Source organism: Ovis canadensis, chromosome 13 (assembly GCF_042477335.2).
Source record: "Ovis canadensis isolate MfBH-ARS-UI-01 breed Bighorn chromosome 13, ARS-UI_OviCan_v2, whole genome shotgun sequence".
Classification (NCBI taxonomy): domain Eukaryota; kingdom Metazoa; phylum Chordata; class Mammalia; order Artiodactyla; family Bovidae; genus Ovis; species Ovis canadensis.
In genome coordinates this window covers 89228275-89300363 of record NC_091257.1, presented here as the reverse complement: position 1 = coordinate 89300363, position 72089 = coordinate 89228275, and the positions used below count along the sequence as shown (strand labels likewise).

The 72089-nt window shown below is 43.0% G+C and overlaps 3 protein-coding genes across 3 annotated transcripts in view; all 3 read right to left on the bottom strand.

Moving 5' to 3' along the window:
• Positions 1–4475: 4475 nt before the first annotated feature.
• LOC138416831 (trophoblast Kunitz domain protein 1) lies at positions 4476–20471 on the bottom strand. The gene is made up of 13 exons (XM_069546328.1): positions 20315–20471; positions 19526–19652; positions 15664–15747; positions 14252–14323; positions 12956–13054; positions 12376–12459; positions 11243–11314; positions 9941–10039; positions 9385–9468; positions 8234–8305; positions 6945–7043; positions 5508–5703; positions 4476–5063 (listed from the first exon to the last, which is right to left on the bottom strand). Coding segments are annotated over exons 2-13 (1056 nt in total). The 5' UTR covers positions 19620–19652; positions 20315–20471; the 3' UTR covers positions 4476–5062.
• Positions 20472–40017: 19546 nt separating this feature from the next.
• On the bottom strand, positions 40018–59633 carry LOC138416830 (trophoblast Kunitz domain protein 1-like). Its single transcript, XM_069546327.1, has 19 exons — positions 59568–59633; positions 58265–58363; positions 57682–57765; positions 56403–56474; positions 55098–55196; positions 54500–54583; positions 53344–53415; positions 52039–52137; positions 51454–51537; positions 50182–50253; positions 48878–48976; positions 48297–48380; positions 47141–47212; positions 45790–45888; positions 45205–45288; positions 43798–43869; positions 42479–42577; positions 41031–41232; positions 40018–40586 (listed from the first exon to the last, which is right to left on the bottom strand). Coding segments are annotated over exons 1-19 (1599 nt in total). The 5' UTR covers positions 59590–59633; the 3' UTR covers positions 40018–40585.
• Positions 59634–60752: 1119 nt separating this feature from the next.
• LOC138416884 (uncharacterized) overlaps positions 60753–72089 on the bottom strand; it is a 21502-nt gene continuing 10165 nt past the window's right edge. The window contains 14 exon segments of the mRNA XM_069546369.1: positions 60753–60928; positions 61434–61532; positions 62715–62786; positions 63996–64079; positions 64580–64678; positions 65880–65951; positions 67037–67120; positions 67631–67729; positions 68919–68960; positions 68963–68990; positions 70198–70227; positions 70229–70281; positions 70783–70881; positions 72065–72089. The exon segment at positions 72065–72089 is cut by the window's right edge and continues 47 nt beyond it. Of these exon segments, the coding sequence (XP_069402470.1) occupies positions 60753–60928; positions 61434–61532; positions 62715–62786; positions 63996–64079; positions 64580–64678; positions 65880–65951; positions 67037–67120; positions 67631–67729; positions 68919–68960; positions 68963–68990; positions 70198–70227; positions 70229–70281; positions 70783–70881; positions 72065–72089 (1062 nt within the window).

Sequence of the window (72089 nt, the reverse complement as noted above, 5' to 3'; positions counted from 1 at the left end):
AGGTAAATGATTCTCCTATTTCGTACTCATGCCAAGTGAACCATCATTGAAGAGAGTGTATAGAGTAAAATTCCTGTTAGTTGCTATGAAGGTGAGGCCTGTCTATATAATTATGAATATAACAGTCATTTATATCATTATAGGAAATTAAAATATACTCTGATAGGAGGGCAAGGGGAAGGGCATTGAGTCGATTAATATCATATGAGCCTGGGAAAAGCAGTCTTGGCCCCAAGAGCAAACTCAACAAAGTACTTCGTTTCTTGTTTGCCTGCAGTTACCTCTGAAGAGAAGACCCTCAGCTGTCACCCAACTCTCTGATTAATTTTATCACAGAGAAATGATCAGTATTTGACACATTTTTTTTTGAAAAGTCATGGAGAAATGTAAATAGGTCAGCAAGTCTTTTAGATTAAAATGTGTTGGTGGAAAATAGACCGCACTGATCTTAAAGGTGTAAATTCTTTGCCCTTATGATTGACAATCCTTTCAAAAATCTCTAGAAACATGGTGCCCCGATCTCATGAAAAAGCTGCAGATGGGAAAGTCCCAGGATACACAGCATGTAGGTGGTAGGATGAGGACAAGACGCAATCTGTCACAACTCATTTAATCAGGTCCCTGATTCTGAAAGGAATTCTGAAAATGTAGAGAACTACTAAGGCTTCTGAGAGCCCTGTTCAACATAATATAGCCCTCTGTCCTTGAACCTCACCCCAGATACAAATGGAGGAAAAGAGTAAGTCTGTCCCTCACACCAAACATGCGGGGTCTCTGCCGACAGCAAACAGTTCCCCCATTATCACTGGGCATCCAGCAGTCTATTTACTTCTGACACAAAATATGCAGAAGTGACCCAGAAACCACAGGGTGAGTGTTCCATTCCTGAAGACAGCCCACGATTCAAGTGTTTTTCACAAGTCTGTGATCCCTTACACGTGTGACCAACTCAATGTAAATTCAGAGATTCCTTAACCCAACTCTCATGTTGAACTAGTTATCAGAACCACTCACAGCACTGGGGATCTTTAATTATGGTCCCCTGTTATTTTAAGGGATAAAACTGCAAGACAGTAAAAAGGAGGGGAAGCATAAAGCAAAGAGGGAATAGGAAATGCCGAGCCTCCATGCTATCTCAAGACACTGCTCCCTTGCAAACATGTGATGTTATCAACCCTCTGTAGCTTTCTGAATACAGTATTCATGGGTGTTAATTGTGAGTTTGAGGTAGTCAGTTTGATTCTTTATGAAATCTCAGTATCCACTCTCTCTTCCCCAGAGGGACTGCTGCTGCTGCTAAGTCGCTTCAGTCGTGTCCAACTCTGCGACCCCATAGATGGCAGCCCACTAGGCTCCTCTGTCTCTGGGATTCTCCAGGCAAGAGTACTAGAGTGGGTTGCCATTTCCTTCTCCAATGCATGAAAGTGAAACTAGGGGCTGATAATTCTAACTCCCTAATCATCTGATGGCATATTCTGGAGTCCAGGTGTACGCAGATGCTATCTAAGGTCTGATTCTTCACAGAATTTATTACTTAGAGAAAGCCAATGAATTCCAAGAGTCTCCAGAGTCCTGGGGCATGAACAAGGACAAGGATCAAATATGGATCTTTTTCCTACTCTAAAGTGGGGTTTAGGGACCAGGTAGAGACTAGGAATAGACAGTCTCAGAGATGAAGTTAATTGGTTTGTAGAATGAGTGGAATATTTTTATTAAAAGCAGAACACGTAATGATACTTTTGGAGAGTTAAGAAATGTCCATGGAGTTCAGCTGCTCACTTCCCAGAAGAAATCCAGGGAAGGCTGGCAGCATCCACCAGGCCCCTCTTCCCACCCCTTCCATGGACTCAACTCCTTTCCCTCCAATCTGAAAAGAGAGGTGAGCTAGGCTGTACACTGGGCCTTTTGCTGGTTTTACCCCCCCCCCCCGAAATGTCAGCCACTTCTGTTTCCAGGAGGATGAGCGAGGCTGCAGAGATGCAGAATCCGTTCATATTTTTGGCCTTGCAAGAAGGGCATCTATAGAAAGACAGCTGCTGACAGATCAGTTTACACCTCAGCTGATGGGTAAGAGCAGGTGAGAAGGAGGGGAGTGAGGAAAAGGAGGATTTGGCATCAGATGTACAATGGGTAATCTCCCCACCTTCCATTTCCTGCTTCTGCCTGTGTGCCTGCTCATTCATTCAGTGTGGTCTGACTCCTTGAGACCCCATGGACTGTAGCATGCCAGGCTCCTCTGTCCAGGTTCTGTCTGCTCAGGGAAAATGGCCAGTGATTTCAGTCCTCAAACTTGACTGTGTCAGTGGTCTTGTGAAAACACAGAATGTGATGCTACAGGTGGAAATTTGTCCAATATGGTCACACAGGAGCATCCCAGCAGCCAGAGCCATGCATGGCACATTATGGATGGTGCAAGGGTGGATGACAGCAGACTAAAGGACTGCTAGATGACCAGCCGTGTGTTAGCCCAGGTCCTCCTTTACAGCCTCATTCACAGGTCTTCATACCTACGTGTCAATGCGCCCCCTCTCACATTAACCCCACTTACTTCATGGGAAGGTATGACACTGATAACTGTCCTGAAACCACTGCGGCAGAATCTCTACTGGAACACACAAGCTCTTTAATTGTCACTGGCCCAGGCAGTTGTTGAGCTGGGGAAAGAGCATCTCCATTTAGGACACAAACCCTGATATTCTGGGTAGAAATAAAGCAAAGGGAGTGGGCAGAAGGGAAGCAGAGACATAAACACGTCTCCAGACCATGACTACCTACTGTCCCTCCCTGGTTTCGCCAGTAGGAGAGCCACCTGCCAGAGTGGACCTCAGGGCTTGAGTGGATCTCAGGGACCTTGGGAGATTACCTACTACCCATCCAACCCCACCACAACTCTTCCCCTGCGAAGTTAAAGTCCTTTGAAATAATAATAATGAGTTATTATGATAATTCACACTTAACTACATTGTCAAGAGAGTCAAATAAAGACAAGGAGGGGTGGGAAAGGGGCTGGACTAGAGTAATCAGTAACCTCTGAGGAAGAAGGAGGCCGAATTGGAATTGGGACGATGATTCCACTCTGGCACTGGGGCCGTTTCCTGAGGGTGAAATTCTAGAAGATGACACCACTACAGTCAGTGTTACTTCCCCCTGTCTTTAACACAGTAGACAGTACACTTGAAGAGCAGTCAGGAGCAGAGGAAAATTAAACACTGTGTTTCTAGACAATTTGTTTTCATCTGTGCTGGTACAGTGTTCACCATGATTCTCAAAGTACCCAAATCTGGGCATTTTTAATGTAGATATCACCTTCCTGTTTTTATTAAAAAAAGAACCTGTATCTCAGGGAGATAAAATGACTTGCCCAAGATCACAAAACACAGTGAGTTACTGAAGCCAAACTCTTTTCATTAATATCAAGTCATTTTCATTACACTGTTATAAACTAATAAATATTAAAAATTAAATACCATATATTATAGCATTACTCCTCTTCATGGATCACTGCCTCGTTGTGGCAAAGGGGCTTGTGTAACTTGATGAATCTGTGAGCCATACCGTGTAGGACCACACAAGATGGACAGGTCATATTGACGAGTTCTGACAAAACGTGATCCACTGGAGCAGGGAATGGTGTACTACCACAGTACACTTGCTATGAGAACGTCATGAACTGTGTTAAAGGACAAAAAGAAATGACCCCGAAAGATGAACCCACCAGGTCGGAAGCTGTCCAATATGCTACTGGGGAAGAACTGCTAAGTCACTTCAGTCGTGTCCGACTCTGTGCGACCCCATAGATGGCAGCCTACCAGGCTCCCCTATTCCTGGGATTCTCCAGGCAAGAACACTGGAGTGGGTTGCCATTTCCTTCTCCAATGCATGAAAGTGAGAAGTGAAAATGAAGTCGCTCAGTCGTGTCCGACTCCTAATGACCCCATGGACTGCAGCCCACCAGGCTCCTCCGTCCATGGGATTTTCCAGGCAAGAGTACTGGAGTGGGCTGCCATCACCTTCTACTAATAGCCTCAGAAAGAATGAGCAGAAATGATGCTCAGTTGTGGATGTGTCTGGTGATGAAAGTAAAATCTGATGCTGCAGAATAGTCCTGCATAAAAACCTGGAATGTTAGGTTCATGAATCAAGGTAAATTGCACATGGTCAAGTAGGAGATGGTAAGAATAAACATTGATGTCTTAGCAACCTGTACACTTCCTTCCCCCACCGTTTGAGTGAATTTACAAGTAACGAAGAAAAGCTGTCAGGTTGATGTGTGTATCTTTCAGGATTCTCTGTAGCTTGTGTTGCTATTAAGGAGTCAATGATGGTACAATGGGTTTTCCTATATCCAGTAGGGCACAGTCTCTGGAAAGGGGAACAGGAGGTGCCCACTGTCTCCAAAACAGTTAGAAGGACCACCATTTCCATGGACCCTATTTGTTAATGTTTGTGATTATAAACAACAGACTCCAGTCCAGTCAGTTTAATTATGAATATTTATTTATTGAAATATGAACCATAGTGTTTGAAGCTACAGGAATGAAAATTGCAACATCGTTGTGTAGGAAAGGGGCTTATTTAAACCAAACTCTTCTTTCATTACTGATGTTGAGAACTGGATGATGGAAATTCAACCTTGGACACCCTCAAGGAGAATAGTGCTGGAGGGAATGGGGATGAAGGTGAAGATGCCTTGAGGATGGGGGTGAAAACAAAAGTCCTGTGTTACACCGCAGGCTCTGCTGTTACTCTGGTCACGAGGAATGTGCTCCTACATTCCTTCCTTCCTTCCTCAAATAATTATGAACTGTCTCATTGGTGTCGGTTCCTGTGTGAAGAGCTAAGAGTAAAGGGAAAACATGCTCTCATGGTGCTGAGAACCAGCTGGATGAGACAGAATTAGACATGTTGACCAATGGAGGAAAGGAAAAGGCAGGCTCTGCTAAGGATGGTTGGGGAGAGAAGGACTGTCGGGAGACTGAAGGGGTTCAGACGCAGCCACAGCCCAGCCCTGCAAGGGTCCTCCTCGGACTTCAGAATTTCTGAATCCACTCTTCGCACGTCCTCTGAAAAAAGAAAGGAACTTGTTGAGTGCCATCAGTGTAGGCCCAGACCTGGACAATGATCAGCTTAATAGATCCAATATTTTCAGAAAAATATGGAACCACATTTCAAATAACAAACAAGGAGGAAGAGAACTTTCCAAGCCTATGTGGGATATACAGAAGCACTGCAGACCGGCCCTGGAGGGTGGCTGAGTCAGTGTTCCCAACTGAGACAGAGGAGCATGTATTCAGGTTGAGATGATCACAAAGAGGCATCAGGGGTTGACCTTCTGCTGTCCCCTCCCTGGAGAACTCGCTCAGTGTGGCTTTCACAGGACACTGCAACCTCTCCTCCTGGCAGCAGCGAGGAGGAAGACCCTGTGCAGGGTGAATGGTGTGTGGCCCCCTGAGCTCCACCCCTTTCCCCAGCCCTTCCCGTCCCCCTGTGCCCTGCCCCTGTCTTACCACAGGGACCCTGCCTCTTGAGAGCAGGTCTTCATGCAGTCCTCTAACTTTTCAAAGTTGTTTCCATTCCCTTCACAGCCACCGTACACAAACTGCTCACAGAGGCCAGTCTGGGCGTTGTAGAAGTACCTGGTCATTGTGGCATTGCAGCCACCTGTTACTTTAGGCTCCAGGCAGAAGGCAGGCTTAGAAGCTGCTGGAAGGAGAGGAGCAATGGCTCAGTTATGAGGATGGTCATCAAGCTCCATACAAGGACAAAAATTAGAATCCCCAGTTTGTTTGCCATAGAGAATGTTAAGGGTGTGGAGGAATGCCAGATTGAAAAGACCATTTGAAAATCTCCTTTTTGGGACAGAATCATGAATGTTGCTAGGGGTGACATGATGTAGTAATCAGGTACAAACGTATATCTCCTCATGAAGTCCTCTAAGGAGGTTTGGTACAGTGCCTAAATAGCCTTAAAACATCTGTAAGGTATCCAAGGCCGTCCAGTGGTTAAGAATCTGGCTTCCAGTACTGGAGTCATATGTTCAATCCCTGTCAGGAAACTAAACTCTCCAGTGCTATAGACACTAAGGCAGCAGGGCATAAATTCTTTGTATTCATGACTGGTAACCTGTTCAAAGAATGCATGTAACTCATTTCCCCTCTTCAGATGAGGAAACTGCAGATAACTTTCCCAGGAACAGAGCATGTGGGTGGTAGAGTCAGGACAAATTGCTATGATGTCACAACCCATCTGATACAATACCTGGTTCTACCAGGAATTTGGAAAATATAGTTCTCTTGTAGAATATCTCGAGTCAGTGTCCTATGCTCATCACCTCCGTGTACCCAAGGTAACAATAGCTCCTAATCACGGGCCAGAGTAAGCCTGGGTTTCTCCTAACACAATGTCTCTACCATCAACCAATTCCCCAACACCCAGTGGGCATCCCCCATTTATTTGCCTGATATGAAATCCATGCAGTCTGTGCAGACCCCACACGTTAATTACTCAAGACTGTCCTCAATTTAGTGCCAGATGCGTGGCCCCCACTTACTTTGGCTTATGACCAAATGGATAAAATGGGGAAGTCCATGACCTCACCTCCATCTTCAATAACTGACAGTTACTTATGACCAAACTGAGGAAAATACTTACTTGCTGTTCTTAGATGAATATACATGAAACATTCACAAAGAGTGAAATGGAGGAGATGTGTAGGGCAAAGGGATGTGTGTGTGTGTGTGTGTGTGTGTGTGTGGAGATTCCATTCCCTTGTGAGCACAGCACCCTCACAATCATATTCACCACCTAGAAATCTCTCTGAACCCAAATATTTATGAACTGTTGAGGTTTCAAGAAACGGGCTTATTGATTGAAGCATTGGTGTTTGGTCATTGATCTGAATCTCAGTGCCTGTCCTTCTTCCCTGAGGCACAGAAACTACAAACCTTTATTCTCCTCATTGAGTGTTGAGTATTCAATCTTGAGTGTTTGGTATTCCTCTAGTGTATGGTTATCAAATTGTATTCCGGAAATCATCACCTGACCTATGAAACAGAGTAAATTTCAAGAGTTTCAGGAGGCCTGCTTCATGAAATAGGAAAAGGATCAAACATGGAAAAGATAATAACAGTCAAAAGACAACAAGGGAAAGGGCCCGGAGACTTTTGTAGTTTTCTCTGCTTTCATCCCACATTCTCCTTCATAAGTGCTGTTGCTTGGTCCCCTGCCATTGCCCTCTTCCATGGTTCAACGTCTTTGATTTCTTTTAATAATACAGGAGTAAATATTATTTGATAAAGAAATATTTTTACTCAGCCAGAGCAATTAGGCAGAGAACTTCTTTCAGAGTAACACATATCTGGTCATGACACGTGAATAGAGTCTTTCTGTTCATAACTCATCCTCTATTCGAAGAACTCAGGTAACATGTTTCCCCTGTTCAGATGAGGAAACTGAAGATGACTTTCCCCAGGACACAAGCATGTGTGTGGCCTGGTCAGGACAAGATACTGTCATGCCACAACCCATCTGATACACTATTGATTGGCTAGGAACTCAAAAATACAGAAAACTGGTGATAGTGTCCAGGTCCTGGGTCTCACTTTCTCTACTCACCTCTCCCCAAGCCTCACACGGGCCCTCAAATCACATGGGAGTGTGAGTCTGGGTTTTTTCCTGACACCAAATATGTGGTTTTTCCACCAACCATCCGAGTCCCAACAGTCAAGGGGCAGACCACTGTCAATTTTCTTCTGATACCATATCTGTGGCGTGTGTGCCAATGCCACAAGTTGAGTTATCAAGACTGTTCTCACTTCAGATGCTAGTCATGTGGTCTCATGTTATCATGCTTCTGCCAAGTGACTGAAAGTTGAACTTGCCATGACCCCAACTTCATGCTCAAAAACTCAGTCGACCCAGCGACCAAACTCAGGAAACCGCTTACTCACTATCTTCACATTAAGGTACAGGGTAAATTCAGAAAGAGTGAAATTGGGGAGATCTTCAGGGCATGGGAGGAGTGGAGTTAGGCGGAGCGTCCACGCTCTCCTGAGCAGAGCACCCTCACCTCAGGACCATTTGTTCCCCCTTTTTAAGCTCTCTCAGCCAACATTTATGGATTTGTGCCGAGGGTTCACTCAACAGGCATAAGTATTGAATCGTCAGCCGGTGGTGCTGATCTCAGTCTCAGTGAGTGCCCTCCTCTCTCCCAACAGGTGCAGAAAGTTCAAACCTTTAATGGCTTTAGTGATTATTTCAGCCAATCCTGTTAGTATACCAGCTCCCTTTTCGACAATCTTGGTACCTATGAAAGAACAGATTTCAAAATATTCAGAAATATTGGACCATGATCCAGGATAAATTTCAAATTTGAAAATAAAATCATAGGCAAATGTGGACAAAGGAAAAGGCCTCAAGAATTGGCTAATAATGTACCAGCCTTGGTCCCAGGAGTTCAAGGAAGCAGCTAGAGAAATCTTTTTAAATCTCTCCTGGTGGAAAATGACCAAATGTGGTCATGAAATGCAAATAAACTGTTTATTTTTATGTCTGGTAAATGTTCAAAGAACTCATTTAGCACTTATTTACTGTTCAGATGAGGACTATAGGTGACTTGCCTGAGGACACATAGCATGAGGGTGATACAGTCTGAACAAGATACTTCCCTGTCAAAACCCACTTGATATACTATCCTCGTCTGTCAGGAACTCTGAAAATATCGATAAATGCTGAGAGCTTCGGGGTGCAGTGTCCTGCTTTCATTACTCCCCTGTCCCCAGGATTCACCTGAGCTCCCAAAGCACAGGGACAGCGAGTCTGGGCTTCCCTGAGACCAAATCTGTGGTGTCTCTAGAAACAACATGCAATTCCTCCAAACACCCCCTGGGTGCCCCACAGGGCCATTTAATTCTGACAGCAAATCCAGGGAGTTAGTATAGATTGTGCAAGTTGAGGGCTCAGAACTGTTCTCACTTCAGATGCCAGTCATGTTATTCCAAGTCACTCCTGATTTGACCAAGTGTCTAAAACTGGGAAGTTCCATGACCCCACTCCATGTTCAATAACTCAGTAAATCTGATGACCATACCGAGGATGACCACTCCACATGGATGTCACGCTATCATAAAGGATAAACCTACACACAGCAAAATGAGTGACAAGTGCAGGGCAAAGTGGAAGCGGAGGCGTGGGGAGCCTCCATGTCCTAGACCACACAGGACCCTCACATTACATCGTGCATTACCACCCAAATGCTCTCTGAATGCCCATATTAATAGATTCTTATTGAGATTTCACTAAACAGGCACTTTGAATCATGGGCCAGTGGTGCCTGTTCTCAATCTAGTGCCCTCTCCTCTCCCCAGAGTTGCAGAAAGTTCACACCTGTAGCCACACCGTTGATGATACTTGTAACCACATCTATTACTGAACGCTTCACAGGTCCCCTTCTGTGGCTTGTCTCCACACCTATGAAAGACAGGAAATTGCAACAGATTCAAGAAGCCTGTTACATGAACCAAGTAAGGATTAAATATGCAAACAAAATAGTCAACAGTGGACAAGGGAGGGAACAAATAAGGAAAATAAACAGTAGTCAAAAGGAGACATGGGAAAGGGCCTGGAAACTTTCCTAATAATCTCTCAGCTTTGGTATCAGGATTCAACTTACACAGGGCTCTTTATTACATTCCCTCCAGAACATTCGTCCCAGGTTTTTCTGATTATTTTCATGAAGGAGGAATACTCATTATTTAACACCTAAATACTCCTTCCTGCCCAAAGAATTTTTTTTAATTACTATATCTAGGCGCAACAAGCACAAAATTTACCATGATATTTTTATACACTGTTGAAGTTTCAAGAGATAGGCTTATCAATTGAATCACTGATCAGAATCTCAGTGCCCTTCCCTCTTCCCTGAGGTGCACAAACTACAAACCTTTGTTCTCCTCACTGAGTGTTGAGTATTCAATACTGAGTGTTGGCAATTCCTCTAGTGTGTGGTTGTCAAATTGTATTCTCGAAATCATCACCTGACCTATGAAAGAGAGTAAAATTCAAGAGTTTCAGGCAGCCTGGTCCATGAAACAGGAAAAGAATCAAACATGGATAAGATCAGTTCAGTTCAGTTCAGTCGCTCAGTCGTGTCCGACTCTTTGTGACCCCATAATAGTCAAAACACAACAATGGAAAGGGTTTGGACACTTTGATTATTTCTTGCTTTCCCTTCAGTTGCCCTTCTCTGTGGTTCTACATCTTTTGATTGCTCTTAATAATACAGGAATAAACATTATTTGATAAACAAATATTTTTACTTGGCCAAAGCAAGTTGGTAGAGAATTTTTTTCAGATTAGCACATTGTGGTGGAAAATCGACAAATCTGGTCGTGACTCGTGAATAAAGTCGTTCTATTCATAACTCATCATCATGTTCCAAGGACTCATGTACATGTTTCCCTTGCTCAGAGGAGGAAACTGCAGATGACTTGCCGCAGGACACAAGCCTGTGGGTGGCCTGGTCAGGACAAGACTGTCACATCCAAATCCATTTGATACACTATTGATTGGCTAGGAACGTGACACTACAGAGAGACTTTCCAGGTCCAGGGTCTTACTTTCACTACTCATGTCTCCGTATGCCTCACCTGAGCCCTCAAATCACAGGAGAGGGTGAGTCTGGGTTTTCTCCCGACACCACATACATGGTTTTCCCCCCAACCATCCAATTCCCAACACCCAGCAGGCCTCCCACTGTCCACTGATTTCTGATACCGTATCAGTGGAGCCAGGGCCAATACCACATGTTGAGGTATCAAGAATGCCCTGACTTCGGAGGCCAGCCATGTGTTCTAGAGTTATGCTTCTGACCAAGTGACTGAAACTCGAAAATTCTGTGACTCCACCTCCATGGTCAAAAACTCAATCAAACAAGCGACTAATCTCAGGAAAACTCTTAATCACTGTTCTCAAATTAATGTACAGAAAAAACTCAGAAACAATGACATGCAGGAGATCATTAGGGTACGGGAGAAGTGGAGTTAGGCAGAGTGTCCATGCCCTCCTGAGCACAGCACCTTCATCTGAAGACCATTTGTTCCCCCTTCCTAAGCTGTCTCAGCCAATATTTATGGATTTGTGCTGAGGATTCACTCAATAGGCATAAGTATTGAATTATCAGCCAGTGGTACTGATCTCAGTCTCAGGGCCCTTCTCTCTCCCCATAGGTGCAGAAAGTTCAAACCTCTAATTGCTTTAGTGATTATTTCAGCCAATCCTGTTAGTATACCAGCTCCCTTTTCAACAATCTTGGTACCTATGAAAGAACAGATTTCAAAATTTTCAGGAATATTGGGCCATGAACCAGGACAAGTTTCAAATATGGAAAGTAAAGTCATAGGCAAGAGTGGACAAAGGAAAAGATCTCGAGAATTGGCTAATAATGTACCAGCCTTGGTCCCAGGAGCTCAAGGAAGCAGCTAGAGAAATCTTTTCATGAATATATCCTGATGGAAAATAACCAAACTTGCCCATGTAGTGCGAATAAGCAGAATCTTTCTATGACTGGTAAGTGTTCAAAGAACTCATTTAGCACTGATCCACTGTTCAGATGAGGACAATGGATGACTTGACTCAGGACATATGGCATGGGGATGATGGGTCCGAAAAAGATACTTCCCTGTCAAAACCCACTTGATATATTATCCTCTTCTGCCAGGAACTCTGAAACTATCGATAAATGCTGAGAGCTTCAGGGTGTAGTGCCCTACCTTCATTATTCCCCTGTCCCCAGGATTCACCTGAGCTCCCAGAGCACTGGGAGACTGAGTCTGGGCTTCCCTGAGACTAAATCTGTGGTGTTTCTAGAAACAACATGCAACTCCTCCAAACACCACTGGGTGTCCAACAAGGCCATTTAATTCTGACAGCAAATCCAGGGAGTTAGTATAGATCAGAACAGTCCTCAGTTCAGATGCCAGGCATGTTATCCCGAGTCACTCCTGATTTGACAAAGTGTCTAAAACTGGGAAGTTCTATTACCCAACTCCATGTTCAATCACTCAGTAATCTGATGACCATACTCAGAAAGACCACTCACATAAGAATGTCAGGTTTTCATGAAGGATGAGAGAGAGATGAGAGAGTAGCGCAAGGCAAAGTGGAAGTGGAGATGTGGGGAGGCTCCATGCCCTAGAGACCACAGGACCCTCACATCACCGCCGTGTGTTACCACCCCAAACACTCTCTGAATGCCCACATTCATGGATTCTTATAGAGGTTTCATCAAACAGGCTTTTTGATTGAATCATAGCCCAGTGGTGCCCATTCTCAATCTCAGTGCCCTCTCCTCTCCCCAGAGTTGCAGAAAGTTCATACCTGTAGCCACACCATTGATGATACTTGTAACCACATCTATTACTGAACGCTTCTCAAGTCCCCTTCTGTGGCTTGTCTCCACACCTATGAGAGACAGGAAATTCCAACAGTTTTAGGAAGCCTGGGACATGAACCAAGTAAGGATCAAATATGCAAATTATATAGTAGTCTACTGTGAACAAGGGAGGGAACAAATATGGATAATAAATAATAGTCAAAAGGGGACATGGGAAAGGGTCTGGAAACTTTCTGAATAATGTCTCAGCTTTGGTATCAGGAGTCATCCTACACAGGGCTCTTTCTTACGTTTCCTCCAGAACATTCATCCCAGGTATTTCTAATTATTTTTAATGAAAAAGGAATACTCATTATTTGACACCTAATATTCTTTCCTGCCTAAAGTAACTAGTTAAAGAAAAAATTTTAGATGAACACACCTTGGCAAAACATGCACAAAATTCACCATGTAATACTTGTGCACCGTTGAGGTGTCAATAAATAGGCTTATTGATTGAAGCATTGGTCATTGATCAGAACCTCAGTGCCCTTCCCTCTTCCCCGAGGTACAAAAATTACAAACCATTATTCTCCTCACTGAGTGTTGAGTATTCAATGTTGAGTGTTGGCAATTCCTCTAGTGTATGGTTATCAAATTGTATTCTGGAAATCATCACCTGACCTATGAAAGAGAGTAAATTTCAAGAGTTTCATGAGGCCTGGTCCATGAAACAGGAAAAAGATCAAACATGGATAAGATAATAACAGCCAAAAGACAACAAGGGAAAGGGCCTGGAGCCTTCCTCCCACAGGCTACCCCACAAGGGCTGCGTTTCTTGCTTTCCCTCCAATTGCCCTCCTCCGTGGCTCCACATCTTTTGATTACTGTTAATAATACAGGAATAAACATTATTTCATAAAGAAATATTTTTACTCGGCCAAAGCAGGTAGGTAGACAACTATTTTCAGATTAAAACATTGTGGTGAAAAATGGAGAAATCTGTTCGTGACACGTGAATAAAGACTTTTGGTTCATAAACTCATCATCTGTCCTAGGAACTCGTGTACATGTTTCCGCTGTTCAGATGAGGAAACTGCAGATGACTTGCTGCAGGACACAAGCCTGTGGGTGGCCTGGTCAGGACAATATACTGTCATGTCACAACCCATTTGATGCACTATTGATTGGCTAGGAACTCAACAACACAGAGAACTGGGGAGAGTTTCCAGGTCCAGGGTCTTACTTTGACTAGTCACCTCTCCCCAAGCCTCACCTGAGCCCTCAAATCACAGGAGAGGGTGAGTCTGGGTTTTTTTCCTGGCACTAAATAGATGGTTTTTACACCAACTACCCAGTTCCCAACACCCAACCAGCCGCCCACTGTCCACTGACTTCTGATACCATACCTGTGGAGTCAGAGCTAATGCCAAGGTTGAGGTATCAAGAATGCCCTGACTTCAGAGGCCAGCCATGTGTTCTCGAGTTATCATGCTTCTGACCTAGTGACTAAAACTCGAAAATTCCATGACTCCACCTCCATGCTCAAACACTCAGTGGAACAGGTGACCAAACTCAGGAAAACTCTTAATCAAAGTTTTCAAATTAATGTCTAGGAGAAAACTCAGAAACAGTGAAATGGAAGAGAAATTTTTAGGGTACGGGAGGAGTGGAGTAGGTGGAGCATCCATGACCTCCTGAGCAGAGAACCCTCACCTCAGGACCATTTGTTCCCCCTTCCTAAGCTCTCTCAGCCAATATTGATGGATTTGTGCTGAGGTTTCACTCAACAGGCATAAATACTGAATTTTCAGCCGGTGGTGCTAATCTCAGTCTCAGTGAGTGCCCTCCTCTCTCCCCACAGGTACAGAAAGTTCAAACCTTTAATTGCTTTAGTGATTGTTTCAGCCAATCCTGTTAGTATACCAGCTCCCTTTTTGACAATCTTGGTACCTATGAAAGAACAGATTTCAAGTTTTCAGGTATATTTGACCATGAACCAGGACAAGTTTCAAATATGGAAAATAAATTCATAGGCAAACGTATATACCCATGGCGGGTTCATGTTGATGTATGGCAAAACCAATACAATATTGTAAAGTAACTAGCCTCCAATTAAAATAAATAAATTTATATATTTTTTTTAGTTTTTTATTATTTAAATTTTAAAATCTTTAATTCTTACATGCATTCCCAAACATGAACCCCCCCTCCCACCTCCCTCCCCATAACATCTTTCTGGGTCATCCCCATGCACCAGCCCCAAGCATGCTGCATCCTGCGTCAGACATAGACTTTTTTTAAAAAAGTGGACAAAGGCAAAGGCCTGAAAAATTTGCTAATATTGTACCAGCCTTGGTCCCACGAGCCCAAGGAAGCAGGTAGAGAATGTTTTCATGAATCTATTCCAAAGGAAAATGACCAAACATGATGTGAAATGTGAAGGAGCAGTTTCTTTTTGTGGCTGGTAAAGGTTCAAAGAACTCATTTAGCACTGATCTACTGTTCAGATGAGGACAACAGATGACTTGACTTCGGACACATGGCATGGGGATGATAGGTTCTGAAAAAGACACTTCCCTGTCAAAAACTACTTGATATACTGTTCTATTCGGCCAGGAGCTCTGAAAATATGGATAAATGCTGAGAGCTTCTGGGTGCAGTGTCCTACCTTCATTACTCCCCTGTCCCCAGGACTCACCTGAGCTCCCAAAGCACAGGGAGACTGAGGCTGGATTTCCCTAACACCACATCTGTGGTGTCTCTAGAAACAACATCCAATTCCTCCAACACCCCCTGGGTGTCCAACAGGGCAATGTATTTCTGACAGCCAACCCAGGGAGTTAGTATGATTGCGCCAGATGAGGGCTCAGAACTGTCCTCAGTTCAGATGCCAGCCATGTTTTCCCGAGTCACTCCTGATTTAACAAAGTGTCTAAAACTGGGAACTTCCATTGCCCCACTCCTTGTTCAATAACTCAGTAAATATGATGACCATACTCAGGAACCCCACTCACATCAGGATATCACGTTGTCAAAAAGGATAAATCTAGGCACAGGAAATGAGTGAGATTTGCGGAGCAAAGTGGACGTATATGTGTGGAGAGACTCTACACCCTAGACAACACACAACCTGCCGTGTGCTACCACCCCAAATGTTCCCTGAATGGCCATGTTAATGGATTCTTCTTGAGGTTTCACTAAACAGGCATTTTGATTGAATCATTATCCAACGGGGCCTAATCTCCACTTCAGTGCTCTCTTCCTTCCCCAGAGTAGCAGAAAGTTCACACCTGTATCGATACCGTCGATGATACTTGTAGCCACATCTATTACTGAACGCTTCTCAGGTCCCCTTCTATGGCTTGTCTCCAGACCTATGAAAGACAGGAAATTCCAATAGTTTCAGCAAGCCTGGGGCATGAAGCAAGTAGGGATGAAATATGCAAATGAAATAGTAGTCAACAGTGGACAAGGAAGAAATCAAATATGGATAATTGACTATAGTCAAAGAAGACATGGGAAAGGGCCTGGACACTTTCCTAATATTGTCTCACCCTTGATCCATTGGTCAGCCTACAGAGGGCTCTTTCTTACATTCCCTACAGCACATTCATTGCAGGTCTTTCTGATTAGTTTTCATGATAGAAGAACACTCATTATTTGACATGCAAATATTCTTTCTTGCCCAAAGTAAGTAGTAAAGTAAATTTTTTCAGGTTTTTCTGATTAACACATATTGGTGGAAAATGTACAAAATTCAGCATGAAATTTGATTCACCTCCTTATACATACGAATGGTAATGGGTTCAAAACCCATGTAACACATATCCTCTGTTTGAGAAGAAAATTGTGGATGACCTGCCCTAGGCATGTGGGTGGCAGGGCCAGGACAAGATACTAGCACATTACAACCCACTTGATACACTCCCTGATTCTCACAGGAACTCTGAAAATACAGACAGCTGAGAACAGTTTCTGGCTGCAATGTGAACATTCATTACTCCTCCTTTTTGGAGCATCACCTGAGCCCCAAATCACAGGGGAGAGTGATTCTGTGTTTTTCCCCGACACCAAATATGTGGTGTCTCTACCAACAGCATTCAATTCCCCAAACAGCCACAGGATGTGCAACAAATCCATTTACATGTGATGGGAATTGATGGAGCTACTGCAGATTCTGCAGGTTCAGATGCCAGCATTGAGGTTCCAAGTCAATCATGCTTGTGACCAAATAACTAAAGTAGGGGGTTGTAGGTCCATGACCCCATCTTCAAATTCAACAACTCAATAGAACCAGTGGCTAAACCATTGCTTATATTCCCAAAATAGAACTCAAGGCAGAAAAATAGAAGAGATGTGCCAGCAAAGAAGGAGGGAGGTGCACCCAGCCTCTGTGTCCTAGTGAGCACAGCACCCTCACTTCAACTTCCTGTATTCACCAACCCACAAGCTCTCTGAGCCCAGTTTGTATGTATTTCTCCCTAGGGTTCACTAAGCAAGCATGTTGGTTGGATTATCAGTCACTGCGATTGATCTCACTCTCAGTTCCCTCCCTTCTCCTCAGAGGTGCTGGAGTGACAGTTGTTGAAAACTGTAAACAGTAAAGGCATGCTTGTGATTTCTTGGACACCAACCACATCTTGAGGTTCCCTTGAGTTGCCTCGTCTCATCTCATAACATCTAACAGCAGGAAACTCCAACAGTTTTAGGAGACCTAGGCCATTAACTAAGAGATGGTACAAATTTGAAGCTTTCTATTACTCTGCAGGGCTTTCCTGGTGGCTCAGCTGTTGAAGAAACCACCTGCCTTGCGGGAGACCTGGGTTTGATCCCTATGTTGGGAAGATCCCCTGAAGAAGGCAAAGGGATCACATTCCAGGATTCTAGCCTGGAGAATTCCATGGACTATGCAGTTTAAGGGGTCGCAAAGAGTTGGACACGACTGAGTGCCTTTCACTTTACTTATTTTATTACTATACCTCATCGAGGTTCAGGGACAAAGCAGGGAACAGGAAAAGAGTCTCAGAAATGGGGACTCTGATCTGGCAGAATTATTTTATATATATATAATATATATATTTAATATTATATAAATATAATATAATTTAATATATTTAATATAATTTAATATTTAATATAATTTATATTATAATTTATAATATTATATATAATATAATTTATAATATATATAAATATATATATTTAATTATATATATACTCAGCAGTGGCCACAGGACTGAAAAAGGTCAGTTCTCATTCCAATCCCAAAGAAATGCAATGCCAAAGAATGCTCAAACTACTGAAAAATTGTGCTCATCTCACACACTAGTAAAGTAATGCTCAAAATTCTCCAAGCCAGGCTTCAGCAATACGTCAGCCATGGAATTCCAGACGTTCAAGCTGGTTTTAGAAAAGGCAGAGGAACCAGAGATCAATATGCCAACATTTGCTTGATCATTGAAAAAGCAACAGAATTCCAGAAAAACATCTATTTCTGATTTATTGACAAGGCCAAATCCTTTGAATGTGTGGATCACAATAAACTGTGGAAAATTCTACAAGAGATGGGAATATCAGACTACCTGGCTTGCTTCTTAAGAAACTTATATGCAGGTCAGGAAGCAACAGTTAGAACTGGACATGGAAAAACAGACTGGTTCCAAATAGGAAAAGGAGTACATCAAGGCTTGTCACCTTGCTTATTTAACTTATATGCAAGTATTGTCACCCTGCTTACTTAACTTATATGCAGAGTACATCAGGAGAAATGCTGGGCTGGAAGAAGCACAAGCTGGAATCAAGATTGCCGGGAGAAATATCAATAACCTCAGATATGGGGATGACACCATCACCCTTATGGCAGAAAGTGAAGCAGAATTAAACAGCCTCTTGATGGAAGTGAAAGAGGAGAGTGAAAAAGTTGGCTTAAAGCTCAACATTCAGAAAACAAAGGTCATGGTCTCCAGTCCCATCACTTCATGGCAAATAGATGAATAAACAGTGGAAACAGTGGCTGATTTTATTTTAGGGGGCTCCAGTTTCACTGCTGATGCTGATTGCAGCCATGAAATTAAAAGACACTTACCCCTTGGAAGGAAAGTTATGACCAACCTAGATAGCATATTCAAAAAACAGAGACATTACTCTGTCAACAAAGGTCCATCTAGTCAAGGCTATGGTTTTTCCAGTAGTCATGTATGGATGTGAGAGTTGGACTATAAAGAAAGCTGAGTCTCGAAGAATTGATGCCTTTGAACTGGTGGTGGTGTTGGTGAAGACTCTTGAGAGTCCCTTGGACTGCAAGGAGATCCAACCGGTCCAACCGTAAAGGAAATCAGTCCTGGGTGTTCATTGGAAGGACTGATGTTGAAGCTGAAACTCCAATATTTTGGCCACCTGATGTAAAGAGCTGATTCATTTGAAAAGATGCTGATGTTGGGAAAATTGAAGGCAGGGGGAGAAGGGGACGACAGAGGGTGAGATGGTTGGATGGCATCACTGATTCAATGGACATGAGTTTGGGTAAACTCCGGGAGTTGATGATGGACAGGGAGGCCTGGCATGCTGTGGTTCATGGGGTTGTGAAGAGTCAGACATGACTGAGAAACTGTACTGAACGAACAGATATATATATATATATGTATATATATATATATATACACACACATGTGTAATAAAATATAATAAAATTGTAATATATATCCTCATGATAGTCAACATAGCAGTGGAGTCAAATCTTTGCACTTTAAGTCCTCCCTGATGGTCCAGTAGATAAGAATTCACATACTAAGGCAGGGGACATAGGTTCTGTCCCTGGTCAGGAAGATTCCACATGCCTGGTGGCAACTAAGAAGGTAAACTGAAACTTACGAGCCCAAATTCCTAGAGCCCTTGCTCTGCAACCAGAGAAGCCACTCCTACAAGAAGCCCACACACCACAACCAGAGAGCAGACCACAGAACTAGAGAATATCCTTTCATGGGAGGAAGACCAATGCTGCCAAAACCAAAGAAACAGACAGTAATCCTGACCAACATGACAGGAGATATCTAGAAATGCTTGGCAATACCCACTCCACACCTGCCCTGCCCTCTTCCATGGACTTCTGTCATTTTCCCAGAAGCTGTAGAGGAGAGGTGAGGCTGGACCTACCTTCATCCTGGATATGGTGTATATTTAGCGGGGTGCTGTCCACCAGGATAACCAGGAGGAAGAGAAGGGCTGTGGAGAGGCAGAGCCGTCTCATCTTGGTGGCCTTGCAGGAGGACTCCTGAGGATGCTGAGGACGGACAGGCTGACCTTTTAATATTCTGGCTGAGGGGCGGGATCTGGTGATGAGGAGGGGAGTGGGCAAGGGGAGGAGTTGGGTCGGTTCTGTTTATTGCATAATCTCCCTACCTAACCATGCCTCCTGCTTCTGTCTGCAGGGCTCAAATGCCCAGTAAGAGCACTTCTCACTTGATGATAGCTGTGGGTCTCATGTAAACACAGATTGTGATCAGAGAGATGGAGTGTGTCCTATATGGACATTCAGGGAGCATCCCAGCCCCTAGAGCAGTGCCTGGCATGTGATGAATAAGTAGGTGGATGAGGGCAGATCCGAGGGCAGACCAGTAACCAGCGGTGTGGTAACCAGGTCCTCCATTCCAGCCTCCTGCAGGTGTCGTCTCACCTGGACCTCAGTGTCCTGACCCCCCTCCCCTACCTCAGATGGCAACTGTGACACAGTTCACCTTCCTGCAGCCGTTGCCGCAGCTTCTCTGGTGGATGGACACTTGCACTTGTCCAGACCTTGGTCCAGGAAGAGGCTTAGCTGGTGAAGGTGATGTTGTCCTGGGCAATAACCCTCTTTATGCATCAAAAAATTAGTAATGGAGGGTGGCTGAGGGGAAACAGGGAGCGGAATCTGTCTCCACAGCATGTCCAGCAGTCACCCCTCACCTGGTTTCACCAACAGGAGAGCGGTCTCCCTGAGTGGACATCAGGAGACCTCAGAACACTGTAGCCACCCACTTCCTCCTGCTTTCTCCCTCTCTGTCGATGGGGCCATAGGACCTCAATTTGGGTACCAGCTCTGCATTGTCCTACATTTTTGCCTGAGGATTTTAACCTCTCAGAACCCCATGTCTTCAGGAGTCACATGAGACACGTGCTATGTACCCATGTGGTTGCCATGGAAGCAACGGATGCAACAGGCAGATGTTCCTCCTCCCTAGAAGGCAAAGTCCTTTGTAGTAGTAATAAAAACAGTAATGAGTAACTTCTCCAGGCAAAACTTCAATTCTTTATTATAACAGGCATTATCCTAGACAGGTGAAATATGTAGTTCATCTAATCCTAAAAAAATCTTTTTTTTTTAATTTTTATTTTTACTTTACTTTGCTTTACAGTACCAGGACATGGAAGCAACCTAGGTGTCCATCAGCAGATGAATGGATAAGAAAGCTGTGGTACATATACACAATGGAGTATTACTCAGCCATTAAAAAGAATACATTTGAATCAGTTCTAATGAGGTGGATGAAACTGGAGCCGATTATACAGAGTGAAGTAAGCCAGAAAGAGAAACACCAATACAGTACACTAACACATATATATGGAATTTAGAAAGATGGTAATGATAATCCTAAAAAGTCTTTAAAGAAAGGGGAGAAACTGTTGACATATCCTCGTGTTACTGAGGAGGGAACTGAGATATAAAGAAATAAAGCAATTAGCCTAGATCATAGCTTGTAGAGAGGATTTGGGCCCCATGATCTGACTTCGAGTCTGTGCACATGCACTCTGCTGCACTGCAAGCTGGAAATTAGAGTGCACACACGCCACACCACCAGCCCTTCACTCTCTCTTGTTTATCACTTGTAGTTACAAACATGGAGCACTGCTGAGGATGGCGGGCACTCTCAACACCAAGCTGGCTTAGTACACATGTGCAACAGCAGTGTGTTACTCACAAAACAAGCCACTGTGTGTCGAGGGTCTCCTCCCTTCTGAGACATTTCACGTGCGTGATTTCATTTAGCCTCATGTCAATCCTACAACATCTGGGATTCTCGCCCTTTGTGTCAAGCAGAAAGCAGAGGCTCAGAGGTAAAGCCACTTGCTAAAGACACACAACCCGTTGATGGTAAAACAAGGATTCATATTCAGGAGGTGCTCCAGCCCTGCCCCTCTCTCTGAGTCAGTCTCTGCATCTGAGACCAGGGAGTAGCTGAGACTCTCCCCAAAAGAAACTCCTCTTTCCTCTCTTCTCATCTCTCATCAGTCTGTCTTTCTCTCCCAATACCCTCCCCTCCTGATCCTCCTCACTCTTGCCCTAATTACAGGCGTCCCAGGTCCACAAGCCTTCTGAAGGGCCAGTTCTCACTCCAGCGCCCCTCTCCCTGTTCATGGATGTCTGGTCTCTAATTAGAAACCGCCCTGGCCCCTGCAGGCCTCTTTAGAGAAATTGAAGAGCAGGAACAAACAGTCGCTGTGTGCTGGATGAAGACAAGCGACCCCAACCCTCTGGGACCCCAGGTCATACTCTGCTTCTGTTCCTCAGTATCTCCATGTGAATAATGAGAACCTTCGATTCCTTGGTATCAAAGGTCACATGTTCAAATGGACGGAATGCACCTGGGGCAGACAGAAGATGTTTAGATACTTGAGATGCTGTGCCGTCGGAAAGGTATGTTCATATCCGAGTAATGGCTGATTACTTTCTGCTACATGATAAACGAGCACCTGACTTTTGGAACCCTATAGTATCTTTTTCCAGATTATGTTGAAGATTAAAAGGGAGTGTAATCACAGGATGCACATCTGGCTAAAATATATTAATCACTAACTGCAGAGTTCATTTTACAATTTTAGGAATTTATAAGATTTCACAGTGGGACATCTCATTTAAAAAATTTCTATCAATGTAAGACAAGTAAACAAACTGGCATCACAGTCCTGGTATTTAGCAAGGACCATGGGTCTCAAATGTGAGTGAGCATCAGAATTCCTTAGTCATTTGGTCAAACACAGATTTGAGATCCTCATCCTCAGAGTTTCAATTCAGTAGGTCAGGTTGGGACCTGCGTAGCTGCACCAACAAGGTTCCCAAGGTGCTGAGGGTGCTGCTCAAAGGACCACACTTTGAAAACCATGAACTAAGCTAAGAAGAGCAACCCTCTTCTCAGGAAGGGAGCATTCTCTCAGTTTCCATAATCACCACCATTCCTTATTGTCTGCCTGCCTCCACACTCACTCCGAACTTCCATTTACATTACTCACCTGTCCTGGAGGGAATTTAAAATTGTGACCTGAGATGTGGGCCCGCAGTAAGTGATGCCAAAAAGATACCTTGCCCTTCTTTAACAATCTTATCAATTAAGTATCATTAGTCCTTTTTTAGAGATGAAGACACTGAACCTCAGCTATGGAAAAGCGACTTTCTGGAAGACAAACAGATGAAAATCAGGAGGAAGATACTTGCCTGTTTTTCATGTGTTTTCAGATATTTCAATTTCAACAATACACAAACAAATGAACACAACCCATGCATATCTATTTGATATTACACAGATGATGCATCAAAGGTATTGGACATAACTTCATGAGTTCACATCATATTTACGAGAATAAGAGGTGGTCCAGCCTCTCTGGCAGCATTCAGGCAGCCACGTTCCCAAGGCTCTTGAAGTGCTGATGGGTGGAGGATGGAGGTGAGGATACAGTGAGGAAGATGACTACAGCAGAATCAAGAATTCACACCCCAGGCTCTACTTTCACTGCCTCAGAGGAGTTTTTTCTCCTGCACTCTTTCCATCCTTAAATATTTGTGGACTATCCTATGTACCTGGAACTGTGCAAAGTTCTATAGATAAAGGGAAGTCCTTCTCTCATGGGGCTTAGAGCCAACTGGATGAGGCAGGAGCAAAGCAAGTAGTCATATGAGAGAGAGGATAGAGGCAGATTTCTGCTGAGGAAGGTAGGGTTGAGAAGCAAGAGGGAAAGGCTGAATATTAAACAGCCAGAGCTCAGCCCTGACTCGGTCCTCCTTGGACTTCAGCTGCTCAGGGGAGCCCAGTTCTCACGGCCTCTGTAAAAGGAAAGGAACTTGATGATTGAATCTCGGAAGCCCCAGACCCGGACACTATGTACCTGGACAGGACCTAAGGCATCCTGGAGATGAGCAACCACAGTGCTCTCAGCACCACAATGAGAACCAAAAAGGAAGTGAATGTTCGAGCTAAGGAGGGGTCGAACAATAGACCTGCTCTGTGGCATGGTAGACTTACTCTTCCCATGCAAGAAGGGAGAATGTGTAAACTCAGATTATCAGGATGGTGCTTCTAGGGCTGATCTTTTGCCAAGTTGGCACCTGGAGGACATGCTCAGCACATAGTTTCTAAGGGCACTGCAAGCCACTTCTCCCGGGAGGTAGCAAGGAAAAAAGTCACTGTGGGCGATTTTGAGGAGTGTGTACCCTCATGAGCTCCACCTTTTTCCCAGCCCTTTCCCTCTCCCCATTCTATGCCTGCTATCTTACCCAGGATAGGATAGCACCCGCTCTTAACACAGCCTGGTCCCCATTGTAATCTTTATTCTTATCATTTTAGCTACCATATACAAAAATATCCCAGAAGCTGGACTTGGCATTGTAGCTGTGTATAATTAGTTTGGCCTTGCAGGGACCTGTGTATGGAGGCTCCAGACACACGTCAGGCCACAGGGCTATAGGGATGGGAGGATCTCAGTGAAATAGGAAGATGGTCATCACAGGTGGGTCTAAACGATCAATACAGAAAATACCAGTTTGTTTGCAATAAAGACTGGTAGGGGTGCATGTGAAAGGCTGTTTCATATCCTGCTTTGTAGGACATTACTATTCATGTTTTTAGGCTTCAGATCGACAGGGTAATATTATAAATAATTACATATCACTACTGATGTTTTTACATGAATTGGAATGTTGCAACTGATTAGCTGCTAATAGACCAGGAGTAAAAGATACATATTAAGAATATTCTCCATATGTTCATGACTGGAGCTGGACATTGGTCCATGAGTTTATAATACTAATATCTGTACATGTATGTAGCTGAAAGCTTCCAGCATAAAAAAAGAAAGTGTGAAGGCATTATGATTTAATGGAGGAAGACTTGGAAGAAAATCCCCCACTGTGTTCACATAATGGACACTGGAATTAAGGAATATTGATGGTATATTGATACTTTGACTTATATAAGAAGTATTAATTGGTCTTTTAACCATTCTTGGAAACGAGCTTTAAAACGATTGGCTTTCCTAAGAGACGACAGAACCAAGGGAGTCTTTCATGATGTGAGGGAGGTCACTAGCAAAACCTCAATCTAACCTTAGAATGGAGGTTTGTTGCCTGGGTAATCAACACCTGATTTGGTGGTTGAGTACTTTGCTTTTTTAAATTTATACATTTTTTTATTTGTAGGAAATTGCTTCTCAGAATTTTGTTATTCTCTGTGAATCATCAACATGAGTCAGTGATAGATACAGGTTTTAGTTCCCACTTTCTGCTTTTCCCTGACCCCAAACCTCACAGAGAGTTGAGAGTTTTAAGAGTAAATACATCACAAATGCCTAAAGATTTAATGAATCCTGATTTGTGATGAAGCTACCAAAGAAGCCTCAATAGAGCAAGTTATTTATGTTATTCTAATGAAGTGAGATCAATCCAGGCAACAATATGGATACACACTTCATCATGGCTCCCCTGGAAAATACAGCAGCCTGCCCAGGGGCCTCTGTCTCTGCCCATCGCCCCCTAGCGGCCACTCTTTACACTACAGCCACAATGGTCCTGTTTCAAAGCGAATCCTATCCCCTGGCTCCCATGACCATTCCCTCAGTGAACCCCTAGCTTTCTAAGAGTTAAATTCTGATTCTTAAAATTCTACAAGCCTCTTCATGACTTGTCCCCGGGCACCCTCTGTCTCATCCCGTCCACTCCCCTGCCCCTCAACCCTCTCAGCCTCAGCCACTCTGTTCCTGGTTGCAGCTCTAACACTCAGGCACTTTTTTGCACAGCTCTGTCCAAAGCTTCCTTATCACAGAGTATTTCCCTGACCCTTGCCACACTCCTAATCCCCAAAACTCCTTCTTCACAGCACCCATCGTAGCTGGCATAGGATATTCCCAAGTCTTCATTGTGTGTTTCCCTCCTTAATGTGTATATTATTTTACTGTATTTTGTTTATAGCTGTTTCCTTATTTAAATAAAAAACTATGCTCTCAAATCAGAAAAATCCATTTTGATAAATAATCCTCAAGTAAAGAACTCTTATATTTCATACTCATGCCAAGTACATCATCATTGTAGAGAGTCAATAGAGTAATATTCCTATTAGTTTCTATGATGATGAGGCCTATCTATATAATTATGAATGCAACTGTCACCAATATCATTGTATAAAAATAAAATATAGTCTGATATGTGAGCAAAAGGAAGGGCATTGAGTCTTTACTAAGATCATACCAGCCTGGGAAAACAGTCTTGGCCCCAAGAGCAAACTCAACAAAGTACTTCGTTTCTTGCTCTGCCTACAGTTGCCTCTGAACTGATGACTCTCCACTGACACTCAACTCTCTGATTAATTTCATCACAAAGAAATGATCGTTTTGTGACACATTTGTTTTTTTGCACATGTCATGGAGAAGTAAACGTAGGTAGGTCGACAAGTCTTTCAGATGAAAATGCTTTGGGGGAAAATGGAAACCACTGGCCACAAAGGTGTAAATTCTTTGTCCTCATGACTAGTAATCCTTTCAAAAATCTCTAGAAACATGGTGACCCTGCTCTCATGAAAAAGCTGTAGGTGGAAATATCCCCGGAGACACAGCATGTAGGTGGTAGGATGAGGACAAGACACAGTCTGTCACAACCCATTTTATCAAGCCCCTGATTCTGCTAAGAATTCTGAAAATGCAGAAAACTACTGAGGGGTTCTGAGTGCTCTGTTCAACATAATATGTCAACTGTCCCTGAGCCTCACCCCAGATAGAAATGGAAGAAAAGTGTAAGTCTGTGTGTTGTCCCTGACACCAAATATGTGGGGTCTTTGCCAACAGCAATCAGTTCCTCCAACACCCACTGGACATCCAGGAGTCTGTTCATTTCTGATACTAAATCTGCAGAGGTGATCCAGACCCTATAGGGTGAGGGTCCATCCGTGAACACAGCCCACCCTTCAAGTTTTGATCACAAGTCCTAGGATCACTTACATGTGTGACCAATTGGCTGTCAATTCAGAGAGTCCTTAACCAAGTTCCAAATATTCAGAACCACTCACAGAACTGGGGACCCTTTACTTATGGTCCCAGTTATTATAAACTATAAAACTCTGAGATAGCCAGAGAGAGGAAAAGCATAAGGCAAAGAGGGAGTAGGAATTGCCAAGCATCTACACCATCTCCAGACACTCCTCCCTTACAAACCTTTGATGTTATCAACCCTCTGAAGCTTTCTGAATCCAGTGTTCTTGGGTTTTAATTGATGGTTTGGTGTGTTCAGTTTGATTGAATCTTTGGCCATTATTGGCGGAATTCAGAATTTATTCTCTTCTCCCCAGGGGCACTGATAATTCTAGCCCTCTAAATATCTGATGGCATTTCTGGAGTCCTGCCGTACACAGATACTATCTAAGTTTTTTTCCTTCAGAGATTTCAATGCTTAAAGTAAGACAATAAATTCCAAGAGTTTCCAGCATCCTCGGGCATGAACCAGAATAAGGATCAAACTGGATCTTTTTACTATTCCAAAGTGGAGTTTAGGGAAAAGGAAGAAACCAGGAATAGACAGTCTCAGAGATGAAATTCATGATTTTGTAAAAATGAGGTGGGATTTTTTTTTTTTTTAAGCAGAACACATAATGATACTTCTGAGAGTCAAGAAACGTCCTTGGAGTTCAACTGCTCACTTCCCAGAAGAAATCCTCAGAGGGCTGGTAGCATCCACCACACTCCTTTTCCTGCCCCTTCCATGCACTCCCCTCCTTTCCCTCCAGTCTGTAGAGGACACGTGAGCTGGGACATACCTCAGACCCAGTTGCTTTTTTCACCCCCCAGAATGCCGGCCAGAAGGGTCCCCAGGAGGACGAGAAGGGCTGCAGAAAGTCAGAGTGTGCTCATGTTTTTGGCCTTTAAGAATGGCATTTATGGAGAGAAGCGTGCTGACAGATATGTTTACACCCCAGCTGATGGGTAAGAATAAACGGGAAAAAGGGAGTGTGGAAATGGAGGATTTGGGGACAGCTGTGTGCAATGTGTAATCTCATCACCTTCCATTGTCCTGCTTCTGCCTATATGTGTGTGTCTGCTCAGTAACTCAGTCTGATCTGACTCTTTGAGATCCCATGGACTGTAGACTGCCATGTTCCTCTGTCCTGCTTCTGTCTGCTTTGGCGAGGATGCCCAGGAAGTATGATTCTAAACTTAACTCTGTCTGTGGTCTTGTGAGAAAACAGAATGTGATTCTCCATGTGGAATTTTGTCCAGTATGGTCACTCAAGGGGCATTCCAGCACCTAGAGCACTGCATGGCATATGATGGATGGTCCATGAGTGGATGAGATCTGATCAAAGACTGCTAGGTGACCAGCAGTGTGTTAGCCCAGGTCCTCCTTTACATCCTCATGAGGAGGCTTCATATATACCTGTAAGTGCTCTCCCTCTCACATTAGCTCCACCTACTTCAGAAGACAGGTGTGACACAGGTAAGCTTCCTGCAACCATTGTGGCAGCTTCTCTACTGGAACACACAAGCTCTTTTCTGGCACTGGTTCAAAGGGATTATGAGCTGGGGAAGAGCAGCACCATCTGTGGCACAAACACTGATATTCTGGGTAGAAATAAAGTAAATGGAGTGGGCAGAAGGGAAGTAAACACATAAACACATCTCCAGAGCATGACCACCCACTACCCCTCACCTGGTTTCACCAACAGGAGACCTATCTGCCACAGTGAACCTCAGGGACTAGTGTGGATCTCAGGGATCTTGGAAGACTACCTACCACCCATATACACCCACTACAGCTTGGAACTCAACATTAGTGTTTTTTGGAACAGAGGAACTCAGTTTAAGTCTCCGTTCTTCCTTTTCCTAACAATGTGACCTGAGGCTGGAAATTACCCTCTTCTTCACTTGTAATGTGATAGCATGTTGCTCATATCCTGGGGCTGTTCTAAATCATTAGAGGCCTTAGATACATATTCTTCTCCCTGCAAAATCAAAGTCCTTTGAAATAATAATAATGAGTAATTATGATAATTGACAAATAAATAAAGTCAAATAAATACAAGAAGGAGTGGGAAAAGAGCTGGACGTGGGTGAGATCAATCACTGAACCAAGAGGGCTTTTGCTTACCTCTGAGAAAGAAGGAGACCTGATTGGAATTGGGATGATGACCCCACTCTATCACTGAGGCAGTTTCCTGAGGGTGAAATTCTAGAAGATGACACTGCTACAGTCAATTTTATTTCCTACTCTCTTTATTACAGTTGACAGCACGTTTAAAGAACAGTCAGGAACAGAGGAAAACATAATTCTGTGCTTCTAGAAATTTTGTTTTAGTCTGAGGTGTTCAAATACATTAGCAACAAAGTCACCATGGCTCTCAAAGTACCCAAATCTGGGCATTTCTTAACGCAGATACATCTTCCTCTTTTTACTAAAAAAAAGAATCTGTGTCGCAGGGAGATGAAATGACTTGCCTAAGATCACAAAACACAGTGAGCTACGGAAGCCAAACTTTTTTCATTAATATCAAATCATTTTCATTACACAGTTACAAAATAATAATTATTAAACATTAAATAACGTAGAGTATGGCTGCTCTTCTTGGATCACTGCCTTGTTGTGGCAAAGGGGCTTTTGTAACTCAAAGAATCTACGAGCCATGCCGTGGAGGGCCACCTAAGATGGACGGGTCATAGTGGAGAGTTCTGAGAAAACGTGATCCACTGGAGAAGGAAATGGCATACCACCCCAGTATATTTGCCATGGAACCTCATGAACTATATAAAAGGACAAAAGCCTATGACACTGAAAGATGAGTCCCCCAGGCCAGAAGGTGTCCAATATACTACTGGGAAGGAGCAGAGGAGAACTACTAATAGTCCCAGAAAGAATGAAGTTGTTGGGCCAAAGCAGAAATGACACTCAGTTTTGGATGTGTCTGTTGATGAAAGTAAATTCTGATGCTGCGAAGAACAGTACTGCATAGGAACCTAGAATGTTAGGTCCATGATGCAAGGTAAATTGGACATGGTCAAGCAGGAGACGATAAGAATAAACTTTGACATCTTAGGAATCAGTGAATGAAAATGGATGGGAAGGGGCATAATTAATTCAGAAGACCAATTTATCTACTAGTATAAGCAAGAATTCCATAGAAAAAAATGGAGTTGCCCTCATAATTAACAAAAGAGTCTGAAATGCAGTAATTGGGTGCAACCTCAAAAATGACAGCCTGTTCTCAGTTTGTTTCCAAGGAAAGCCATTTAATGTCACAGTAATTCCAGTCTATGCCCCTTCCATCGATGCTGAAGGAGCTGAAGTTAATCAGTTCTGTGAAGACCTGGAAGACCACCTAGTTCAGTTCAGTTGCTCAGTCATGTCTATCTCTTTGCAGACCTATGGACTGCCATGTGCCAGGCTTCCCTGTCCATCACCAACTCGCATCCATTGAGTTAGTGATACCATCCAACCATCTTATCTTCTGTCACCTCCCTCTCTACCTGCCTTCAATCTTTCCAGCATAAGGGTCTTTTCTAAGGTTCATCACATCAAGTGGCCAAATTTGGAGTTTCAGCTTCTTCATCAGTCCTTCCAATGAATATTAGAACTGATTTCCTTTTGGATTGACTGGTTTGATCCCCTTGCAGTCCAAGGGACTCTAAAGAGTCTCCTCCAACACTACAGTTCAAAGCATCAATACTTCAGTGCTCAGTTTTTTTTATAGTCCAACTATCACATCCATACATGACTACTGGAAAAACTGTAGCTATCACTAGATGGACTTTTGTTGGCAAAGTAATGTCTCTACCTTTTAATATGCTGTCTACATTAGTCATAGATTTTTTTCCAAGAAGCAAGCATCTTTTAATTTCATGGCTTTTAATTTCACCATTTGCAGTGATCTTGGAACCCCCCAAAATAGAATCTGTCACTTCTTCCATTGTTTCCCCATCTATTTGCCATGAATGATGGGACTGGATGCCATGATCTTAGTTTTCTGAATGTTGAGTGTGAGCCAACTTTATCACTCTCCTCTTTCACTTTCATCAAAAGGCTCTTCAGTGCTTCACTTTCTGCCATAAGGGTGACGTCATCTGCATATCTGAAGTTATTGATAATTCTCCTGGAAATCTTGATTCCAGCCTGTGCTTCATCCAGCCTAGCATTTTACATCATGTACTCTGCATAGAATTTAAATAAGCAGGGCAACAATATACAGCCTTGATGTACTCCTTTCCCAATTTGGAACCAGTCTCTTGTTTCATGTCTGGTTCTAACTGTTGCTTCCTGACCTGCACACAGATTTCTCAGGAGGCAGCTCAGGTGGTCTGGTATTCCCCTCTCTTGAAGAATTTTCCACAGTTCGTCATGATCCACACAGTCAAAGGCTTTGGCATAGTCAATAAAGCAGAAGTAGACATTTTTTTCTGGAACTCTCTTTCTTTTTCAGTGATCCAATGGATGGTGGCAATTTGATATCTGGTGCCTCTGCCTTTTCTAAATCCATCTTGAACATCTGGAGGTTCTTGGTTCACATACTGCTGAATCCTGGCTTGGAGAATTTTGAGCATTACTTTACTAGATTGTGAAATAAGTGCAATTGTGTGGTAGTTCAAACATTTTTAGCATTGCCCTTCTTTGGGATTGGAATAAAAAGTGGCCTGTTCCAGTCCTGAGGCCACTGCTGAGTTTTCCAAGTTTGCTGGCATATGGAGTGCAGCACTTTCACAGCATCATCTTTTAGGATCTGAAATAGCTCAACTGGAATTCCATCACCTCCTCTAGCTTTGTTCGTAGTGATGCTTCCTAAGGCCCACTTGACTTCACATTACAGGATGTCTGGCTCTAGGTGAGTGATCACAGCATCATGGTTATCTAGGTCATTAAAAGATTTTTCCTATAGTTCTTCTGTGTATTCTTGCCATCTCTTCTTAATATCTTCTACTTCTGTTAGGTCCATACCATTTCTTCCCTTTACTGTGCCTATCTTTTCATGAAATGTTCCCTTGGTAACTCTGATTTTCTTGAAGAGATCCCAGGCCTTTCCCATTCTATTGTTTTCCTCTATTTATTTGCATTGATCACTGAGTGGGCTTTCGTATATCTCCTTGCTATTCCTTTGAATTCTGCATGGATATATCTTTCTTTTTCTCCTTCACCTTTAGCTTCTCTTCTTTTTTCAGCTATTTGTAAAGCCTCCTCATTTTGCATTTCTTTTTCTTGGGGATGGTCTTGATCACTACCTCCTGTACAATGTCACAAAGTTCTGTCCATAGTTCTTGAGACACTCTATCATATCTAATCCCTTGAATATATTTGTCACTTCCACTGTATAATCATAAGGGATTTGATTCAGATCTTAACTTAATGGTCTAGTAGTTCTCCCTACTTTCTTCAATGTAAATCTGAATTTGGCAATAAGGAGTTCATGATCTGAGCCACAGTCAGCTCCCAGTCTTGTTTTTGCTGACTGTAAATAGCTTCTCTATCTTTGGTTGCAAGGAATACAGTCAATCTGATTTCGGTGTTGACCATCTCATGATGTCCATGTGTAGAGTCTTCTCTTGTGTTGTTGGAAGAGGCTGTTTGCTATGACCAGTGCATTCTCTTGGCAAAACTCTGTTAGCCTTTTCCCTGCTTCATTTTGTATTTTAAGGCCAAACTTGCTTGTTACTCCAGGTATCTCTTGACTTTCTACTTTTGCATTCCAGTCCCCTATGATGAAAAGGACATCTTTTTGGTGTTAGTTCTAGAAGGTTTTGAAGGTCTTCACATAACCATTCAACTTCAGCTACTTTGGCATCAGTGCTTGGGGCATAGACTTAGATTACTGTGATATTGAGTGATCTGTTGTGGAAACAAATAGAGATCATTCTGTCATTTTTGAGATTGCAACCAAGTACTGAATTTCACACTCTTTTGTTGACTATGAGGGCTACTTCATTTCTTCTAGGGATTCTTGCCCACAGTAGTAGATATAATGGTCATCCGAATTAAATACACCCTTTCCAGTCCACTTTAGTTCTCTGATTCCTAAAATGTCAACGTTCATTCTTGCCATCTCCTGTTTGACCACTTCCAATTTACCATGTTTAGTTCACTGATTCCTAAAATATCAATGTTCACTCTTGACATCTCCTGTTTCACCACTTCCAATTTACCTTGATTCATGGACCTAACATTTCAGGTTCCAATGCAATATTGTTCTTTACATCATCAGGTATTACTTCCATCACCAGTCACATCCACAGCTGAGCATTGTTTTTGCTTTGGTACTGTCTCTTCATTCTTTCTGGAAATATTTCTCCACTCTTCTCCAGTAGCATACTGGGCACCTAAAAACCTAGGGAGTTCATCTTTCAGTGTCATATCCTTTTGTCTTTTCATACTGCTCATGGGGTTTTCAAGTCAAGAATACTGAAGTCATTTGCCATTCCCTTCTCCAGTGGACCGTGTTTTGTCAGAACTCTCCACTATGACCTGCCTGTCTTGGGTGACCCTACACAGCATGACTCATGGTTTCATTGAGTTAGACAAGGCTGTGGTCCATGTGATCTATTTGATTAGTTTTCTGTGATTGTGGTTTTCTGTGACTCAAGAGAATGTTGGATCTCACCAAAAAAAGATACCCCAAATCCAAGGACAAAGGAAAAGCCCCAGCAAGATGATCAGTCAGTTCAGTCAGTTCAGTTGCTCAGTTGTGTCCAACTCTTTGCGACCCCATGAATCGCAGCACGCCAGGCCTCCCTGTCCATCACCAACTCCCGGAGTTCACTCAGATTCACGTCCATCGAGTCCGTGATGCTATCCAGCCATCTCATCCTCGGGCTTCCCCTTATCCTCCTGCCCCCAATCCCTCCCAGCATCAGAGTCTTTCCCAATGAGTCAACTCTTCTCATGAGGTGGCCAAAGTACTGGAGCTTCAGCTTTAGCATCATTACTTCCAAAGAAATCCCAGGGCTGATGTCCTTCAGAATGGACTGGTTGGATCTCCTTGCAGTCCAAGGGACTCTCAAGAGTCTTCTCCAACACCACAGTTCAAAAGCATCAGCTCTTTGGCACTCAGCCTTCTTCACCGTCCAACTCTCACATCCATACATGACTACTGGAAAAACCATAGCCTTGACTAGATGGACCTTTGTTGACAAAGTAATCTCTCTGCTTTTGAATATACTATCTAGGTAGGTCATAACTTTTCTTCCAAGGAGTAAGCGTCTTTAATTTCATGGCTGCAGTCACCATCTGCAGTGATTTGGGAGCCCCAAAAAATAAAGTCTGCCACTGTTTCAACTGTTTCCCCATCTATTTCCCATGAAGTGATGGGACCGGATGCCATGATCTTCATTTTCTGAATGTTGAGCTTTAAGCCAACTTTTTCACTCTCCTCTTTCACTTTCATCAAGAGGCTTTTTAGCTCCTCTTCACTTTCTGCCATAAGGGTGGTGTCATCTGCATATCTGAGGTTACTGATATTTCTCCCGGCAATCTTGATTCCAGCTTGTGTTTCTCCCAGTCCAGCGTTTCTCATGATGTACTCTGCATAGAAGTTAAATAAGCAGGGTGACAATATACAGCCTTGACGTACTCCTTTTCCTATTTGGAACCAGTCTGTTGTTCCATATCCAGTTCTAACTGTTGCTTTCTGACCTGCATACAGCTTTCTCAAGAGGCAGGTCAGGTGGTCTGATATTCCCATCTCTCTCAGAATTTTCCACAGTTTATTGTGATCCACACAGTCAAAGGCTTTGGCATAGTCAACAAAGCAGAAATAGATGTTTTTCTGGAACTCTCTTGCTTTTTCCATGATCCAGCGGATGTTGGCAATTTGATCTCTGGTTCCTCTGCCTTTTCTAAAACCAGCTTGAACATCAGGGAGTTCACGGTTCACGTATTGCTGAAGCCTGGCTTGGAGAATTTTGAGCATTACTTTACTAGCATGTGAGATGAGTGAAATTGTGCGGTAGATTGAGCATTCTTTGGCATTGCCTTTCTTTAGGACTGGAATAAAAACTGAGCTTTTCCAGTCCTGTGGCCACTGCTGAGTTTTCCAAATTTGCTGGCATATGGAGTGCAGCACTTTCACAGCATCATCTTTCAGGATTTGAAATAGCTCAACTGGAATTCCATCACCTCCACTAGCTTTGTTCATAGTAATGCTTTCTAAGGCCCACTTGACTTCACATTACAGGATGTCTGGCTCTAGGTGAGTGATCACACCATCGTGACTATTCAGGTCATGAAGATCTTTTTTGTACAGTTCTTCTGTATATTCTTGCCACCTCTCCTTATTATCTTCTGCTTCTGTTAGGTCCATACCATTTCTGTCCTTTATCGAGCCCATCTTTGCATGAAATATTCCCTTGGTACCTCTAATTTTCTTGAAGAGATCTCTAGTCTTTCCCATTCTGTTGTTTTCCTCTATTTCTTTGCATTGATCGCTGAAGAAGTCTTTCTTATCTCTTCTTGCTATTCTTTGGAACTCTGAATTCAGATGCTTATATCTTTCCTTTTCTCCTTTGCTTTTCACTTCTCTTCTTTTCACAGCTATTTGTAAGGCCTCCCCAGACAGCCATTTTGCTTTTTTTGCATTTCTTTTCCATGGGGATTGTCTTGATCCCTGTCTCCTGTACAATGTCACGAACCTCATTCCATAGTTCATCAGGGACTCTATCTATCAGCTCTAGGCCCTTAAATCTATTTCTCACTTCCACTGTATAATCATAAGGGATTTGATTTAGGTCATACCTGAATGGTCTAGCAGTTTTCCCTGATAGGAGGGGCAAAATCACATTTAGAATTAAATTTCATACCCACTAGAGATACTTGGAGGGTTCAAACTAAACCTTTTGTGCACCAGAACACAGAGACTCCACAGAGAATGTGCCAGGCCTCTTTGAGTGTTTGAGTGTCTGCTGCGGTGGCACAGGTCAACAGTGGCCTGTTGCAGGGGCAAGGGCTCTGTGTGCAGCAGACCTGGGTCACAGAGCATGTGGCATAAGCCCTCCTGGAGGAGGTCACCATTAACCCCACCATACAGCTGCCGAACAGATGAACCACAAACTGCAAAACAATTATACCAAATAGATTCTTATACTACTAAGAAGGTTCTAGGACCCACAACAGAATTCCCAGTCTGGGGATCTGACAAATGGGCTGAGAATCCCCAGGAAATTTGACTTTGGAGGCCAGTGGGACTTGATTATAGAACTTACACAGGACTGGGAAAACAGACTCTTGGAGGGCACAGACAAAACCTTGTGTGCAGCAGGACCCAGGAGAAAGGAGCAGTGACCCCACAAGTGACTGACCCAGACTTGCCTGTGAGTGTCCAGGAGTCTAAGGTGGAGGTATGGGTTGACAGGGACCTGTTGCAGGGTCAGGGGCACTGAATACAACAGTGTGTGCACAACCTTATGAAGGAGGGCACCATTATCTTTATTACCCCTACTATAGTTTACTCTCAAGTCGAAAAGAGGGAGGGAACACAGCCCCTCCCATCAACAGAAAATTGAGTTAAAGACTTACTGAGAATGGCCCCGCCCATCAGAACAAGACCCAGTTTCCCCCACAGTCAGTCTCTCCCATCAGGAAGCTTCCAGAAGCCTCTTATCCTTATCCATCAGAGGGCAGACAGAACGAAAACCACAATCACAGACTTTCACACACACACACACACACACAAAATGTTCTATTCATCTTTGGGTATTGGAATGCAAATATAGGAAGTCAAGAGATACATGGAGTAACAGGCAAGTTTGGCCTTGGAGAACAAAATGAAGCAAGTCAAAGTCTAACTGAACTCTGCCAAGAGAATGCACTGGTCATAGCAAACACTCTCTTTTAACAGCACAAGAGACAACTTTACACATGAACATCATCAAATGGTCAGTACTGAAATCAAACTGCTTGCATTCTTTATAGCTAAAGATGGAGAAGCTGTGTATAGTCAGCAAAAACAAGACCCGGAGCTAACTGTGGCTCAGACCATCAGGTTCTCATGGAAAATATCAGGCTTAAACTAATCAGGGGAAACTTAATATCAGGGGAAACTACTAGGCCAACCAGATCTGACTAAATCAAATCCATTATGAATATGTAGCAGAGGTAACAAATAGATTCAAGGGATTAGAACTTGCGAACAGTGTGCCTGAAGAACTGTGAACAGAGCTCCCTCCCTATTATTGTACAGGAGGAAGCAAACAAAACTATTCCAAAGAAAAACAAGAAGGCAAAGTGGTTATCTGAGGAGGCTTTACAAGTAGCTGAAGAAAGAAGAGAAGCAAAAAACAAGGGAGAAAGGGAAAGGTATATCCAGCTAAATACACAGTTCCAAAGAACAGCACAGAGAGACAAGAAGGCCTTCTTCAATGAACAGTGCATAAAACTAGAAGAAAACAAGAGAAGGAGAAAGACCAGAGATCTCTGCAGTAAAACTGGAAATATCAAGGGAACATTTCACCCAAAGATGGGAACAATAAAAGACAGAAAGGTGGAGACCTAGTAGACGCTGAAGAGATCAAGAAAAGATGGAAAGAATACATGGAAGAACTGTATAAAAAAGATCTTAATGAACCAGATTAATATGATGGTGTGGTCAGACACCCAGAGCCAAACATTCCGCACTGCCAAGTCAAGTGGGCCTTAGGAAGCACTGCTGTTAATGAAGTTAGTGGATGCGATGGAATTCCAGTAGTTATGCAAAACCCTAAAGGATGATGCAATCAAGCTGTTGCATTCAGTATGTCACCAAATCTGGAACACTCAGCAGTGGTCACAGGATAGGAAAAGGTTGATCCTCATCCCAGTTCCCAAAAAGGATAGTGCTAAAGAATGTGCTAACTGTCAGACAATTGCGCCTACCTCCCATGCTGGTAAAGTCATCCTTGAAATCTTGCATGATGAGCTTCAGTGTTATGTGAACCAATAACTTCCAGCTGTCCAAGCTGGGTTTAAAAAAGGCAGAGGAACCAGAGACCAAATTGCCAACATTCACTGGATAACAGAGATTGTACAGGAATTTCATAAAAATATGTACCTCTGTTTCATCAACTATGTCTGGTGTAACCCTGTTTGTTTAACCTATACCCTGAGCACATCATGAGAAATGCTAGGCTGGGTGAGTTACAAACTGGAATCAAGACAGATGAAAGAAACATCAACAACCTCAGATATGTGAATGATACCAGCCTAATGGTAGAAAGCAAAAGAGCAACTAAAGAGCTGCTTGATGGGGGTGAAGGAGAAGAATGAAAGAGCTGGCTTAAACTAAATTTTGAAAGAACTAATATCATGGCATCTGGCCCCATTACTTCATGGCAAATAGAAGGGGAAAATGCAGAAGTAGTGACAGATTTCCTCTAATTTGTCTCTAAAACCACTGTGGATGGTGACTGCAGCCATGAAATCAGAAGATGATTGCTTCTTGTTAGGAAAACTATGACAAACCTAGAGAGTGTGTTGAAAAGCAGAGACATTACTCTGCCCAAAAAGGTCCATATACTCAAGCCTTCTCAGTGGTCATGTATGGTTCTGAGAACTGGACCAGAAAGAAGGCGGAGCCCGAAGAATTGATACTTACGAACTGTGATGCTGGAGAACACCCCTGCAGATCCCTTGGACAGCAAGGAGATCAAACTAGTCAATCGTAAGGGAAGTCATTCCTGAATACTCATTGGAAGGGTAAGGCTGGAGCTGAAGTTCCAGAATTTTGATTATCTGATGCGAACAGCCAGCTCATTGGAAAAATCCCTGATACTAGGACAGACTGAGGCCAGAAAGAGAAGAGAGTGTCAGAGGATGAGACGGATGGATGGCAAAACTGATGAAATTGACATGAACTTGGGCAAACTTTGGGAGGGGGACAGGGAGGCCTGGCATGCTGCAGTCCATGGGGTTGCAAAGAGTGGGACATGCCTGGGTAACTGAACAACAATAACAGCAACAACATAGTATTACTATCACTATTATCATGTCTGACATTCATCAAGTGGTTACTCTGATAACGCTTGAACAAAGCATTTAACAAATGCATCTCTTTCACTCTCATCACAACACTTTGAGATTGATAGAGAAAGAGAAAAGCAATCTCTGAGTTCCAAGACCTGAGCTGGTACCACAATGGCTCTTCTTTTCTCCTGCTCAGCATAAACATTTCACAATGCTTCCACATCAATGAGACCATTCTGGATTGGTGAAAGATCTACACAAAAATAGGACATTGGATAATCATGTTTGAGCACTGAGCAAAGGAAACATTACGCAAACCATCAATATGACCAAACACCTTCCTATCTTGAGTGACTGTTAGATTTTGGCCAAGTACAACTCTAACCCCTATCTAGTCTTTGCCTCTTAGAGTTAAGATTAAGATACTCAGAGAACTATCACACTTCCTAAATATCATCCATCCAGACAAAGCCAGCTATCTGAAATCTTCCACAAATTCAACTCAGAAGCCCACATCTTATAAGTTCTTTTTAACATTGTCTTAAGAGGACTGCATATTGTTTTCCAAGATAATACCACTTCCTTGCTGCAGTGAGTAATAAACCCAACGAGTTCAACTAGAAATGGGAGTATTTTAGTGTTCTCTGGTTAGAAACATTGGTAAGTACAAGCCTTCTCCTTATTTTTATAAAGAAAGCAAAGCTCAGAGATGTTGACAATTTTCTCAGAACTGGAAAGCTATGAAAAATAGCACCAACACCCTGTGTGTTCTCCTTTATTCAAATACTAATACTTGCTCTGGTCTCCGTGACATAGTGAGACAGATACTGTCTGTTTCCAAAGTTGCCTCCATTGTAAATCTTCCAAGATGCTGAGCAAGAAAGCATCACCAAAGACCCTCTGCTTGCGAGAGTGGGATTCCCTGCCATGTTAGGAAATGAATACAGCAGCTAAGTGCCATCTCTATGTCTCCATTTCCTCCCTTGAAGGATTCTTAGCATGATGAAGAGAAAAATGCAGGCAAAATGCTAACACAGAGCCAGGGATACTAAATGGCAGTTGCCCTTTCTTTACCTGAAGTTAGAAGGCCCCTCCCCACATGTGACCTCAAGGAATCAGATTTCTTAGAAAAGTGGACAACTGAACTTTATGCCCATTCTCCTTCTGAAAGTCAGAAGGACAACCTGCACCCCAGTTTGACTGAACTTAGAAGTAAGGAAGAAAAGCTGTCATGTTGATGTGTGTATCTCCCAGGATTCTATGTAACTTGTGCAGCTATTAAGAAGTCGTTGATGACATAATGAGTTTGCTTCTTATACCCGGTAGAGCACAGTCTGTGGAAAGGGAAAGGGGAGGTGCTCACTGTCTGCAGAACAGTGAAAAGGATCACCATCTCCATGGACCCTATTGGTTGAGGTTTGTAGTTACAAACAACAGACTCCACTCCAGTCAGTTTAATTTTGAATGTGCATTTATTAAAATATAACCCATAGTGCTTGAGGCTACAGAAATGAAAATTACAAATCATTGTACAGTCCAGAAACATTTGTAAATGAAACTCTTCTCTCATGACTCGCGCTCAGAACTGGATGCTGGAAATACCGCCTTGGACATCCACAAGGAGAGCAGTGATGATGGGGACAGGGATGAAAGTGAAGATGTCATGAGGATGGGGGTGAAAACAAAAATCCTGTGTTGCACTGCAGGCTCTGAGTTAATGTGGTCATGAGGAATGTGTTCCTACCTTACTCCTTCCTTACTCAAATAATTATAAACAGCCTCATTGGTGTCAGGAACTGTGTGAAGTGCTAGGGATAAAAGGAAGACATGCTCTCACTGTGATGAGAGCCACCTGGATAGAATAGAATTAGACATGAGGAAAGGAAATAGGCAGGCTCTGCTGAGGAGGGTAGGGAGAGAAGGACTGTGAGGAGACGGAAGAGGTTCAAATGTAGACACAGCCCATCCTGCAGGAGTCCTCCTCAGACATCAGAGTTTCAGGGGCTACTCTTCGCATGTCCTCTGCAAAAAGAAAGGAACTTGTTGAGTGCCATCAGTGTAGCCCCAGACCTAGACAATGTTCAACTTAATAGATCCCATATTTTCAAAAAAATATGGACCCACATTCCCGAATCACGAACAAAAAGGAAGTGAATTTTCCAAGCCTAGGTGGGGCACTTAGGAGCACTGCAGACCTGCCCTGGAGGGTGGCTGAGTCAGTGTTCCCAACTGAGAAAGAGGAGCATGTGATCAGGCTCAGATGATCACAAAGAGGCCTCTGGGGTTGACCTTCTGCCATTTTCTCCCTGGAGAACTCGCTCAGTGTGTGGTTTCACAGGACACTGCAGCCTCTCTTGGCAGCAGGGAGGAGGAAGACACTGTGCAGGGTGAATGGTGTGTGGCCCCCTGAGCTCCGCCCCTTTCCCCAGCCCTTTCCCTCCCCCTGTGCCCTGCCCCCTGTCTTACCACAAGGACCCTGCCTTTGGATAGCAGGTCTTCATGCACTCCTCTAATGTTTGGAAGTTGTTTTCGTTTCCTCCACAACCGCCATATACAAACATCTCACAGTGTCCGGTCTGGGCATTGTAGAAGTACCTGGTCATCGAGCCGTTGCAGACACCCACAAATTTAGGCTCCACGCAGAAAGCAGGCATAAAAGCTGGGGAAACTAGAGAGGCAATGGCTCAGTTATGAGGATGGTCATCACTGCTCCGTACAAAGACAACAACTAGAACCACCGGTTTGTTGCAAGAGAGAATGCTAAAGTTGCGGCATGTGGTCAAATTGAAATGTCCATTTGAAAACACCCCTTCTGGGACAGAATATGAATGTTGCTAGGGATGACATAATATAGTAACCATTTACAAATGTATATCTCATCATAAAGTCTTCTAAGAAAGATAGGTATAATGCCTTTGATAAGCTGAAGAACATCTATAAGATTTCCAAGGTGGTCTAGTGGTTAAGAATCTGTATTCCAATTAAGTAGTCCTAGGTTCAGATCCTTGTCAGGAAACTAAACTTTCAAACGCTGGAGACACTAAGGAGGCAGGGCATAAATTCTTTATATTTATGACTGGAACTCTGTTCAAAGGATGTATGTAATATATTTCCCCTCTTCAGATGAGGAAATTGAAGATAACTTTTCCCATGAAACAGAGCCTGTGGATGGTAGAGTCAGAACAAGTTACTATGGTGTCACAATGCATCTGATATAATATATGATTCTACCAGCAATTTGGGAAACACAGTTTACTTGTAAGAGTTTCTGGAGCTGGCGACCTACTTTCATTACTTCCTTGTACAAAAGGTAACCTAAGCCCCCAAATCAAAGGGCAGACTGAGCCTGGATTTATCCTATCACAAATATGTGGTGTCTCTACCAACATTAAGCAATTCTCCAGACACCCACTGGGTGTTCCCCAGTCAATTGATGTCTGGTATGAAATCTATGCAGTTACTGCAGATCCCACAGGTTGAGCACCCAAGACTGTCCTCACTTTAGTGCGAGCGACTGTCCTCACTTTAGGTCCCCACTTAGTTTTGCTTATGACCAAATGGTTAAAATGGAGAGGTCCATGATCCCAACTCCATGTTCAACAACTGAGTGTTAATGATGACTAAACTTTGGACAACACTTACCTACTGTTCCCAGATGAATATACATGAAACATCACAGTGAAATGGAGGAGAGGAGTGGGGCCAGGGGGCAGTGGAAGTGTGTGGAGCCTCCATTCCCCAGTGAGTACAGCACCTCACAATGGTATTGACCACCCAGAAAACTCTCTGAATCCAAATACTTATGCACTGTTCAGGTTTCAATAAATAGGCTTTTTGAAGGAATCATTGGTCATTGGTCATTGATCTAAATCTCAGTGCCATTCCCTCTTCCCCGAGGTCCAGAAAATACAAACCTTTATTCTCCTCATTGAGTGTTGAGTATTCCATATTGAGTGTTGGCAATTCCTCTGGCATACGGTTTTCGAACTGGATTCCGGAAATCATCACCTGACCTATGAAGGAGAGTAAATTTCAAGACTTTCAGGAGGCCTGGTCCATGAAACAGGAAAACGATCAAACATGGATAAGATAATACCAGTCAAAAGACAACAAGGGAAAGGGCCTGGAGACTTTCATTATATTGTATCAGCCTTGCCCCCACAGGCTACCCCACAAAGGCTGTTTCTTGCTTTCCCTGCAGTTGCCCTCCTCCGTGGTTCGACATTTTTTGATTACTCTTAAAAACACAGGAATAAACATTATTTGATGGAGAAATACTTTTGCTTGGCCAAAATATGAAGGTAGGCAATCTTTTTTCAGATTAAAACACTCTGATGGAAAATGGACAAATCTGTTCATGACATGTGAATAAAGTCTTTCTATTCATAAGTCGTCATCTCTTCTGAGAACTAATGTAACGTGTTTCCCCTATACACATGAGGCAACTGCTGATTATTTGCCCCAGGAAACAAGCATGTGGCTGGCCTGGTCAGGACAAGAAGCTGTCATGTCACATCACATTTGATACACTATTGATTGGCTAGGAACTCAACCATACAAATGACGGGTGAGCGTTTCCAGGTCCAGGGTCTTACTTTCACTACTCACCTCCCCCCAAGCCTCACCTGAGCCCTCACATCACAGGCGAGGGTGAGCCTAGCTGAGTCTATTTTTCCTGACACCAAATACATGGTTTTTCCACCAACCATCTAATTCCCAGCATCCAACAGGCCTCCCACTGTCCACTGACTTCTGATATCATATCTGTGGAGTCAGGGCCAATGCCACAGGTTGAGGTATCAAGAATGCCCTGACCGCAGATGCCAGCCATGTGTTCTCAAGTTATCATGCTTCTGACCAAGAGATTAAAACTCGAAATTTCCATGACTCCACCTCCATGCTCAAAAAGTCAATTGAACCAGTGAACAAACTCAGGAAGACTCTTAATTACTGTTCTTAGAGTAACGTACAGGAAAAAACTCAGAAACCATGACATGGAGGAGATCTTTCAGACATGGGAGGAGTGGAGGTGAACGGAGTCTCCATGCCTTCCTGAGCAGAGCACCCTCACCTCATGACCGTTTCTTCCCATGTCTTAAGCTCTCTGAGCCAATACTTATGGATTTGTATTGAAGTTTCACTCAATAGGCATATGTGTTGAATCGTCAGCCAGTGGTGACTGACCTCAGGCTCAGTGCCCTCCTCTCTCCCCAGAAGAGCAGAAAGTTCTAACCTTTAAGTGCTTTCGTGACTATTTCAGCCAATCCTGTTAGTATACTGGCTCCTTTTCCGAAAATCTTGGTACCTAAGGAAGACAAACATTTCAAAATTTTCACAACTATTGGACCATGAACAAGAACAACATTCAAATATGAAAAATAAAATGATAGGGAAAAGTGGAGAAAGGAAAAGGCCTGGACAATTTGCTAATATTGTTCAAGCCTTGGTCCCATGAGCCAAGGGCTGGTGTTCATCCTTTCCCAGCAGTTCCATTTCTGAGTGGTCAGGGTCTGTGTGATTAATTTTTAAACAGAGGGATAATCAGTATTTGACCATAAATATTCTTTCTTTCTGGCCCCAAGAAAGTAGGTAGAGAAATATTTCATGAACATATCCTTGTGGAAAATGACCAAACATGGCCCTGAAATGTGAATAAACTGCTTATATTTATGACTGATAATATGTTCAGTGGAGAAGGAAATGGCAACCCACTCCAAGATTCTTGCCTTAAAAATCTCATGGACAGAGGAACCTAGCAGTCCATGGGTTGCAAAGAGTTGGACATGACTGAAGAAACTTTACTTCATGTTCAAAGAACTCATGCAGCACTTATCTGCTGTTCAGATGAGGACTATAGACGACTTGCCAGAGGACACACGGTATGAGGGTGAAAAGGTCCAAACAAGATACACCCTGTCACAACCCACTTGATATACTATCCTATTCTGCCTGGAACTCTGAAAATACCAGTAACTGGTAACAGCTCCTGGGTGCAGTGTCCCACTTTCATTACTCTCCTGGCCCAGCAACCGCCTGAGCTCCCAAAGCACAAGGGAGAGTGAGTTGGGTTTCCTTGACACCAAACATGTGGTGTCTCTAGAAACAACATCCAATTCCCCAAACACCCACTGGGTGTGCAACAATGCAATTTAATTCAGATAGGAAATTGGGCGAGTTAACATACATTCTGCATGTTGAGGTCTCAGAACTGTCCTCACTTCAGATGCCAGCCATGTGGGCCCATCCCTCATGATTTGACAAAGTGTCTGAAACTGGGAAGTTCCATTACTTCACATCCATGTTCAATAATTCAGTTAATCTGATGACCAACCTCAGGAAGACAACTCACATGCAGATCTCACAGTAATATTAAGGATAAATCTAGACACACCAAAATGAGTGAGATGTGCAAGGCAAAGTGGAAGTGGAGTTGTGGGGAGACTCAATGTCCTAGAGAACACAGGACCCTCATATCACCAACCTCACTAATTCAACAGCCCAAAAGCTTTTTGAACACCAACTTTTATGGATTGTTCTTCAGGTTTCATTCAACAGGTATTTTGATTGAATCATTGGCCAGTGGTTACTGTTCCCAAAATCAGGGCCGTCTTCTCTCCCCAGAAATATAAGAAGATCAAACCTTTAATCACACCGCCGAGGATACTTTTGACCACATGTACTACTGAACGCTTCTCAAGTACCCGCTTCTGGCTTGTCTCCACACCTATAAAAGACAGAAAATTCCAGATTTCAGGAGGCCTGGTCCATGAACTAAAACAAGGATCAAATATGCATAATAAAATGGTAGTGAAGAGTGGACGAAGGAACAAATATGGATAATAAACAGTTGTCAAAACGGGACATGGAAAGGGGACTGGAGACTTTCCTAATAATGTCTCAGCTTTGGTATCAAAAGTCAACCTACAGAGGACTGTTTCACACATTCCCTGCAGAACACTCATACCAGGTTTTTCTAATTTCTTCTCATGATAACCGAATACTCCTTATCTGACATCTAAATATTTTTTCCTTGCCCAAACTAAGAAGGTAAAGAAATTTTTTGAGAATTATACATCTAGGTGGAACATGCACAAAACTCACCATGAAACATTTATGCAATGTTGAGGTCTCAAAATATAGGTTTATTGATTGAATCATTGGTCATTGGTCATTGATCTGAATCTCAGTACCCTTCCCTCTTCTGCAAGGTCCAGAAAATACAAACCTTTATTCTCCTCACTGAGTGTTGAATATTCAATCTCGAGTGTTGGCAATTCCTCTTGTGTATGGTTGTCGAATTGTATTCCGGAAATCATCACCTGACCTATGAAAGAGAGCAAATTTCAAGAGTTTCAGGAGGCCTTGGTAATGGAAATAGGAAAAAGATCAAGCATGAATGAGATAATAACAGTCAAAAAACAGCGAGGGAAAGGGCCTGGTCACTTTTGTTATATTGTATCAGCTTTGCTCCCACAGGCTACCCTACAAGGGCTGAGCTTCTTGCTTTCCCTGCAGTTGCCTTCCTATGTGGCTCAACATCTTTTGATTACTCTTAATAATACAGGAATGAACATTATTTGATAAAAAAAAATTTTTTACCTGGCCAAGACATGCAGGTAGAGAATCTTTTTTCACAATAAAACATCGTGTTGGAAAATGGACATATCTGTTCTTAACACATGAATAAAGTCTTTCTATTCATAACTCGTCATCTGTTCTAAGAACTAATGTAGCCCTGTTCCATTCTTTTGGAATCCTGTTCCAAAACTAATGTTTCCCTTGTTCAGAAGAGGAAATGGCAGATGACTTGGTCAGGACAGAAAAATGTGGGTGGCCTGCTCAGGACAATATACTGTCATGTCACAACTAATTTGATACACTATATATTGGCTAGGAACTCAACAATACAGAGAACTGGTGAGAATTTCCAGGTCAAGGGTCTTACTATCACTACACACCTCCCCAAGACGCACCTGAGCCCTCACATCACAGGGGAGGGTGAATCTGGGTGAGTCTATTTCTCCTGACACCAAAGGCGTGGTCTTTCCACCAACCATCCATTTCCCAACACCCAACAGGCTGCCCCTGTACTTTGATTTCTGATACCGTGTCTGTGGAGTCAGGGCCGATGCCATAGGTTGGGGTAGCAAGACTGCCCAGACTTTAGATGCCAGCCACATGTTTTCGAGTTATCATGTTTCTGAATAAGTGACTGAAATTTGAAATTTCCATGCTACCTCCGTGCTCAAAAGCTCAATCAAACCAGTGAACAAACTCAGGAAAACTCTTAATCACTATTCTCAGAGTAACATACAAGAAAAAACTCAGAAACAGTGAAATGGAGGAGATCTTTAGGGCATGAGTGTAGTAGAGTTGGATGGAGCCTCCATGCCCTTCTGAGCAGAGCACCCTCACCTCATGACCATTTATCCCCACCTGATAAGCTCTCTAAACCAATATTTATGGGTTTGTATTTAGGTTTCACTCAAGAGTCGTATGTACTGAATTGTCAGCCAGTGGTGACTGACCTCAGGCTCAGTGCCCTCCACTTCCCCAGAGGAGCAGAAAGTCCTAACCTTTAAGGGCTTTCTTGACTATTTCAGCCAATCCTGTTAGTATACTGGCTCCCTTTCCGACAATCTTGACACCTAGGAAAGACAAACACTTCAGGAATATTGTACCATGATCCCAGACAATGTTCACATATGAAAAATAAAACGATAGGAAAATGTAAGACAGAGGACAGGCAAGGAAATTTTTCTAACATTCTACAAGCCTTGATCCATGAACCAACCACACAAGGTCTGGGATTCATGCTTTCCAGTCAGTTGCTGTTCTCAGTGGTCCAGGTCAGTGAGATTAATTTTTATATAGAGGGATAATCATTACTTATCCCATAAATATTCATACTTTCTGGCCCCAAGTAAGTAGGTACAGAACTGTTTCATGAACACTTCCTGGTGTAAAATGACCAACCATAACCATGAAATGTGAATAAGCTGTTTATATTTATGACTTGTAATATGTTCCCAGAACTCAGGCAGCACTTATCTGCTGTTCAGATGAGGACTATGCATGACTTGCCAGAGGACATATGGTTTGAGGGTGACAGGATCCGAACAAGATACACCCTGTCACAACCCACTTGATACACTATCCTACTCTGCCTGGAACTCTGAAAATACCGATAACTGGTGACAGCTCCTGGGTACAGTGTCCCACTTTCATTACTCTCCTGGCCCAGCACTCACCTGACTCCCAAAGCACAAGGGAGAGTGAGTTGGGTTTCCTTGACACCAAATATGTGGTATCTCTAGAAACAACATCCAGTTACCCAAACACCCATGGGGTGTGCAACAATGCAATTTAATTCGGAGAGGAACTCAGGGGAGGTCACATGCATTCTGCAGGTTGAGTCTCAGAATTGTCCCGAGTTCAGGAGCCAACCATGTGCGCCTATTCGTCATTTATGGCAAAATGTCTAAAACTAGGAAGTTCCAATATCCCACCTCCCTGTTCAATAATTCAGTTGATCTGATGACCAAACTCAGGAAGATGCTCACATAACCACCCTCCCTTATTAACAGCACAGAAGCTCTCTGAATCCCCACATTTGTGGATTCTTCTTACACTTTCACTAAACAGGAATTTCGATTGAATCATGGGCCAGTAAGGACTGTTCCCAGTCTCAGTGCCCTCTCCTCTCCCCAGAGCTACAGGAAGAACACAAACCTTTAAGCACACCGCCGAGGATACCTTTAACCACGGGAAGTACTGAACGCTTCTCAATGCCCTGTTTATGGATTGTCTCCACACCTAGGAAAGAGAGTAAATCCAAGAGTTGCAGGAAGCCTGGTCCATGGACTAAAACAACGATTAAATATGAATAATAAAATAGTCATCAACAGTGGACAAATGAGGCAAAAAATTTGGATAATACACAATAGTCAAAACAGAACATGGGAATGGGCCTGGAGACTTTCTTGATAATGTCTCAGCTTTGGTATTAAGAGTCAACCTACACAGGGCTCTTTCTTACATTCCCTGCAGAACATTCATCTCAGCTTGCCTCAATTATTTTTCATGATAGCAGAATACTCATTTTTTGACACCCAAATATTCTTTGTCGCCCAAAGTAAGTAGGTACAGAAATTTTTCTTATGAATGCATATTGGTGGAACATGCACTAAATTCACCACGAAATATTTATGTGCTGTTGAGGTTTCACGAAATAGGTGTATTGACAGAATCATTGATCATGGGTCTGAATCTCAGTGCCCATCTCTCTTCCCTGAGGTCCAGAAAATACAAACCTTTATTCTCCTCAATGAGTGTTGAGTATTCAATCTCGAGTGTTGGCAATTCCTCTTGTGAATGGTTATCAAACTGTATCCCGGAAATCATCACCTGACCTATGAAAGAGAGTAAATTTCAAGAGTTTCAGAAGACATGGTCCGTGAAACAAGAAGAGGAACACAGATGCATAATATAATACCAGTCAAAGGACAACAGGGGAAAGGGCCTGGAGACTTTGCTATTGTATCAGCCTTGCTCCCGCAGGATACCCCACAAGGGCTGTGTTTCTTTTATTTCCCAGTAGTTGCTCCCCTCGTGGCTCAGATCTTTGATTACTCTTAACAATATGGGAATAAACGTTATTTGATAAAGAAATATTTTTACTTGGCCACAGAAAGCAGGTAGAGAAACATTTTCTCCCCTTAACACATTGTGTTGGAAAATGGACAAATCAGGTCATGACACATGAATAAAGTCTTTCCTTTCATAACTCTGCATCTGTTCTAAGTACTAATGTAACATGTTTCCCCTGATCAGATGAGGAAACTCCAGATGACTAGCCCAGGAATAAGCATGTGAGTTGCCTGGTCAAGGCAATATACGATGGAGTCACAGCCCATATGATACACTATTGATTGGCTAGGAACTCGATAATACAGAAAACGGGTCAGAGTTTCCAGGTCCAAGGGATTGCTTTCACTACTCACCACTCCCCAAGCCTCACCTGAGCCATCAAATCATAGGGGAGAATGGGTCTGTGTTTTTTCCTGACACCAAATATGTGGTTTTTCCAACTACCATCCAATTCCCAACACCCAACAGGCCACCCACTGTCCATTGGCCTTAGACACCATATCTGTGAAGTTAGTGCCAAAGCCACAGGTTGAGGTATCGAGACTGCCCTGACTTCAGTGCCAGCCGTGTGTTCTCAAGTTATCATGTTCCTGAACAAGTGACTGAAATCCGAAATTTCCACTCTACCTCCATGCTCAAAAACTCAGTCAAACCAGTGAACAAACTCAGGAAAACTCTTATTGACTGTTCTCAGAGTAACGTACAGGAAAAAACTCAGAAACGGTGAAATGGAGGAGATCTTTAGATCACGGGTGTAGTGGAGTTGGATGGAGCCTCCATGCCCTTCTGAGCAGGGCAACCTCAACTCATGACTGTTTCTTCCCACCTGATAAGCTCTCTGAGCCAATATTTATGGATTTGTATTGAGGTTTCACTCAAAAGTCGTATGGATTGAATCGTCAGCCAGTGGTGACTGACCTCAGGCTCAGTGCCCTCCTCTCTCCCCAGAAGAGCAGAAAGTCCTAACCTTTAAGGGCTTTCTTGACTATTTCAGCCAATCCTGTTAGTATACTGGCTCCCTTTCCGACAATCTTGACACCTAGGAAAGACAAACATTTCAGGAATATTGTACCATGATCAAGGACAATGTTCTCATATGAAAAATAAAACGACAGAAAAATGCAAGACAGAGGACAGGCACGGAAATTTTTCTAATATTCTACAAGCCTTGGTCCATGAACCAACCACACAAGGCCTGGGTTTCCTGCTTTCCTGGCACTTGTTGTTCACAGTGGTCCAGGTTTGTGTGATTAATTATTAAATAGAAGGATAATCATTACTGGTCACATAAATATTCATACTTTCTGATCCAGGTAAGTAGGTACAGAACTGTTTCACGAAGATTTCCTGGTGTAAAATGTCCAATCATGGCCATGAAATGTGAATAAGCTGTTTATATTTATGACTCGTAATATGTACTCAGAGCTTATGCAGCACTTATTTGCTGTTTAGAGTAGGAATATCCATGACTTGCTGAAGTACACATGGTTTGAGGGTGACAGATCCGAACAAGATACACCCTGTCACAACTCACTTGATATACTTTCCTATTCTGCTTGGAACTCTGAAAATACTGATAACTGGTGACAGCTTCTGGGTACAGTGTCCCACTTTCATTACTCCCCTGGTCCAGCACTCAACTGAGCTCCCAAAGCACAATGGAGAGTGAGTTGGGTTTCCTTGACACCAAATTAGTGGTGTCTCTAGAAACAACATCCAATTCCATAAACAACCACAAGGTATATAACAATGCAATCTAATTCAGGGACGAAATTTGGAGAGTTAATATGCATTCTGCATTTAGAGTCTCAGATTTGTCCCAAATTCTGGAGCTAGCCATGTGGGCACATTTCTCATGATTTGGTGAAGTGTCTAAAACTGGGACGTTCCATTACATGACCTCCCTGTTCAGTAACTCAGTTAATCTGATGACCAAACTCGGGACGACAACTCATAGGGATCACGCCTTGTTATTACGGATAATTCTAGGCACACCAAAACACATGTCCAAGGCAAAGTGGAAGTGGAGTTGTGGGGAGCCTCCATGTCCTAGAGAACACAGGACCCTCACATCACCACCCTCCCTGTTGTAACAGCCCAGAAGCTCTCTGAATGCCCACATTTGTGGATTCTTCTTGCAGTTTCACTAAACAGGAATTTTGACTGAATCATGGGCCAGTGAGGACTGTTCCCAGTCTCAGTGTCCTCTCCTCTCCCCAGAGCTACAAAAAGAACAAACCTTTAAGCACACCGCCGAGGATACCTTTAACCACGGGTAGTACTGAACGCTTCTCAATGCCCTGTTTATGGATTGTTTCCACACCTAGGAAAGACAGTAAATCCAAGAGTTGCATGAGGCTGGTCCATGGAATAACACAACGATCAAATATAGATGATAAAATAGTTGTCAACAGTGGACAAATGAGGGAAAAAATATGGATAATACACAATAGTCAATACAGAACAAGGGAATGGGCCTGGAGACTTTCCTAATAGTGTCTCAGCTTTGTTATCAAGAGTCAACATACACAGGGCTCTTTCTTACATTCCATGCCGAACATTCATCCCAGGTTGCCTTAATTATTCTTCATGATAGCAGAATACTCATTTTTTGACACCCAAATATTCTTTCTGGCCCAAAGTAAGTAGGTAAGGAAATTTTTTAGATGATACAACTTGGCGGAACATGCACTAAATTCACCACAAAATATTTATGCACTGTTGAGGTTTCACAAAATATGCATATTGATTGAATCATTTGTCATTGGTCATGGACTGAATCTCAGTGCCCTTCCCTCTTCCCCGAGGTCCCAAAAATACAAACCTTTGATCTCCTCACTGAGTGTTGAGTATTCAATCTCGAGTGTTGGCAATTCCTCTTGAGTACTGTTATCAAACTGTATCCCGGAAATCATCACCTGACCTATGAAAGAGAGTAAATTTCAAGAGTTTCAGAAGACATAGTCTGTGAAACAAGAAAAGGAACACAGATGCATAATATAATACCAGTCAAAAGACAACAGGGGAAAGGGCCTGGAGACTTTCCTAATATTGTATCAGCCTTGCTCCCACAAGATACCCCACAAGGGCTGTGTTTCTTGCTTTCCCTGCAGCTGCTCCCCTCGTGGCTCAGATCTTTGATTACTCTTAACAATATGGGAATAAACGTTATTTGATAAAGAAATATTTTTACTTGGCCACAGAAAGCAGGTAGAGAATCATTTTCTCCTCTTAACACATTGTGTTGGAAAATGGACAAATCAGGTCATGCACATGAATAAAGTCTTTCCTTTCATAACTCTGCATCTGTTCTAAGAACTAATGTAACATGTTTCCCCTGTTCAGATGAGGAAACTCCAGATGACTTGCCCAGGAATAAGGATGTGGGTTGCCTGGTCAAGACAATATACGATGAAGTCACAACCCACATGATACACTATTGATTGGCTAGGAGCTCGACAATGCAAAAAACAGGTGAGAGTTTCCAGGTTCAGGGGCTTGCTTTCACTACTCACCGCTCCCCAAGGCTCACCTTAGCCATCAAATCACAGGGGAGAGTGAGTCTGGGTTTTTTCCTAACACCAAATATGTGGGTTTTCCAACTACCATCCAATTCCCAACACCCAACAGGCCACCCACTGTCCATTGACCTTAGACACCATATCTATGGAGTTAGTGCCAATACCACAAGTTGAGGTATCGAGACTGCTCAGATTTCAATGCCAGCCATGTGTTCTCAGGTTATCATGTTTCTGAACAAGTGACTGAAATCCGAAATTTCCACTCTACCTCCATGCTCAAAAGCTCAATCAAACCAGTGAACAAACTCAGGAAAATTCTTACTCACTGTTCTCAGAGTAACATACAGGAAAATACTCAGAAACAGTGAAATGGAAGAGACCTTTAGGGCACGGGTGTAGTGGAGTTGGATGGAACATCCATGCCCTTCTGAGCAGGGCAACCTCAACTCATGACCATTTCTTCCCACCTGATAAGCTCTCTGAGCCAATATTTATGGATTTGTATTGAGGTTTCACTCAAAAGTCGTATGGATTGAATCGTCAGCCAGTGGTGACTGACCTCAGGCTCAGTGCCCTCCTCTCTCCCCAGAAGAGCAGAAAGTCCTAACCTTTAAGGGCTTTCTTGACTATTTCAGCCAATCCTGTTAGTATACTGGCTCCCTTTCCGACAATCTTGACACCTAGGAAAGACAAACATTTCAGGAATATTGTACCATGGTCAAGGACAATGTTCTCATATGAAAAATAAAACGACAGAAAAATGCAAGACAGAGGTCAGGCACGTTAAATTTTCTAATATTCTACAAGCCTTGGTCCATGAACCAACCAAACAAGGCCTGGGTTTCATGCTTTCCAGTCAGTTGCTGTTCTCAGTGGTCCAGGTCTGTATGATTAATTTTTAAATAGAGGGATAATCATTACTTGTCCCATAAATATTTGTTCTTTCTGACCCAAGTCAGTAGGTACAGAACTGTTTCATGAACATTTCCTGGTATAAAATGACCAAACATGGCCATGAAATGTGAATAAGCTGTTTTTATTGATGACTGGTAATATGTTCCCAGAACTCAGGCAGCACTTATTTGCTGTTCAGATGAGGACTATACATGAATGCCGCGGGACACATGGTTTGAGGGTGACAAGGTCCGAACAAGATACACCCTGTCACAACCCACTTGATATACTATCCTACTCTGCCTGGAACTCCGAAATTCCGATAACTGGTGACAGCTTCTGGGTGCAGTGTCCCACTTTCATTACTCTCCTGGCCCAGCACTCACCTGAGCTCCCAAAGCACAAGGGAGAGCGAGTTGGGTTTCCTTGACACCAAATACGTGGTGTCTCTCGAAACAATATCCAGCTACCCAAACACCCATGGGGTGTGCAACAACACAATTTAATTCAAAGAGGAAATCAGGGGAGGTCACATGTATTCGGCATGTTGAGTCTCAGAATTGTCCTGAGTTCAGGAGCCAACCATGTGTGCCCATTTCTAATAATTTGGCAAAGTGTCTAAAACTGGGACGTTCCATTACCCCACCTCCATGTTCAATAACTGAGTTAATCTCGTGAACAATATCAGGCAGACGCTCACATCACCACCCTCCCTGTTTTAACAGCACAGAAGCTCTCTGAATCCCCACATTTGTGGATTCTTCTTACAGTTTCACTAAACAGGAATTTTGATTGAATCATAGGCCAGTGAGGACTGTTCCCAGTCTCAGTGCCCTCTCCTCTCCCCAGAGCTACAGGAAGAACACAAACCTTTAAGCACACCGCCGAGGATACCTTTAACCACGGGTAGTACTGAACGCTTCTCAATGCCCTGTTTATGGATTGTCTCCACACCTAGGAAAGACAGTAAGTCCAAGAGTGGCAGGAGGCCTGGTCCATGGACTGAAATTACTATCAAATATGGATGATAAAATAGTCGTCAACAGTGGACAAATGAGGGAAAAAATATGGATAATACGCAATAGTCAAAACAGAACGTGGGATGGTCCTGAAGACTTTCCTAATGTCTCAGCTTTGGTATCAGGTGTCAACCTACACAGGGCTGTTTCTTACATTCCCTGCAACATTCATTCCAGCTTGCTCTAATTATTTTTCATGATAGCAGAATACTCATTATTGACACCCAAATATTCTTTGTCGTCCAAAGTAAATAGGTAAAGAAAATTTTTTATTTTAAATATATTCATTAGATGAATACATTAGCAGAACATGCACTAAATTCACCCTTAAATATTTATGTGCTCTTGAGGTTTCAAGAAACAGGCCTTTGGACTGAATCATTGATCACTGGTGATGGATCTGAATCTCAGTCCCCTTCCCTCTTCCCTGTGGTCCAGAAAATACAAACCTTCATTCTCCTCAAAGAGTGTTGAGTATTCAATCTGGAGTGTTGGCATTTCCTCTTGAGTACTATTATCAAACTGTATCCCGGAAATCATCACCTGACCTATGAAAGAGAGTAAAATTCAAGAGTTTCAGAACACATGGTCCATGAAACAAGAAAAGGGACGCAGATGCATAATATAATACTAGTCAAAGGACAACAGGGGAAAGGGCCTGGAGACTTTCCTAATATTGTATCAGCCTTGCTCCCACATGCTACCCCACAAGGGCTATGTTTCTTGCTTTTCCTGTAGCTGCTCCCCTCGTGGCTTGGATCTTTCCATTACTCTTAATAATATGGGAATAAACATTGTTTGATAAAGAAATATTTTTAGTTGGTCACAGCAAGCAGGTAGAGAATCTTTTTTTCCCCTTAACACATTGTGTTGGAAAATGGACAAATCAGGTCATGCACATGAATAAAGTCTTTCCTTTCATAACTCTGCATCTGTTCTGAGAACTAATGTAACATGTTCCACTGTTCAGATGAGGAAACTCCAGATGACTAGGCCAGGAATAAGCATCTGGGTTGCCTGGTCAAGATAATATACGATGAAGTCACAGCCCATATGATACACTATTGATTGGCTAGGAACGTGACAATACAGAGAACGGTTGAGAGTTTCCAGGTCCAGGGGCTTACTTTCACTACTCACCTCTCCCCAAGCTTCATCTGAGCTTCAAATCACAGAGGAGGGTGAGTCTGGGGTTTTTCCTGACACCAAATATGTGGTTTTTCCAACTACCATCTAATTTTCAACACCCAACGTGCCGCCCAGTGTCCATTGACCTTGGATACCATATCTGTGGAGTTAGTGCTGATGCCAAGGTTGAGGTATCGAGACTGCCCAGACTTCAGATGCCAGCCATGTGTTCTCAAGTTATCATGTTTCTGAACAACTGGCTGAAACTCAAAATTTCCACTCTACCTCCATGCTCAAAAGCTCAATCAAACCAGTGAACAAACTCAGGAAAACTCTTATTCACTGTTCTCAGAGTAACGTACAGGAAAAAAACTCAGAAACAGTGAAATGGAGGAGATCTTTAGGGCATGGATGTAGTGGATTTGGATGGAGCCTCCATGCCCTTCTGAGCAGAGCACCCTCAACTCGTGACCATTTCTTCCCACCTGATAAGCTCTCTGAGCCAATAATTATGGTTTTGTATTGAGGTTTCCCTCAAAAGTCGTATGGATTGAATCGTCAGCCAGTGGTGACTGACCTCAGGCTCAGTGCCCTCCTCTCTCCCCAGAAGAGCAGAAAGTCCTAACCTTTAAGGGCTTTCTTGACTATTTCAGCCAATCCTGTTATTATACTGGCTCCCTTTCCGAAAATCTTGGCACCTGTGAAAGACAAACATTTCAGGAATATTGTACCATGAACCAAGACAATATTCACATATGAAAAATAAAACAGTAGGAAAAAGTAAGGCAAAGTAAAGGCCTGGAGAATTCTCTAATATTGTACAAGTCTTGGTCCCATGAACCAACCACCCAACAGCTGGGTTTCATGCCTTCCCAGCTTTGCTCTTCTCTGTGGTCTAGTTCTGTGTGATTAATTTTTAAACAGAGGGATAATCCTCATTTGACCCATAAATATTCTTTCTTTCTGGCACCAAATAAACAGGTATAGAATTGTTCATGAACATTTCCTGGTATAAAATGACCAGACATGGCCATGAAATGTGAATAAGCTGTTTATATTTATGACTCATAATCAGTTCCCAGAATTCATGCAGCACTTATCTGCTGTTCAGATGAGGACTATGGATGACTTGCCAGAGGACACGTGGCATGAGGGTGACATGATCCAAACAAGATATACCATGTCACAACCCACTTGATACACTATCCTATTCTGCCTGGAATGCTGAAAATACCAATAACTGTCACAGCTTCTGGGTACAGTGTCCCACTTTCATTACTCCCCTGGACCAGCAATCTCCTGAACTCCCAAAGCACCAGGGAGAGCGAGTTGGGTTTCCTTGACACCAAATATGTGGTGTCCTTCGAAACAACATCCATTTCTCCAAACACCCACTGGATGTGCAACAATGCAATTTAATGCACATAGGAAATCAGGGGAGTTAATATACATTCTGCATGTTGAGGTCTCAGAACTGTCCTCATTTCAAATGCAATCCATGGGGGACCATCCCTCATGATTTGCCAAAGTGTCTAAAACTGGGAAGTTCCATTACCCCACATTCTTGTTCAATAAGTCAGTTAATCTGATGACCAAAGTCAGGAAGACCACTCACATAGGGATCGCACCTTGTTATTTAAGATAATTCTAGGCACACCAAAATGAGTAGATGTGCAAGGCAAAGTGGAAGTGGAGCTGTGGGGAGCCACCATGTCCTAAGGAACACAGGACCCTCACATTACTGCCCTCCCTGTTGTAACAGCCCAGAAGCTCTCTGAATGCCCACATTTGTGGATTCTTCTTGCAGTTTCACTAAACAGGAATTTTGATTGAATCATGGGCCAGTGAGGACTGTTCCCACTCTCAGTGTCCTCTCCTCTCCCCAGAAGTACAGGAAGAACAAACCTTTAAGCACACCGCCGAGGATACCTTTAAGCACAGGTAGTACTGCACGCTTCTCAAGTCTCTGCTTATGGCTTGTCTCCACATCTAGGAAAGACAGTAAATCCAAGAGTTGCATGAGCCTGGTCCATGGACTAAAACAACAATCAAATATGGATGATAAAATAGTCGTCAACAGTGGACAAATGAGGGAAAAATTATGGATAATATGCAATAGTCAAAACAGAACGTGGGAATGGGCCTGGAGACTTTCCTAATAGTGTCTCAGCTTTGGTATCAGGAGTCAACCTACACAGGGCTGTTTCTTACATTCCCTGAGAACATTCATTCCAGCTTGCTCTTATTATTTTGCATGATAGCGGAATACTCATTATTTGACACCCAAATATTCTTCGTGGCCCAAAGTAGGTAAAGAAATCTTTCGAGATGAATACATCTTGGTGGAACATGCACAAAATTCACCATGAAATATTTATCCACTGTTGAGGTTTTAAGAAATAGGCATATTGACTGAATCATTGGTCATTGGTCATTGATCTGAATCTCAGCACCTGTCCCTCTTACCCAAGGTGCAGAAACTACAAACCTTTATTCTCCTCACTGAGTACTGCATATTCAATCTCGAGTGTTGGCAATTCCTCTTGTGTATGGTTATCGAATTGTATTCTTGAAATCATCACCTCATCTATGAAAGAGTAAATTTCAAGAGTTTCAGGAAGTTTGGTATATGAAACAGGAAAAGGATCATACATGGATAAGATAATACCAGTCAAAAGACAACAAGGGAAAGGACCTGGAGACTTTCGTATATTGTAAAGCCTTGTTCTCACAGGCTACCCTACAAGGGCCATGTTTCTTGCTTTCCCTGCAGCTGCCCTCCTCCGTGGCTCTATAGCTTTTCATTGCTCTTAATGATACAGGAATAAACCTTTTCCAACAAGAAACATTCTTACTTGGCCACAGCAAGTAGCTAGAGAATATTTTTTCAGATTAATCATTGTGGTGGAATGTGGACAAACATGGTCATGACACGTGGATAAACTGTTTCTACTCATAACTCATCATCTGTTCTAAGAACTCATGTGACATGATTCCCTGTTCAGATGAGAAAACTGCAGATTACTTGCACCAGGACACACATTCAGGAGGCTTGGTCAGGACATGATACTGTCACATCGCTACCCATTTGATACACTATTGCTTGGCTCGGAACTCGACAATACTCAGAACTGTGAGAGTTTCCAGGTCCAGGGTCTTACTTTCCTAACTTGCCTATCCTCAAGCCTCACCTGGGCCATCACATCACAGTGGTGGGTGACTGTGGGATTTTTCCTAACACCAAATACATGGTTTTTCCAACAACCATCCAATTCCCAACACCCAACATGCCACCCTAAGTCCACTGACTTCTGATACCATCTGTGGAGTTCAGGCTGATTCCACAGGTTGATGTAGGGAGACGGCCCTGACTTCAGATGCTAGCCATGTCCTCTTGAGTTATTGTGATTCTGACCAAGTCACTGAATCTTCAAATTTCCACAACTCCACCTTCATCCTCAAAAACTCAATCGAACCAGCAACCAAACTCAGGAAAACTCTTAATCACTGCTCTCAGTGTACATTACAGGAAAAATCTCAGAAACAGTGAATATGAGGAGATCTTTAGTGCACGGGAGGAGTAGAGATTGACGGAGCCTCCATGCCTTCCTGAGCAGAGCACCTTCAACTCACGACCGCTTCTTCCCCCCTCAGAAGTTCTCTGAGCCAGTATATATTGAGTTTTATTGAGGTTTCACTAGGGGGTCAATATGTACTCAGTCGTCAGCCAGTGGTGACTGATCTCAGTCTCAGTGCCCTCCCCTCTCCCCAGGGGAGCAGGAAGTCCTAACCTCTGATTGTTTTGTTCAGCATTTTAGCCAATCCTCCTAGTATACTGGCTCCATTTCCGACAATCTTGGAACCTATGAAAGACAAAAATTTCAAACATTTCAGAATATTGGAACATGAACCAGGACAACATTCACATATGAAAATTAAAATGATAGCGAAAAGTGAGAAAAGGGAAGGCCAGCGGAACTGTCTAATATTGTAAAGTCCTTGGTCCGTGAACCAGCTGCACGAGGCCTGGGTTTCCCGCTTTCTTGGCAGCTGCTCGTCTCGATGTTCTAGGTCTCTGCAATTAATTTTCAAACGGAGGGATACTCATCACTTGAGCCATAAATAGTCTTTCCTTCTGGCCCCAAGTGAGTAGGCACAGAAATCTCTCATGAACATTTCCTGGTGTAAAATGACCAAAAATGGCCATGAAATGCGGATAAGCTGTTTATATTTATGACTGGCTTTATGTTCCCAGAACTCATGCAGCACTTATCTGCTGCTCAGATGAGGACTATGGATGACTTGCCAGAGGACGCATGGCATGAGGGTGACAGAGTTCGAACAAGATACACCCTGTCACAACCCACTTGATACACTCTCCTATTCTGAAGGGAACTCTGAAAATACCGATAACTGGTAATGGCTTCGGGGTACAGTGTCCCACTCTCATTACTCCCCTCCTCTAGCACTCACCTGAGCTCCTAAAACACAAGTGTTCCTTGACACCAAATATGTGGTGTCTCTAGAAACAACATCCAATTCCACAAACACCCACAGGGTGTTTGCAACAACGCAATTTAATTCAGATAGAAACTCGAGGGAGTTAATATACATTCTGCATGTTGAGGTCTCAGAACTGTCCTCAGTTCAGATCCTGGCCATGTGGGCCCATCCCTCATGATCTGACAAAGTGTCTAAAACTGGGAAGTTCCATTACCCCACCTCCGTGTTCAATAACTCAGTTAATTTGATAACCAACTCAGGATGACCACTCACACAGGGATCACACCTTGTTATTAAGGATAATTCTAGGCACACCAAAATGAGTAGACGTGCAAGGCGAAGTGGAAGTGGAGTTGTGGGGAGCCACCATGTCCTAGAGAACACAGGACCCTCACATCACCACCCTCCCTGTTTTAACAGCTGAGAAGCTCTCTGAATGCTCTCTGAATGCCTGAATTCTTCTTGAAGTTTCACTAAACGGGTGTTTTGATTGAATCATTGGCCAGTGGGGACTGTTCCCAGTCTAGTGCCCTCTCCTCTCCCCAGAGGAACCGGAAGAACAAACCTTTAATCACACCACCGAGGATCTTTTTAAACACTTTTTTCACTGAACGCTTCTCAAGGCCGTGTTTATGGCTTGTCTCCACACCTATGAGAGACAGGAAATTCCAAGAGTTTCAGGAGGCCTAGCCATGAACTAAAACAATGATCAAATATGGATAATAAAATAGTCGTCAACAGTGGACAAATGAGAGGATAACTAGGGATAATACAAAATAGTCAAAAGGGAACATGGGAAAGGGCCTGGAGACTTTCCTAATAATGGCTCAGCTTTGGTCTCAGGAGTCAGCCTACACAGGGCTCTTTCTACATTCCCTGCAGAATATTCATCCCAGCTTGTGGTAATTATTTTTCATGATAAGAGGAATACTCATTATTTGACACCCAAATATTCTTGCTGGCCCAAAGTAAGTAGGTAAAGAAATCTTTTGAGATGAATGCATATTGGCAGAACATACACTAAATTCACCGTGAAATATTCATGCACTGTTGAGGTTTCAACAAACAGGCTTATTGATTGAATCATTCATCATTGATCATTGATCTGAATCTCAGTGCCCTTCCCTCTTTCGTGAGGTCCAGAAACTACAAACCTTCATTCTCCTCACTGAGTGTTGAGTATTCAATCTCAAGTGTTGGCAGTTCCTCTGGCGTATGGTTATCGAATTGTATCCCAGAAATCATCACCTGACCTATGAAAGAGAGTAAATTTCAAGAGTTTCAGGAGGCCTGGTCCGTGAAACAAGAAAAGGAACAAACATGGATAAGATAATACCAGTCAAAAGACAACAAGGAAAGGGCCTGGAGACTTTCCTTATATTGTATCAGCCTTGCTCCAACACGCTACCCCACAAGGACTGTGTTTCTTGCTTTCCCTGCAGCTGCTCTCCTCATGGCTGGGATCTTTGATTACTCTTAATACTACAGGAATAACATCATCTGATAAAGAAATATTTTTCTTGGCCACAGCAAGCAGGTAGAGAATTTCTTTTTCAGCTCAACACATTGTGTTGGCAAATGGACAAATCAGGTCATGACACATGAATAAAGTCTTTCCTTTCATAACTCTGCATCTGTTCTGAGAACTAATGTAACATGTTTCCCCTGTTCAGATGAGGATACTGCTGATGGCTAGCCCAGGAATAAGCATATGGGTTGCCTGGTCAAGAGAATATAGGATGATGTCACAACCCATTTGATACAATAATTGGCTAACAACTCAACAATACAGAGTTGGGTCAGAGTTTCCAGGTCCAGGGGTTTAGCTTCACTACTCACCTCTCCCCAAGCCTCACCTGAGCCATCAAATCACAGAGGAGGGTGAGTCTGGGTTTTTTCCTGACACCAAATATGTGGTTTTTCCACAACCACCCATTGCCAACACCCAGCGGGCCACCCAGTGTCCATTGACCTTGGATGCCATGCTGTGGAGTTAGTGCTGATGCCATAGGTTGAGGTATCGAGACTGCCTTGACTTCAGTGCCAGCCATGTGTTCTCGAGTTATCATGTTTCTGAACAACTGGCTGAAACTTGAAATTTCCACTCTACCTCCATGCTCAGAAACTCAATCAAACCAGTGAACAAACTCAAGAAAACTCGTAATCACTGTTCTCAGAGAAACTCAGAAACAGTGAAATGGAGGAGATCTTTAGGGCACGGGTGTAGTGGAGTTGGATGGAGCCTCCATGCCCTTCTGAGCAGAGCACCTTCAATGCATGACCATTTAGCCCCACCTGATAAGCTCTCTGAACCAATATTTATGGGTTTGTATTGAGGTTTCCCTCAAGAGTCGTATGGATTGAATCGTCAGCCAGTGGTGACTGACCTCAGGCTCAGTGCCCTCCACTTCCCCAGAAGAGCAGAAAGTCCTAACCTTTAAGGGCTTTCTTGACTATTTCAGCCAATCCTGTTAGTATACTGGCTCCCTTTCCGACAACCTTGACACCTAGGAAAGACAAACATTTCAGGAATATTGTACCATGATCCCGGACAATGTTCACATATGAAAAATAAAACGATAGGAAAATGTAAGACAGAGGAAAGGCAGGGAAATTTTTCTAATATTCTACAAGCCTTGGTCCATGAACCAACCACACAAGGTCTGGGTTTCATGCTTTCCAGTCAGTTGCTGTTCTCAGTGGTCCAGGTCTGTGTGATTAATTTTTATATAGAGGGATAATCATTACTTGTCCCATAAATATTCGTTCTTTCTGGCCCCAATTAAGTAGGTACAGAACGGTTTCATGAAGATTTCCTGGTGTAAAATGACCAAACATGGCCATGAAATGTGAATAAGCTGTTTATATTGATGACCCATAATATGTTCCCAGAACTCAGGCAGCACTTATCTGCTGTTCAGATGAGGACTATACATGACTTGCGGGAGGACACATGGTTTGAGGGTGACAGGGTCTAAACAAGATACACCCTGTCACAACCCACTTGATCTACTCTCCTATTCTGCCCTGAACTCTGAAAAAACTGATATTGGTAACAGCTTCTGGGTCCAGTGTCCCACTTTCATTACTCGCCTGGCCTAGCACTCGCCTGAGCTCCCAAAGCACAAGTGAGAGTGAGTTGGGTTTGTTTGACACCAAATATGTGGTGTCTCTCGAAACAACATCCAGTTACCCAAACACCCACGGGGTGTGCAAGAACACAATTTAATTCGGAGAGGAAATAGGGGGAGGTAAAATGCACTCTGCATGTTGAGTCTCAGAATTGTCCCAAGTTCAGGAGCTAGCCATATGCACCCATTTCTCACGATTTGGCAAGGTGTCTAAAACTGGGAAGTTCCATTATCTCACCTCCGTATTCAATAACTCAGTTAATCTGGTGACCAGAGTCAGAACGATCTCTCAAATAGGGATCGCACCTGGTTATTAAGGATATTTCTAGGCACACCAAAATGAGTAGATGTGCAAGGCAAAGTGGAAGTGGAGCTGTGGGGAGCCACCATGTCCTAGAGAACACAGGACCCTCACATCACCACCCTCGCCGTTTTAACAGCACTGAAGCTCTCTGAATCCCCACAGTTGTGGATTCTTCTTACAGTTTCACTAAACAGGAATTTTGATTGAATCATGGGCCAGTGAGGACTGTTCCCAGTCTCAGTGACGTCTCCTCTCCCCAGAGCTACAGGAAGAACACGAACCTTTAAGCACACCGCCGAGGATACCTTTAACCACAGGAAGTACTGAACGCTTCTCAATGCCCTGTTTATGCATTGTCTCCACACCTAGGAAAGACAGTAAATCCAAGAGTTGCAGGAGACCTCATCCATAGAATAAAACAACAATCAAATATGAATAATAAAATAGTCATCAACACTGGACAAATGAGGAAGCAACTATGGATAATAGACAGTAGTCAAAACAGAACATGGGAATGGGCCTGGAGACTTTCCTAATAGTGTCTCAGCTTTGGTATCATGCGTCAACCTACACAGGGCTCTTTCTTACATTCCCTGCAGAACATTCATCCATCTTGCTCTAATTGTTTTTCATGATAGAGGAATACTCATTATTTGATACCAAAATATTCTTTGTGGCCCAAAGTAAGTAGGTAAAGAAATTTTTTAGATGATACAACTTGGCGGAACATGCACTAAATTCACCATGAAATATTTATGCACCGTTGAGGTTTCATAAAATACACGTCTTGACTGAATCATTCGTCACTGGTCATGTCTGAATCTCAGTGCCCTTCCCTCGTCCCCAGGGTCTAGAACATGCAAACCTTTGATCTCCTCACTGAGTGGTGAGTATTCGATCTCAAGTGTTGGCAATTCCTCTTGAGTACTGTTATCAAACTGTATCCCGGAAATCATCACCTGACCTATGAAAGAGAAATTTCAAGAGTTCAGAAGACATAGTCTGTGAAACAAGAAAAGGAACACAGATGCATAATATGATACCAGTCAAAAGACAACGGGAGAAAGGGCCTGGAGACTTTCCTAATATTGTATCAGCCTTGCTCCCACACGCTACCCTACAAGGGCTGTGTTTCTTGCTTTCCCTGCAGATGCTCCCCTCGTGGCTCAGATCTTTTGATTACTCTTTATAATATGGGAATTAACATTGTTTGATAAAGAAATATTTTTACTTGGCCACAGAAAGCTGGTAGAGAATCATTTTCTCCCCTTAACACATTGTGTTGGAAAATGGACAAATCAGGTCATGACATATGAATAATGTCTTTCCTTTCATAACTCTGCATTTGTTCTAAGCACTAATGTAACATGTTCCCCTGCTCAGATGAGGAAACTCCAGATGACTTGCCCAGGAATAAGCATGTGGGTTGCCTGCTCAATACAATATACAATGAAGTCACAACCCATATGATACACTAATGTTTTGCTAGGAACTCGACAATACAGAGAACAGGTCAGTTTTCAGGTCCAGGGGCTTACTTTCACTACTCACCGCTCCCCGAGGCTCACCTCAGCCATCAAAACACAGGGGAGGGTGAGTCTGGGTTTTTTCCTGACACCAAATATGTGGTTTTTCCAACAACCATCCAATTCCCAACACCCAACAGGCTGCCCAGTATCCACTGAGCTTGGATACCATATCTGTGGAGTTAGTGCTGATGCCACAGATTGAGGTATAGAGACTACCCAGACTTCAGATCCCAGCCATGTGTTCTTGAGTCATCATGTTTCTGAACAAGTGACTGAAGCTTGAAATTTCCACTCTACCTCTATGCTCGAAAACTCAGTCAAACCTGTGAACGAACTCAGGAAAACTCTTAATCACTGTTCTCAGAGTAACGTACAGAAAAAAAACTCAGAAACAGTGAAATGGAAGAGATCTTTTCCATGGCTGTGGTGGAGTTGGATGGAGCCTCCATGTTTTCCTGAACAGAGCACCCTCATCTCATGACCGTTTAGCCTCAACTGATAAGCTCTCTGAGCCAGTATTTATAGGTTTGTATTGAGGTTTCCCTCAAGAGTCGTATGGATTGAATCATCAGCCAGTGGTGACTGACCTCAGGCTCAGTGCCCTCCTCTCTCCCCAGAAGAGCAGAAAGTCCTAACCTTTTAGGGCTTTCTTGACTATTTCAGCCAATCCTGTTAGTATACTGGCTCCCTTTCCGACAATCTTGACACCTAGGAAAGACAAACATTTCAGGAATATTGTACCATGATCCCGGACAATGTTCACATATGAAAAATAAAACAATAGGAAAATGTAAGACAGAGGAAAGGCAGGGAAATTTTTCTAATATTCTACAAGCCTTGGTCCATGAACCAACCACACAAGGTCTGGGTTTCATGCTTTCCAGTCAGTTGCTGTTCTCAGTGGCCCAGGTCTGTGTGATTAATTTTTATATAGAGGGATAATCATTATTTGTCCCATAAATATTTGTTCTTTCCTGCCCCAAGTAAGTAGGTACAAGAAATCTTTCATGACCATTTCCTGGTGTAAAATGACATAACATGGCCATGAAATGTGAATAAGATGTTTATATTGATGACCCGTAATATGTTCCCAGAACTCATGCAGCACTTATTTGTTGTTCAGATGAGGACTCTACATGACTTGCGGGAGGACACATGGTTTGAGGCTGACAGGGTCCTAACAAGATACACCCTGTCACAACCCACTTGATATACTATCCTACTCTGCCTGGAACTCTGAAAACACTGATATTGGTGAGAGCTTCTGGGTGCAGTGTCCCACTTTCATTACTCGCCTGGCCCAGCACTCCCCTGAGCTTCCAAATCACAAGGGAGAGTGAGTTGGGTTTGTTTGACACCAAATATGTGGTGTCTCTCAAAACAACATCCAATTCCACAAACACCCATGGGGTGTGCAAGAACGCAACTTTATTCAAAGAGGAAATTGGGGGAGGTAAAATGCACTCTGCATGTTGAATCTCAGAATTGTCCCAAAACAGGAACCACCAGGCATGCCAATATGCCATTATTTGGCAAAGTGTCTAAAACTGGGAAGTTCCATTGACCCACCTCCATGTTCAATAACTGAGTTAATCTCATGAACAAACTCAGGAAGACCCTCACATCACCACCCTCCCTATTGTAACAGCCCAGAAGCTCTCTGAATCCCCACATTTGTGGATTCTTCTTGTGCTTTCACTAAATAGGAATTTTGACTGAATCATGGGCCAGTGAGGACTGTTCCCAGTCTCAGTGCCCTCTCCTCTCCCCAGAGCTACAGGAAGAACACAAACCTTTAAGCACACCGCCGAGGATACCTTTAACCACAGGTAGTACTGAACGCTTCTCAATGCCCTGTTTATGCATTGTCTCCACACCTAGGAAAGACAGTAAATCCAAGAGTTGCAGGAGGCCTGGTCCATGGACTAAAACAACGATCTAATATGGATGATAAAATAGTCATCAACAGTGGACAAATGAGGGCAAAAATATGGATAATACACAATAGTCAAAACAGAACGTGGGAATGGGCCTAAGACTTTCCTAATAATGTCTCAGCTTTGGTATCAGGTGTCAACTTACACAGGGTTGTTTCTTACATTCCCTGCAACATTCACTGCTGTAATTATTTTTCATGATAACAGAATACTCATTATTGACACCTAAGTATTCTCTGTGGCCCAAAGTAAGTAGGTAAAGAAATTTTTTATTTTAAATTTATTTTTTACAATAATACATATTGGCAGAACATGCACTAAATCATCATGAAATATTTATGCGCCATTGAGGTTTCAAGAAACAGGCCTTTGGATGGAATCATTGATCACTGGTTATGGATCTGAATCTCAGTCCCCTTCCCTCTTCCCTGTGGTCCAGAAAATACAAACCTTCATTCTCTTCAATGAGTGTTGAATATTCAATCCGGAGCGTTGGTAATTCCTCTTGCGTACTGTTATCAAACTGTATCCCAGAAATCATCACCTGACCTATGAAAGAGAGTAAAATTCAAGAGTTTCAGAAGACATGGTCTGTGACACAAGAAAAGGAACACAGGTACATAATAAAATACCAGTCAAAAGACAACAGGGGAAAGGGCCTGGAGACTTTCCTAATATTGTATCAGCCTTGCTCCCACAGGATACCCCACAAGGGCTGTGTTTCTTGCTTTCCCTGCAGCTGCTCCCCTCGTGGCTCAGATCTTTCCATTACTCTTCATAATATGGGAATAAACATTGTTTGATAAAGAAATATTTTTACTTGGCCACAGCAAGTAGGTAGAGAATGTTTTTTTCAGGTTAACACATTGTGTTGGAAAATGGACAAATCAGGTCATGACACATGAATAAAGTCTTTCTTTTCATAACTCTGCATCTGTTCTAAGCACTAATGTAACATGTTTCCCCTGTTCAGATGAGGAAACTCCAGATGACTTGCCCAGGAATAAGCATCTGGGTTGCCTGGTCAAGACAATATACGATGATGTCACAACCCATATGATACAATATTGATGGGCTAGGAACTCAAAATACAGAGAACGAGTCAGAGTTTTGAGGTCCAGGGGATTACTTTCACTACTCACCTCTCCCCAAGCTTCACCTGAGCTTCAAATCAATGAGAAGGGTGAGTCGGTTTTTTCCTGACACCAAATATGTGGTTTTTCCAACTACCATCCAATTCCCAACACCCAACAGGCCAGCCAGTGTCCATTGACCTTGGATACCATACTGCGGAGTTAGTGCCCATGCCACAAGTTAAGGTATCGAGACTGCCCAGATTTCAATGCCAGCGCTGTGTTGTCGAGTTATCATGTTTCTGAACTAGTGAGTGAAACTCAAAATTTCCACTCTACCTCCATGCTCAGAAACTCAATCAAACCAGTGAACAAACTCAGGAAAACTCTTATTCACTGTTCTCAGAGAAACTCAGAAACAGTGAAATGGAAGAGATCTTTAGGGTATGGGTGTAGTGGAGTTGGATGGAGCCTCCAGGCCCTTCTGAGCAAAGCACCCTCAACTCATGACCCTTTAGCCCCACGTGGTAAGCTCTCTGAGCCAATATTTATGGATTTGTATTGAGGTTTCACTCAAGAGTTGTATAAATTGAATTGTCAGCCAGTGGTGACTGACCTCAGGCTCAGTGCCCTCCTCTCTCCCCAGAAGAGCAGAAAGTCCTAACCTTTAAGGGCTTTCTTGACTATTTCAGCCAATCCTGTTATTATACTGGCTCCCTTTCTGAAAACCTTGGCACCTGTGAAAGACAAACATTTCAGGAATATTGTACCATGAACCAAGATAATATTCACATATGAAAAATAAAACAGTAGGAAAAAGTAAGGCAAAGTAAAGGCCTGGAGAATTCTCTAATATTGTACAAGTCTTGGTCCCATGAACCAACCACCCAACAGCTGGGTTTCATGCCTTCCCAGCATTTGCTTTTCTCCGTGGTCTAGTTCTGTGTGATTAATTTTTAAACAGAGGGATAATCCTCATTTGACCCATAAATATTCTTTCTTTCTGGCACCAAATAAACAGGTATAGAAATTGTTCATGAACATTTCCTGGTATAAAATGACCAAACATGGCCATGAAATGTGAATAAGCTGTTTATATTTATGACTTATAATCAGTTCCCAGAATTCATGCAGCACTTATCTGCTGTTCAGATGAGGACTATGGATGACTTGCCAGAGGACACATGGCATGAAGGTGACATGATCCAAACAAGATATACCATGTCACAACCCACTTGATACACTATCCTATTCTGCCTGGAATGCTGAAAATACCAATAACTGTCACAGCTTCTGGGTACAGTGTCCCACTTTCATTACTCCCCTGGACCAGCAATCTCCTGAACTCCCAAAGCACCAGGGAGAGCGAGTTGGGTTTCCTTGACACCAAATATGTGGTGTCCTTCGAAACAACATCCAATTCTCCAAACACCCACTGGATGTGCAACAACGCAATTTAATGCACATAGGAAATCAGAGGAGTTAATATACATTCTGCATGTTGAGGTCTCAGAACTGTCCTCAGTTCAAATGCGATCCATGTGGGACCATCCCTCATGATTTGGCAGAGTGTCTAAAACTGGGAAGTTCCATTACCCCACCTCCTTGTTCAATAACTCAGTTAATCTGATGACCAGTCAGGAAGACAACTCACATAGGGATCGCACCTTGTTATTTAAGATAATTCTAGGCACACCAAAATGAGTAGATGTGCAAGGCAAAGTGGAAGTGGAGCTGTGGGGAGCCACCATGTCCTAGAGAACACAGGGCCCTCCCATCACTACCCTCCCTGTTGTAACAGCCCAGAAGCTCTCTGAATGTCCACATTTGTGGATTCTTCTTACGGTTTCACTAAACAGGAATTTTGATTGAATCATGGGCCAGTGAAGACTGTTCCCACTCTCAGTGTCCTCTCCTCTCCCCAGAAGTACAGGAAGAACAAACCTTTAAGCACACCGCCGAGGATACCTGTAAGCACAGGTAGTACCGCACGCTTCTCAAGTCTCTGCTTATGGCTTGTCTCCACACCTAGGAAAGACAGTAAATCCAAGAGTTGCAGGAGGCCTGGTCCATGGATTAAAACAATGATCAAATATGGATGATAAAATAGTCGTCAACAGTGGACAAATGAGGGAAAAATTATGGATAATATGCAATAGTCAAAACAGAATGTGGGAATGGGCCTGGAGACTTTCTTAATAGTGTCTCAGCATTAGTATCAGGAGTCAACCTACACAGGGCTGTTTCTTACATTCCCTGCAGAACATTCATCCCAGCTTGCTCTTATTATTTTGCATGATAGCGGAATACTCATTATTTGACACCCAAATATTCTTCGTGGCCCAAAGTAAGTAGGTAAAGAAATCTTTCGAGATGAATACATCTTGGTGGAACATGCACAAAATTCACCATGAAATATTTATCCACTGTTGAGGTTTTAAGAGACAGGCATACTGAATCATTGGTCGTTGGTCATTGATCTGAATCTCAGCGCCTGTCCCTCTTCCCCAAGGTGCAGAAACTACAAACCTTTATTCTCCTCACTGAGTACTGCATATTCAATCTCGAGTGTTGGCAATTCCTCTTGTGTATGGTTATCAAATTGTATTCTCGAAATCATCACCTCGTCTATGAAAGAGTAAATCTCAAGAGTTTCAGGAAATGTGGTATATGAAACAGGAAAAGGATCATACATGGATAAGATAATACCAATCAAAAGACAACAAGGGAAAGGACCTGGAGACTTTCGTTATATTGTAAAACCTTGTTCTCACATCTTGCTTTCCCTGCAGCTGCCCTCCTCCGTGGCTCTATAGCTTTTCATTACTCTTAATGATACAGGAATAAACCTTTTCCAACAAGAAATATTTTTACTTGGCCACAGCAAGTAGCTAGAGAATATTTTTTCAGATTAGCACATTGTGGTGGAACGTGGACAAATATGGTCATGACACGTGGATAAACTGTTTCTACTCATAACTCATCATCTGTTCTAAGAACTCATGTGACACGATTCCCTGTTCAGATGAGAAAACTGCAGATTACTTGCACCAGGACACACATTCAGGAGGCTTGGTCAGGACATGATACTGTCACATTGCTACCCATTTGATACACTATTGCTTGGCTCGGAACTCGACAATACTCAGAACTGTGAGAGTTTCCAGGTCCAGGGTCTTACTTTCCTAACTTGCCTATCCTCAAGCCTCACCTGGGCCATCACATCACAGTGGTGGGTGACTGTGGGATTTTTCCTAACACCAAATACATGGTTTTTCCAATAACCATCCAATTCCCAACACCCAACATGCCACCCTAAGTCCACTGACTTCTGATACCATCTGTGGAGTTCAGGCTGATTCCACAGGTTGATGTAGGGAGACGGCCCTGACTTCAGATGCTAGCCATGTCCTCTTGAGTTATTGTGATTCTGACCAAGTCACTGAATCTTCAAATTTCCACAACTCCACCTTCATCCTCAAAAACTCAATCGAACCAGCAACCAAACTCAGGAAAACTCTTAATCACTGCTCTCAGTGTACATTACAGGAAAAATCTCAGAAACAGTGAATACGAGGAGATCTTTAGTGCACGGGAGGAGTAGAGATTGACGGAGCCTCCATGCCTTCCTGAGCAGAGCACCTTCAACTCACGACCGCTTCTTCCCCCCTCAGAAGTTCTCTGAGCCAGTATATATTGAGTTTTATTGAGGTTTCACTAGGGGGTCAATATGTACTCAGTCGTCAGCCAGTGGTGACTGATCTCAGTCTCAGTGCCCTCCCCTCTCCCCAGGGGAGCAGGAAGTCCTAACCTCTGATTGTTTTGTTCAGCATTTT

Excerpts from the sequence above, each read along its gene's own strand:
- LOC138416831 (XM_069546328.1), bottom strand. The coding sequence starts at position 19,619 with ATGAGACGGCTCTGCCTCTCCACAGCCCTTCTCTTCCTCCTGGTTATC. Across the intron at positions 10,040-11,242 it reads AATCACTAAAGCAATTAGAG|GTCAGGTGATGATTTCGAGA; the intron begins GTTTGAACTTTC and ends TCTCTTTCATAG. Across the intron at positions 7,044-8,233 it reads AATCACTAAAGCCATTAAAG|GTCAGGTGATGATTTCCGGA; the intron begins GTTTGAACTTTC and ends TCTGTTTCATAG.
- LOC138416830 (XM_069546327.1), bottom strand. The coding sequence starts at position 59,589 with ATGCTGAACAAAACAATCAGAG. Across the intron at positions 53,416-54,499 it reads CCTCGGCGGTGTGCTTAAAG|GTGTCAAGATTGTCGGAAAG; the intron begins GTTTGTGTTCTT and ends TGTCTTTCCTAG. Across the intron at positions 50,254-51,453 it reads CCTCGGCGGTGTGCTTAAAG|GTGTCAAGATTGTCGGAAAG; the intron begins GTTTGTTCTTTT and ends TGTCTTTCCTAG.